This window comes from Scyliorhinus canicula, chromosome 8 (assembly GCF_902713615.1).
Source record: "Scyliorhinus canicula chromosome 8, sScyCan1.1, whole genome shotgun sequence".
Lineage (NCBI taxonomy): Eukaryota > Metazoa > Chordata > Chondrichthyes > Carcharhiniformes > Scyliorhinidae > Scyliorhinus > Scyliorhinus canicula.
The window spans coordinates 82,662,785-82,734,873 of record NC_052153.1 but is presented as its reverse complement, the minus strand read 5'-3'; positions in this window follow the sequence as shown (position 1 = coordinate 82,734,873).

The following is a 72,089-nucleotide window of genomic DNA, read 5'->3' as shown; positions in this document are numbered from 1 at the left end:
TAATAGTGACTTACATACACTAGTCAGTCTCAAACAGGAAGCATACTGACTATGTAACGAGTTAATAAAGTGCATTCATCACTAATTAATGTAGACTCTTGAACGATCCACTGCCAGTGCGATGGACTGTAAATTTAAGTGCTTATTTGTATTCAATGTTGTACTGAGAAGCCATGTTTGGACATACCTTGAAGAATGCAGAGAAATTTGTCCTCGCCCTTCTTGGAATGAAAGAAAATAAAATAAAAGAAAACTTAATCCAGATCTAAGGCTTTTCAGATATTTCCTTGTATGCGTCTACTTCAATTAATTTCTAATTTCATTCAGATTTGTTCTGAAAGGTGCAATTTTCTGTTTCTGAACACCACTGATTGTCCTACAATAATCAGCACATGAAGGAATCTGAATGGTGTTTCAAATCAGACCCACAAAAACAGAGGTCTGGATCAGGAATCAAACAGAGCTGTGGTGATATGCCTGTGCATAATATTGTATACACGCAGCAATGTGACCTCCCACCAATAGGTGGTGTCAGACATCAGTCATGTGACATCCGGCTCTCACCAGAAGGTTGTAAGGCGTACACTAGGGCAGTCGTACATAGCAATATTTCCAGGAGAGTCCATGTAATACAATCAGTATGTTACAAAGGCCAAAGAACAATACAGCACAGGAACAGGCCCTTCGGCAAGCTTGTACCGGTCATGATACCAACCTTGGCCATAACCTTCAGTACGTCCTTGTGCTATATTCCTCTATACCCATCCTATCCATGTATTTGTCAAGATGCCTATTGAATACCGTTAATGTAGTTACTTCCACAACCTCCCCTGGCAATGCGTTCCAGGCACTCATCACCCTCTGTGTAAACACCTGCCTCACACATCTCCTGTGAACTTTGCCCCATGGATGTTAAACCTATGCCCCTGGTGACTGACCCCTCCACCCTGGGAAAGAGTGCCTGCCCATCCACTCAATCCATGCCCCTCATAATTTTGTAGACCTCTATCAGGTCACCCCTCAACCTCCATCTTTCTAATGAAAAAAATCCGAGTCTATTCAGCTCTCCGCGTAGCTAACACCCTCCAGATCAGGCAACAACCTGGTAAACCTCCTCTGCACCCTCTCCAAAGCCTCCACATCCTTCTGGTACTGTGGCGACCAGAATTGTGTGCAGTATTACAAGTGCAGCCTTACCAAGGTTCTATACAACTGTAGCATGACTTGCCAGTTTTTAAACTTGATGCCCCATCCAATGAAGGCAAGCATTCCGTATGCTTTCTTGACTACCTTGTCCACTTGTGTTGCCACTTTCAAAGATCTGTGGCCCTGTATGTCCAGATCGCTCTGATTTCCTATATTGCTAAGAGTTTTGCCATTTATGCTATATTTCCGCTCTATGTTAGACCTACCAAAATGCATTACCTCACATTTGTATGGATTAAACTTCATTTACCATTTCTCTGCCCAAGTCTCCAGCCTATCTATGTCCTGCTGTATCCTCTGACAATCATCAACACTATCTGCCACTCCAGCAACCTTGGTGTCATCCGCCAACTTATTAACTTAGTCTGTATAGCATTCTGATTGTTAGTTTACCATGTGTATATCAAGAAATCATAATTCAAGTTACGTCACCAGCAGTTATGTATGAATCATTGCAAAGATAAGGCTATAGAACACAACATGGTACCAGGCGTGCTGAAGATTTGAAAGTAGCAGCAGAAAAGATTAAATGAAATTGATCAAAGAACCGACCTGGTGAACTGCCACCATTGGTGACACAACACAACAGACGACAATGAAATGCGAGATGGAAGGTTTAATGTCACCCTACCATCAGCTTCAAGTCTTGGGTAACGTAGATGAAAACCGGCGCGTTTTCAAACAGCAGTTTAAACTCTATGTCTCAGTCCTTGTCCTGCAGGCACAGTCTGATGAAAGGTATATTGTGTCGCAATTGAAACCTATCATACATTTGCTTTTGATAACAAAGAGGAGAGCAAGAGATACGATGAGGTGATAAAGTACTTTGATTGACATACTCTCCGAAAAAAATGAAGCATTTGAAAGATATATTTTTCGTATGCACACTCAGAAACCAGGCAAATCTTTTTGACAGTTTTGTAACTGACTTGAGGCTGATGGCCCAGTCCTGCAATTTCAGTGATCTAAAATCATCGATGATAGGTGACAAAATAGTATTTGGCATATCGAATTATAAGCTCCATGAAAGGTTGTTACGGGAGAAAGACCTGAAATTGGAAAACGCAATTATGATTTGTCATGCGAGTGAGTTGGCTGCACAGCAAATCAGTACACTCATTCTGAAACATTTTACCGCCAATATGGAAGAGGATTCCGGTGCCATCAGCACTGTGACCAAGTCAATAAGAAGTGTGGTTTCAGTGCGGGTGGCCATTTTAAGCAGCCAACAGGAGCCGCCATCTTGTGCCAGAAAAGTGGCAACTGACATGTCCCACAGCAATGTCCAGCTTTTGGAAAAGTATGTTCCAGGTGTGGCTATGTAAATCGTTTTGCGAAACAATGTTTTTTGCATCTGACAGTGGACCAAATCAGATCAGTCCACGTGGTTGATGATATGCCTCCGATGAACAGTTCTTCATTGATCTCATTTGAACCCAGGACCAGAAACGTCTGGCCCATAAAAATTAAGATGTATTTTTTTTAAATCATAACGTGAGTAAGAACAAACCTGATGCCATCAAAACCAGATGGAAAACTTTAGAGTGGGTGAACAATTCATTGGTACACAGCGACCCTGACATATAAACAAGGGCCACTGTCCTTAGTCGGTCTGCTTTGCACAGGCCAAATGCACAGCCCAAAGTTGTCGATCGACCAGGACTGCCGATACACTACGGTAGGAAGAAGATTGAGAGGCTGGGTGAATGTGAGCTTGTGTTGAGTGTGCACGACTCAACGTACATGCTACCATTTTTCCTTGTGGACATGGAAACCAATTCCATCATAGGAGCGGATGCATGTGAGGCCAGCTGAATTCTAAAAATCTCAACAAGTATGTTGGTGCAGTCATTCAATGAGAAACAAGCAGAAGTCCAGGCGGAGGCCAACAAATCAGATAAAGAGATGGAAGAGCCAGAGGGTATTCCAGACCTGGTTAACAGTCTTCAAGAAGGTGTATGTACTCAGTGGCATGATACAGAGCATGATGAGCCCATACTGAAGCATCTACAAGATGTGAATGTTCAGAGCGTGAACAACCATGGAGCTTTACTCTGGAGTTTAAGTTTGAGCCTGATGAATACTTTACCGATGAGGTAATTACGAAAGTATACCAGCTGGAATCACGGCCTGACAAGCTTGAATCTTCATTCTTTGACGAATCAGAAATCACGGGATGCACAGCCTGCCAGATCAACTGGAGGAAAGGAACAAATGTCACACTGAAAACAATTGAAACAAAGCCGAAGCATAAGGGTTGGGGCTCAAACACGCGAGAAAGGGACAGCACCGACGGCAAAGATGTGGCTCCGACCCAGGCACCAGAGTACAAGGCTGTGCAACCAACCATTGAAGGCACAGACGTGGTCGTGACTACACAATCCCTGAGCAGCACGTCGGCACGAGAAGTGCCAACTGATGATCCGCACACTTCTGCTCCCATGACGCAGACCAGTGGCAAGACGGGTTGCCAAACCCAAATGCTTAAAGAGAAGCACTCGCAAAATTATAATCAAAGCAAAAAAGAGGAAGAGAAGGAGAGTGGAAGATGCAGTGAATCCCACTGCTGACACCAAGAGAGAAGACGTCGATGTTACGGCTGACAAGTCAAAGACAGAGAATACTCAACGATGCAGCAGCAGCAAAGAGCATCGTGTAAGGACACGAAGAAAAGAAAAAGCTGGTGACGCAGGTTACGCCAGCAAGGATACATACCTTCAAAAAGCATTGTGCCAAAAAGATAAGGAGCAAGAGACCAACAAGGAAACCAGTCTTCAAAAAAGCTGACAAAAGCCCAGCCGATCAGCGTGGTGATCACGTTAGGGAGGCACATTGGGTTGTGCACAAGGGACACACACAGCGGTGTGAATCCCATCCTCGCTGGCTGCCGAATTCTCCCATGCCGGTGTTTTGGCGGGGGCGGGAATCGCGCCGCGCCGGTCGGCGGCCGCTAGTAGCGCCCCCCCGGCGATTCTCCGGCCCAAGTGGCCACCCGTTTCCGGCGGGTCCCGTCGGAGTAAATCACAACAGGTCCTTACCGGTGGCACCTGGCTCCACGGGCAGCCTGCAGAGTCCTGGGGTGGGCGCGGGGGGATCTGGCCCCGGGGGGTGCCCCCACGGTGGCCTGGCCCGCGTTCAGGGCCCGCCGATCCGCGGGCGGGCCTGTGCCGTGGGGGCACTCTTTCCCTCCACACCCGGCGTTCCGCACCTTTGGGGCAGCCCGACGCTGGAGTGGTTCACGCCACTCCTTCGTGCCGGAGTTGCCCACCCCGCTGGTTCGCGGAGAATCCCGCCCATCATGTCAATGGATGTGTTAGTTAAATCTGTTTATGCATCAGCCACATGCGCAAAGTAAAGATCAACATCGCCAAAGGAAGGGGGATGTGGTGATATGCCTGTGAATAATATTGTATACATTCAGCAATGTGACCTCCCACCAAAATGTGGCATCAGATATTAGTCATGTGATATCCGGCTCTCGCTAGAAGGTTGTAAGGCATACACCAGGACAGTCGCACTTTGGGGTAGTTCCAGGAGAGTCTATGTAACTCAATCAGCAACTTAGTCTGTATAGCATTGTAACTGTTACTTTAATAATAATCTTTATTATTGTCACAAGTAAGCTTACATTAATGCTGCAGTGAAGTTACTGCAGTGAAAACTCTCTAGTCGCCACATTCCGGCGCCTGTTCGGGTACACAGAGGGAGAATTCAGAATGTCCAATTCACCTAACAGCACGTCTTTCGGGACTTGTGGGAGGAAACCCGAGCAGACACAGGGAGAATGTGCAGACTCCCCACAAACAGCGACACAAGCCGGGAATCGGACCCCGGGTCCCTGGCACTGTGAAGCAACAGTATAACCACTGTGCTGCCGTGCTTTATCGCTTGCACATCAATAAATCATCATTCTAGTCACCAGCAGCTCTGTATGAATCATTGCAAAGACAAGGGGACAGAACACAACAAGAGTTACCTGACATTTTGAAATAGCATTCCTATTGTCAAACAAAAGCCTGCTGTTATCAGTACCATGTAATATTTCATTTAATATTTCATTGTTATTTCCAGAGTGAAATTAGATCTTGATCTTTGGGGAGTGAAATCAGGGAACACTTTGTCACATCAATGGTAGTGAAAACCTTGGAACTTTCTAACTTAAAAAATGTTTTTTCTTCCAATTAAGGAGCAATTTAGCAAGGCCAATCCATCTACCCTGCTCATCTTTGGGTTGTGGGGTGTGACACACGCAGACACGGGGAGAATGAGCAAACTCCACACGGAAGTTTCTAACTTTAAAATATTGTGGATACTGTAATTTCAAGGCAGAAATCTTCAGATGTTTTGTTAGGTAAAGCTATTAAGGGTGATAGAGCACAGATGGATAAATGCAGTTGGCATAAAGATCAGCAATGATCGAATAGAATGATAAAGCAGGCTTCATAGGCTGAATGTTGTGTCTATCTTTATGTGGTGTTCTTTGTGTTGTTAAATTCAGGACAGTTGACCACAAAATAGCTTTAACTTGAACAAAGCTACCAATATATTAACACTATTAATTTGGATTCAACAGTTACTCCTCTATAATACACAGTTGATAATAAACATACAATCTATACTCATCTATTACTAATCTCTGCACTATAACATTAACTATGATCTGCTCTCACTCACACTAACTTTCCTTCAGTCTGCTCTCCAGCCTTCTCTTCAACCTCTCACCCATAAGGCTTAGCATCAATGTCTTATGTGGTTGTGTTATACATTTTATTAACCCTTGCAGTTCTTACATTTACGATAATTCCACACATGTTCCCTCTACTGGCCTGAAATTCCTCAGGACTAGTGTGATCTTGGGGCAGAGGTCGGGCAGACTGTGGCAGGAATGGCTGGGAAACATGTTGGAACTCATTACTGATTGGTCTCTGCCCCATAAACAGTTCATCACAAGTTCTCTGCAGGGACAGGAGCATTAAGTCAAACCTGCAGCTCTTAGCCCTGTTCTGGCACAGCAGATGGTGAATGCTGAAATCCCATTTGAAAAAGCTGCCAGAATGGTTTTGCAATTTGTGAATTATGAGGAGGTTCTCCAAAATCAAGAAGCAACTTCTCAGACCAATTGGGATGATTTTATATTAAAGTGAAACATTTATTAAAATAAAGAAACAAAAAAAAATTATACTTAAAAATAAGAACACTTTGACACTGTTAATAACCTTTGAAACCTTTCAGAACAGATCTTGGCTTATGTAACTCAGTGCTTAGCCTCTCTTTACATGACAACAATCCTGAACCACAAAATTTCCCACAAAGTGCCCTACAGCTCTTAAGTGCGGATCTGTGGACACCGGTTAAACTGCGGGAGAAGCCAAATTGGGATCTGCACCGGGCCTGAACGGTTCGCAATTTAACCAACCTGCTCACATTGGTGGGTTCCAGATCCCGCCTAGACGTGGCGCGACACCAATTGTCACCATTTAAAGGCAATCTCCATCTCATTAATGAGATGAAAGCCCTAGCAACAGCCTCCCAGGAACTAAACAGCGTCCCAGTGAGAGGTCACACGGGCGCTGTTTAGCAACCTTATTTAACAATGGAGGCTGGCGCAATGGCTGCTGAGGGGATCGGAGGACGTGAGGTAGTCATGCTCATCTTCGGGGATGCAGCCCAGAGGCACTGGGGTTTCCGCCCAGGAGGGTAGGGCCTGGTCAGGGCCTACGCCTCTTACAGGCCATCCCCCAAATTGTGTACACCCATAACGGACAATTACAGCTGCTGCCTGTTTGCCGTACCAGACACTTCCAAATTAGGGTTAATTTGCTTTTGGTTATATGTTGAAGGTCATTTTAACTCCCTCTGACTGCACAGCTGAAGGCACTTGCTGATAAGGAATTGGCATTGTTAGTTGTGAGAGCATTCACAGTTGCAGAATGTGTTTGCTGCTTTCTCCTACTGGTGGCTGCAGATACCTGGAGGCTGCTGTTGCTGTTTCCTTCCTTTTCTGTAGTCAGATAGAAGGCACAGTTTTTTCTCAGATATCTGGGTCCAGGAACACCAGGCTCAGGGAAACTCAGGGTATAGGTCCAGAAGGCAATCCAGTTTGAGACAAGAAGACGTTGCAGGACCTGGTGCATGACATTGATCCTAAAGGGCCATCTGATGATGCTATTGAAGGAATGCTTTTGCAGATTGCTGATGCTTTTGTTGGTGATGTGGTGAGTGCTGCATGTAACTGTCATCTCACCACAGGTTAAACACACTGGAAGTCAAAGATGTTCAACTGCACCTTGAGTACCAATGAAATATGTGGATGCCTGGACTTGGTTCCAGTGGGATTGGGCTCTGTGGAAGGGCTGCAGAGCTGTGGTTCCTGGATGGAGAATTTCACTGATACATGGAATGAGTAACACATTGATGGACAGATCATTTCTGCAACAAAGTTCTGGACATTCTCAGGCTTATCTTCTGTTTCTGTTGAGGAACGTGCGAGGCATGTGATTGTTTTGCTTGTGAAAATTAGCTTTGTATTGGTACCAATATGGGATGGTGATGCTTTCTTGTTATGTAATGGTTAGTGTGATATGCGGAATGCTATGTAGTTGATTTTCAAATTTTTGTTACTCTTGACCGTTTAATAACAAAGTATTCTGACCTCTGGTTGCGGTGACGCGGAGCTAAGCCGCACGTTCGGTAGCTCCCGCTATTTGTGGTCTTTTGGGCTCTTTTAAGGGCCCTTAGTGGTGCTGGTTGGACTTTTCCCCGCGCCCGAGACGTCTACGAGCCCAGTAGTGGTGGCTTCCCTCAAAATTTGGGGACAGTGGAGGCGGCACAGGGGGGGAGTGAAGGCCTCAGTGTGGACCCCGATACGGGGCAATCACCGGTTTGCACCAGGGAGAATGGATGGTGGGTTTCTGAGTTGGCATAGGGCAGGCATCAGGCGGATGGGGGACCTTTTCCTCGATGGGAAGTTTGCAACTTTAGAGGAGTTGGAGGGGAAGTGGGGTCTCCCCCCTGGGAACAATTTTAGATATATGCAAATCAGGGCGTTTGTTAAGCGGCAGGTGGCGGAGTTTCCGCTACTGCCGCCTAGGGGGGTACTGGATAGGGTGCTCTCGGGGACGTGGGTCGGTAAGGGTAGGATCTCGGCAATTTATCAGGTGATGCAGGAGGAGGAGGAGGCCTCGGTGGAAGAGCTGAAAGCGAAGTGGGAGGTGGAGCTAGGGGAGGAGATCGACGAGGGGACGTGGGCGGACGCACTGGGGAGGGTGAATTCCTCCTCTTCTTGCGCACGGCTCAGCTTGATCCAGCTGAAAGTGCTGCATAGGGCACACATTACTGGGGCCAGGATGAGCCGGTTCTTTGGGGGAGAGGACAGATGTGAGAAGTGCTCGGGGGGGCCCGGCGAACCATACCCACATGTTCTGGGCATGTCCGGCATTGGAGGGGTTCTGGAAGAGGATGGCGGGGACCCTGTCCAAGGTGGTTGGCTCCAGGGTGGAACCGGACTGGGGGCTCGCGATCTTTGGGGTAGCATCGGAGTCGGGAGTGCAGGAGGCGAGAGAGGCCGGTATTCTGGCCTTTCCGTCTCTAGTAGCCCAGCGTAGGGTTCTTTTGCAGTGGAGAGAAGCAAAGCCCCCGAGCCCGGAGGCCTGGGTTAACGACATGGCCGGGTTCATCAGGCTGGAGAAGGTCAAGTTTGCCCTGAGGGGGTCGGTACAAGGGTTCTTCTGGCGGTGGCAGCCCTTTCTCGATTTCCTGGCGGAGGGTTAGAGGGTGGTCAATCTCAGCAGCAACCCGGGGGGGGGGGGGTTAAGGGGGGTGTGGGTTGGGGATCTGTTAAGGGGGTTTGTTCTTGCGACAGTTTGTTTGCTACTTTCTTGTTTTTTGTATTATTAATTTATTGCTTTGTATTGGGGGGTGTTCTTTCTGTTTATTTTTATACTTTGTTTATTTTATAGTTGGGAGAAAATTTGTAGTTGAAAAACTTGAATAAAATTTTTTTTTTTTAAATAACAAAGTATTCTCAAGTGCATTCTCGTGGGTACACATAACATGTCTCAGATGAATTTTATTACCCAGCCTTCCATCCAAATTGTGAGACCTGGACACTTTGCCTGGACCCTGGGGGCGTCAGCATCACAGATGCAGCAGCCAACAAACACTCTGGAGCTGGGATTCAGCACTTGGGATAATCCCGCAACCAGACAGTGTGTGGATCAGGAGAGGGCAGCTGAACTCAGTCCCCCAATGTTCCCAACAGGGGACTGGGGTATGGGGTCTATGGGCTCTTGCTGAGGCTGGGGATGAGTGTGCAGAGCGAGGTTCTCCAGCACAACTGGCTCGCGGCGGCACTCTGAGAGAAGGCAGGACATGTAAGGGTAGGGTAGCTGTCATGCATGCTCCCTGGGAATTTGAGGGTCCTGGATGGAAGCCCGAACTGATTGTCGGTCTCTAACCTTCCACAATTCCTTACAGATCAGATGTAACAATATGAATGGTGTTGTTGACCCCGCAGCATCAGCTTTTACGCTGCTGGTGGCAGCCCAGGCTGTCAGACGTCAGAGAAGGTGGCAGTCCCATTGACGCTGGCTTGAGGCGGCACCCCATGTGCAGAGTGCAGCTGCACACCCTGAAGACCCAGCCGCCTATCAGGTTGGGGAGGGAGTCAGAGGGGGAGGCCAATGATGGCCCAAGATATACAGGCTTCTTTGGTCATTCGAGGCGATGTCTGCCACTTGTGCCATGTCCTCATGGACTTGGCATCCTGTGGAGGAGGAGGACCCACTTCCGGTGGCCATGGAGGTCACCGAGCCCTGAACTTTTATGCCACCGGTTCATTCAAGGGTTCGACCACAAACTTGTGCAGCATCTCACAAGCTACAGCTCACAAGTGCATCACAAAATCATGAATGTCCGACATGCTGGGTCAGCTGAGTATATAAACTTCGAGCTGGACCTAGCCCATCACTGTTTAAAAAAGGAGGTAGGCAGAAAGCGGATAATTGTAGGCCAGTTAGCTTAACTTCAGTAGTAGGGAAGATGCTGGAATCTATCATCAAGGAAGAAATAGCGAGGCACCTGGATGGAAATTGTCCCATTGGACAGATGCAGCATGGGTTCATAAAGGGCAGGTCGTGCCTAACTAATTTAGTGGAATTTTTTGAGGACATTACCAGTGCGGTAGATAATGGGGAGCCGATGGATGTGGTATATCTGGATTTCCAGACAGCTTTTGACGAGGTGCCACACAAAAGATTGCTGCATAAGATAAAGATGCATGGCATTAAGGGTAAAGTAGTAGCATGGATAGAGGATTGGTTAATTAATAAAAAGCAAAGAGTGGGGATTAATGGGTGTTTCTCTGGTTGGCAATCAGTAGCTAATGATGTCCTTCAGGGATCAGTGTTGGGCCCACAATTGTTCACAATTTACATAGATGATTTGGAGTTGGGGACCAAGTGCAATGTGTCCAAGTTTGCAGACATCATAAGATGAATGGTAAAGCAAGTGGTCAGGGCAGCATGATGTCATAATATACACACAAGTATATGATGGTGCACAGACAGGCAGTGATTGACACACAGGATGACCAATGAACACACAGAACAGAGTAGCCAATCACCAGACAGGACACGACCACTATAAAGCCAGAGGGCACTAGTTTTCCCGCTCTCTTGGGATCCAGCCTCTGAGACAGTCAGAGCCCATGAGCAACAACTAGAACATCCACCATGTGGTAGTAAGATAGTCTGGCCAGGTTAACCTCAGGTCTCCAGTCAACTCAGCATAGTGCCAATCCACCTGACCTGTACGTCTTTGGACTGTGGGAGGAAACCGGAGCACCCGGAGGAAACCCACACAGACACAGGGAGAACGTGCAGACTCCGCACGACAGTAAACCAGCAGGGAATCGAACCTGGGACCGTGGCTCTGTGAAGCCACAGTGCTATCCACTTGTGCTACCGTGCTGTTGAAATGTTGAACATAATAATAATCACTTATTGTCACAAGTAGGCTTCAATGAAGTTACTGTGAAAAGCCCACAATCACCACATTCCAGCGCCTGTTCATGGAGGCTGGTATGGGAATTGAACCCACACAGCTGGCTGTTACAAGCCAGTTACTGCCAAGGTGCCCTGATGGCACTGCAAAGCCAGCAGGAGCACTGCCAGTGTGCCGGGGTGGCAGTTCTAGGATGCCTATGTGCCAGGGTGGCACTGCTAAGGGTCAGGGCCTGAGGGGCCCCATGAAAGGAGGGTGGTGGGGGAGGTGTATGAAGTATGGGGAGGTGCAAAGCAGGTATGAAAGGCCCTCTGGAAGGTTGGGAGAAGTGAAGAGTTCTAGGAGGGAGGGCCCCCAGTGGGCGTGGGAAGGCCTGAAAAGGGGGTGCCCTCAGCGACCCCATAGAGGGGTGTCATCACTTGGAGTGAAATGGGGTAATGCCCATGTGTGTGCGGAGTGACATTGCCCATGGGTGGGGGGGCCTACAAGCCTACTTAGAGATTGGGGCACCCTTCAAAATGGCGGCCGATCTCTGAGGAGCTGGTCTGGCCAGCGAGTTCAGCTCCCCAGTGATGAAAATCATTCTAAATTTACTTGACCGGGGAGAAATACCAGGGGCCCGGAAATATAACTAAGTGTGCTTTTCCACTGCAAGTGATACTGTTACATGTTGCAACGTGCAACATCCCCAACAAAGGTTGTCAAGGGTGGGCAGAATGTGGAGTTGAAGCCACAATTAGAGCAGTCATGATTTTATTGAATGGTGGAGCAGGCTTAAAGTGCTGAACAGCTTACTTCTGTTCCTAATTCGTAACTTCATATTAACATCATCACATCATCTTTACAAACAAATATAAATATGTTTATCAAATTCTTTCTGACAAAGGAGCCATTTTAGGTAAGCAAGTTGAAGGCAGCATTAAACAGCATTGTTTTAATTTATGAACATTTCACGGGTAATAAGAACATAAGAACTAGGAGCAGGAGTAGGCCATCTGGCCCCTCGAGCCTGCTCCGCCATTCAATGAGATCATGGCTGATCTTTTGTGGACTCAGCTCAGTAATATTTGTGTTTATCAAGGAATGCTATAAAGATAGCCTCTCCAGCTTTCGAATCTGGTATTGAATCTGTCTTGGGACTGAATGGGAGCAGGATCCATGTCTTACTCATTTGGTGACATCTAATCTCACAAAAAGACTCTAAGGAAATACCTACACATTTCAGAGTGACAGCGAACTTGGCTGACTGATCAAATCTGACCAACTGTGGAAGGATCAATGGTTTCCTGGAGAATAAAACTCATTAGTTTGGTGCAGTGAAGTGAGGGACAGACATCTTAAAATGTTTGGAAGATTCCAGTTATTCAAATTTAGAATCACAAGCTTTTGGAGCGCTGCTCCTTCATCAGGTGAAAGCTTGTGATTTCAAATAAACCTGTTGGACTGGTGTACCATCGATTGCACGCGAGGCGAGTGATTTACCAAAGTCTGGCTTTAATTGACTAGAACACAGCTCTGCGATCGTCTACAGTGGAAAGGGACGATCGTCAGGCGTCTGGGCATTTATACCTCGTTAATAGAGGCGTGGTTAACTCAGCCTCTCGGCCAATCGGTCGAGAGGCACATGACCGACCAGGGCCAATGGTAAGCCGACGTTCTGGCCCAATGGCAGACGAGAATGCAGATCATATCACCACATGGACTTTAACTCGTGTTGTGAGACTTCTTGCTGTGCCCACCCCAGTCCAGCGCCGGCATCTCCACATCGTTATTCAAAGTTATCAGTATGTTTCTCAAAAGGGCTTAATCCAGTTTTAAAAACTTGGAAGTGCTTCACTCATTTTGAATTACTATGTTCTTGTTGGGTATCTGATTATTGAGAACACTTTTCTATTTCTGTGCTGTCAGTGTCTGAAGTATTCCCAGGTCAGATCCCGTACAACCACCTTTAGAGTAAAACTCCTTACCATACCTTAATAAGGGCCCTAATAGCACCTGGGAAATTTACAGAGACTGCATGGAGAAACAGGGAACAAACGGCATCACATTATGCCTCTGCCCCCTCCACCAAGAGCATGCCCCTGTACAGAGTTACCAGCCTGTGACTTTAACAACAATTTATATAGTGCTTTTAATGTAGTAAAATGCCCAAAGGTATTTCACAGGGAGTGTTATAAGACAAATGTTGCACTGAGCTACGTAAAGAGATATTAGGACTGGTGTTCAAAAGCTTGATCAAGGAGGTATATTTTAAGGAACGATTAATGGAAAAGAGAGAGAGGGTGTGATAGAAAAGGGGAGAGAGAATTCTACAAGAAGGGGATTCAGGGGTTTAATGCGTATGGAGCTGAAATCATGGACGTAATGATGGAACAAAAGAGATCTGGGATGCTTTAGAGGCCAGTATTGGAGGAGCACAGAGATTTCACAGCATTATAGGGCTGGAGGAGATTATAAAGGGTGCAATCAGGGCAGCATGGTGGCACAGTGGTAGCACTGCAGTCTCACGGTGTCGAGGTCCCAGGTTCGATCCCGGCTCTGGGTCACTGTCCGTGTGGAGTTTGCACATTCTCCCCGTGTTTGCGTGGGTTTCACCCCCACAACCCAAAAATGTGCAGGGTAGGTGGATTGAACATGCTAAATTGCCCCTTAATTGGAAAAAATGAATTGGGTACTCTAAATTTATTTTTTAAAATAAATAAAGGGGGCAATGGACCGGCCGTGACCTGCCGGAACCGGGACACAGCACAGCTGTAGATCCTGGGAGAGATCTCCCCTGGCATTCCCGACAGCTGTTACGCTGAGCGAAGTCTAATTCTCGCGAGATGTTGTGATCTGGGTCCTGCCCACAATGGGCAGGGCCGAGTCTCACATGGCTAAGTGACTTTAAGAACGCTCTTAGCAGTGCTTGCGCTGGATCTGATGGCCACACGGTATCTATCGGCCTCTCTGAGAATAAGAGGAAGATGAGTCATGGAACTCATGCTCAGAGCCCTATTCAACTAATTGGGAACAAAGTCCCAAAGCGAGCGTTTTAGCCACGTTATTCCTGGCGCTTGCATCGCTGAGAAACACATGGCTATAAAATGCCACCCACGTTAAATAAGGGGCCTCAGCAGGAAGCCGAGGCAGCACATAGCCCTGTTTTCTACACTTGAGGAGCTCTGAGCTACAAAAGACTAAGGGAGGGTTCAGGGACCCCCCCCCCCCCCCCAGCAACCCCCCCCCCCCCCCAACACCCGTGCACGGCACCCCTGATCCGCTTGCAAGTGCACCTTGGCAGTGCTAACCCGGCACCCTGGCACTGCCAGGTTGGTACTGCCAGGCTGCCACTGCCAGGGTACCTGAGTGGCAACAGAGTGGCAGGATACCACCCTACCCAAAGTGCATGCGCCTGGGGCCCTTTGATCCCCTGGGAGACCCCCGCGAGTGCCGTTCTGTCAGGTCTCTATTTGTGGGGACCAGTGCTGAACGGCATTTGCTTGAGGTCTCCGAGGTGATGGGGATGAATACCAAAGCCTTGGTTACCTCAGGAACTGCATATTAGAGTGAGACTTGTTATCTCGCTCTGAAGTGCAGATTTGCTAAAACCCACAATGCTGGGGATTTACATCACAGCGTCTCGCGAGATTACGTTCAAACTGGCGAGGCATTGCGAGCTGGGGAGTGGGGTCTCCCGTCTTTTATCAAACCACACTGTGCCAATGCAAGCTGCATGGCCATTGGATCATGCCCTCAGAGTTAAGTCTGTTAGCTTAGACAGGCCTGCCTGAGAGACCCCAGCAAGTGGTGTGAGGGTGACGTGGATTTTAGAGGGCCTAGGGAATGGATTAAATGGGGGGGAGGCAGATCTTGCAGGGAGGCACAGGGAGCCCCTAAAGGATATATCGCACTTTATATCCGACAGTACCTACACAGTGAAAGCTATTGGCCTAACCTGCTTGTGTCCCCCAGTCGCAAGTAGAATAGCCGAAGAGGTGAAATGAGGTCCTTACTTGGCTGCTTAAGGATCCCATTAGGCCTAAGGCAGACGACCTGATTTCTTCCCGCCCACCATAATATGGGAGACAGGTCCAGAGTGGTGGGAAGGTGGTAAGAAGGTCGGCCACTTTATTTTACGAGCCACCACCCTTAAAATGCACCAGTGGAAGGCCATAAAACCCAGCCCACTATGTTTAAGAATTTACCAACCAAACATTGTCCAGAAACCTGCTTATAGATTTAGGCATTCCAATATAGTTGGAGCCTAGCTGAATTTACAGCAATAGTAGGTGCATGAAATAATTGTGGCACACAATTCAAGAAATTAATGAAAGATAATTATGTTTAAGCTGCAGACCTATCACTCGTAACAGATTCAGTAAATTGATGTTTGTCAGTTGTGCTGCACACACCCAAATGGCATACCTTCTAATCATTATATGTACATTTTCCAAGAGGGTTCTGTGGCTCTTTGTTCAAGTTACTGCAGATGAAAGCCCTGTAGAAATTTACCCCCAATGTTCATTACAATAAATAATTTCATGGGTGCACAATTGACCTGAATATCCAACCAATTAAGTGATATTGAATGCAGGCTATCATCACAAACCATGAAAAAAATAGATTCTCTGCGCTGAATTTTACTTGGGGAAACCACCCCACCCTAAAGTTAAAGTCAAGGATGATCCTACCTGCGCTTAGCCAGCTTTCCACCCAGCCATTTAACAGCTCTGGCACTTTTACTTGCTTTGAAGCAGGTAGAAACTAGGAGCAGGTATAGACCATTCAGCCCTTCGTCCGCCCTGTCCGAGAGTAAGTTCCACCATTGAGAGTTGCCAGTTGGGAACAGTGGCCACTGCTGGCACCCCCAAAGAAGAGGATCCATAAACCTGGAACAAGGTGAGTCCAAGACCTCTCTGAGGCCAAGCTGGCAGGAGGAGGACAGGTTGGTGGTGAGATCCATGATGAACAGGGCAGAGATGGAGGGGAAATGCCGGAGGGGTGGAGAAGAACATTGAGGGATCTTCAATGGACACAGGCTCCCCATACAGGAAGCCCCCAGCTGGGCCACTAGGCAGTCAGCAATTTAATGCTCCCCGACCTGCCATCTCACCCCTGGGGGACATAAATTCAGCCCCTTAAGTGAGTAAAGCACAAGATGCATACCAACCACTCATTTTACAAGATTGGCAGTACGAAGCACAGAGCTGCAATTAAAACAGCGTAGTCACTCTTTGGTACAAACTTGAAATTACATTTACACTGTTGAAACTGTCAGAATTCCTTCAGCATGAGATATTCGCTATACAACGCTGATAAGATTGAACTTTAGAAGAAGGAAAATGATGATAAACTGAGCAAACAATATCAGCGTGATTTATAATACAATTCTTTGAAATTTGCTAGATCACCTACTTTGAAGACATTATCTGAAAAATTAAAATGTTTGTATCACTTTACTTTGAGCTAAGGGCCATACCCAAGATATGACCTGGCTGCGCAAGTGATTTATTTGAGAAACCTATCACCTTGTTCCAGTAACCTTTTTTTATTGGTTACATTTTCTAATTAATACAGCAAGTTTCAAGAAGGAAAGGGTTCAGATAAGCTGCTCTCATGAACAGAATACTTCAACCCCCTGCTGCCGTGTAACTTATTTGCAGTAACTACTTATTATCCCATGTGTCTCTGACATCAACACTTGTGGATTGACCAACTTCTGTTATTCAGAAAACAGTACTCAGAATGCCAAGTCATATCCCAGAAAGAAATACAGCTTCCCCTTCTTACAACAAAATATTCCGGATAATCTGCTGGTTCTCTGAACATTTGTCACAGATTTAACTCGCCTCATCCAGTAACAGTCTCAGGTGTTGTACCACTATAGTAGCCCAAAAGCAATGCAAAAGAATACTTTACAAGCAATAGCAAAGGGGAAAATATTCATTACCTTTATCCAGTTTTCATCACTGATACCAAGAAAGGGAGAGACATTTTTATCCAGTCACACAGGAATCTCAATGTGCTTTACAAAAGCAAAAGTGAAATTGTTGCTGACAAAAACCTCTCCAAGATCACATCCTCTGCTCCAGTTTCCGGCCAAACGCTAAGAAATGTAGTTAGATAAGCAAAACTGTCTAGTATAAATCATAAACAGCAACAAATAGAAGGGAGTGATTTCATTGCTGGATTTCATCTGTTGATTTAAGTGATGCCCAGTAACCAGAAAAACTTCATGTCTGTTGTTTCTAATGCCAACTGAAAGTTTTGTGTCAAGGGATTTCAGGTGCCTAATGCTGATAATATTGCTGAGTTAAAACAAATGGCAACATGAGACATTGTTCTGTTGGTATTAAGAAAACAGAGTTTATTTTGCTTCTCTGTATTCGATTAGTCGAGTGTTGAAAAGGTCAAAGGAAATCAAAGAAATGTGATGATCACTCTGAAGCTAAAAATCAGTTTTTAAACTACAGTCAATGTTTAATCACTCAGGCATATTGAGTTGGGGACAGTCATAATCTTCGGTAATATCAGCCTCCTATCAAAAATTGTCACAAAGTGCAAGATTCCACAAAGCACTGCTATTCTTCTTTCCAATTTAACCTCAGTTCCACTTTGGCATGGGGAAAATGATGAATCAATTGATCAATTAACGGATCAATAACTCTGTTTTGACATTCTGCATTAAGAAGTAACTAATTGCCCGATGCTAAATGCTTTTTAAAACATATCCTGGAAATCAATAATGCAGTAACTGCATTTTAAACAGAAGAATGCACACAACCACCAGGAAGGAGATGGACAGATAACCTTTAACCAGTGCAGTGGTACAAGCGAGACAGGTCACAATTTATGTGCTTTCATTTATGGTTTTATATTTTTGATTATCTTATGCATTTTTTAACTGCGTAAATAAGTAATTCTATTAAATCCTTAATTAAACAATTTTGTTCACCCGGATCTAATTTTGGTCAAAGTTGGTCAACCTGCAACCCCTTTCTCAATATTTAAATATTTAACTTTGCCAAGTTAATAACCATGCACCATTGACACCGAGATTACAAGGGAGAATTACCCACCAATAGGGGGTTACCAAAATTACATCCCAGTTTCTTTCTTTCATACAAGATTGAATATTGTTTAAAACTGCACAGAATATAAATGTTAAAATATTTTACAAAATTTTTGTGGACGCACCAACATGCCAATAGGATGTTTAAGTCCAAAGATGTTGACAACACTTAATTTTCGAAAGTCCGTCCCTCATTGGTTAGCACTGGTTCTGGATTATCAAAAACATGAGGGGTGAGATTTTCCAACCCCCCCCCCCCCGCCCCCTCCACTCCCTCCATTTTATGCTGTGCAGTGACGGAGGTACCCCGCCATTGGACAACGGAGGGCTCTTCCAGTCTCATCGCTGTCAACGGGTTTTCCTATTATTCGCACCTTTTGTTTCCAGGGAACCCGTGGTGGGGGGTAAGGGTGGAGGTCGGGGTCGCCGTCCGCGGGACGGGAGGATGCCGCCAGCGGAAATGGCTGGAAAATTTTGGCCGAGAAATGGGAGGGTTGGGGGGGGGGGGGGGGGGGGGGGGGGGGGGGGGGGGGGGGGGACAGGCTTGGGTGGACCATTGCATGAAGACCCAAGGCGGAATTTGCAATCCAAGTGTCGTGGCGGGGGCAGTAACATGGAGTATTTCCCACCACGAAGGCAGGTGGGTCAGCATGCCATATCACCCGGTCCCACCTCACTAATTATGCACCTCGGAGTTTAGCATGGTATTCCAGAACAGGGTGCGCATGGTGGCACAAGTCCCACCATTGTATCTCATGCCATGTTGAAAGGCATCCAACATCACTGACACACCTTTGAAAAAAGTAGATGGACCTCCTGAGGAAAGAAGATGGGTCTCAAGGAACACTCTAAGTCTGGAAGATTGACCTCCTCGATGACACTGAATCTGGAAATTGCACCTTTAGAAATTGCACCGGCGTGTTGTCCTGCTGGCATCATGGAGAATCAGGCTTGGAGGGAAGATTTTGGCTGGGCCTTCACTGCATCCCATTAGCACAATGTAAATCAGTTTTCACTTGGGCCTCTGTCAGGTTTCCCGATCTGCCATGATGAGCACCAGTGGAAGATCCTGTGGGAAATTCACGCTGGTGTAAACTGATTATTGGAATCCTGCTGAATTCTCCTCCCCACCACCATTGAACCTGTCGGCAGGGCCATGGAGAATTCCACCAACTATGTAGGAACTTTCATTGAGGATGCACAACAAATCAGAATTGCCTCCCTTTCTCCATTCTATAATCCCTTCCTGGCTTTGCTGTCACGGTTTTAGATAAGCTCAAGAAACAGCAATTCATCATTCAGCTACTCACTTTATGCAACCTTGCTGACTCAATATTGAGTTCAACAACGTACAATCATAATGGACTTTGGTGGTGGCATGTAGAGCAGTCACACACGAGGAGGCTCCTGCCAGAGTACCTTGACTTTGGCCCTTGTTGCACGATTTTCGGGGGGAATTTGAGGAGAAACTTTGCTAGTTTGGTGAGATAAGAGTCCCAGGTAAAACAATTGCTCAATAAGTATAAAACCGAGCAGCAGAAAAGTAAAGGTTCGTCGTTGAATTCGGGAGCTTCGAAAGTTATATCTGTTCAGAAAATGGCGGAGGGGCCTGCTGTGTCTTTGGTCACTCCGCTAACCACTGAAATTCTTACAAGCATCTTAGTGGGGGAACTTCAGAAACTGTGGCAGGCTGTCTCCAAAGACCTCGACAGAGCAATCAAAGGGGTCCTGCCCCCTATTCATGCAGCCTTGGAAAAAAACAGCTCTGACGGTAAAGGTGCATAAAGGATGTAGAGGCGACTTTTTCGAGCAGAGTGACCAGATCACCTCCCCGGAAGCAGAGATGGTGCAGGTGGCCGGTGATAACAATGCGTTAAGAGCGAAGGCTGACAATCTGGAGAATCGCTCCAGAGGGCACAATTTGTGAGTCATTGAGCTGTCGGAGGATCTGGAAGGTCCAAACTCAATGAAATATATGTCGCAGCTGTTCTCAGCTGTGGGAGAGGGTGGGATGGCATCCCCTTCCGAGATGGAGCAGGCCCCGTTCTGGTGAACCACAGTGTGCTATCATCGTGTGATTTTACAGTTACCAAGAAAAGGAAGGACAAAGGGCCACCTGGACTATAAATGGGAGGGCTACGCCATTAGACATGACCAGGATGTGAGAGCGGAACTGGCTAAGAAGCATGCAGCATTCAACAAGGCCAAGGTTGCGTTGTACAGGAAAAATGCTCGATTTAGTGTGGTTTACTCTGCATGCCTCCAAATAACTAATAGTAAGGATGAAGAAAATAGCCAAAAGCTATTTTTGGTGGCCAGGGCTTGATAGTGAAATCGTGGAGACAATGGGTATGTGTTCAGCTTGTGCAAAGGTTCGAAACCTGTCACCACTAGTGTCATTACATCCATGAGAATGGTCCGAAAGGCCATGGCAAAGAGTTCATGCAGATTATGCCAGACCATTCGAAGGACAAAAGTTTTTCATTGTGTTAAATGTCCAATCGAAATGGCCAAAGTCGCCATTATGAAGACTACATTCTCCGAGAGAATAATAGAAAGACTGGGTGAGGTTTATGCAAAATTCAGTTACCCTGAACAACTTGTTCGTGACAATGGGCCACAATTCATTTTACAAGAATTCACAAATTATCTAAAGGGGAACAGAATCCAACACATCCAATATTCTTCTTATTATCCTGCCACAAATGGGCCGGCTGAAAGTTTTTTTCAGACAATGAAGCATTCATTGAAGGTAACTTGTGAGCAAGGATCATTGTCAAAGTGACGAAGCAAATTCCTGCAGATATGCAGGAATATAGTAGATTCGGCAACCCAAAGATCTCCGGGATTACTCATAATAAAACATCAGTTACTCACAGCGTCTTATTTGTTGAAGCTGCCTAAGACAAGAGAAATTGTTGAGAGGGAACAGCAAAGTCAGGTTGTGCAATGTGTGAACAGTGCTAAACACCATGGGCTGGATTCTCCGCCGGCGGGATGCTCGATTTTGCCAGCAGCCCGGGGGTTTCCCGATGGCGTGAGGCTGCCCAACAGTGGGAAACCCCGTTGACCAGCCAACATAATGGAGCATCTTGCCAGCGTGCTGAAAAAGAAATATGGCGCACCAGGGCGGAGAATCCCGCCCCATGTTTTTCAGAACGGCCAGAAAGAATTGGCAAGGAACTATACCACCACTGAAAAGTGTATACTTGCCATCATTGCAGATGCCCAATCATTGCAGATTGGAAGGTAGCAAATGTAACCCCACTATCTAAGAAAGGAGGGCAAGAGAAAACAGGGAATTAAAGACCTGTTAAACTTACATCAGTAGTAGGAAAAATGCTAAAATTTATTCCATAGGATCTGATAACTGAATGCTCATAAAATGGTGGTAAAATTAGGTAGTCAACATGGTTTTAAGAAAGGAAAATCATGCTTAACAAACCTATTGATGGTTTCTGAGCATGTAACTAGCAGAATAGATAAGAGGAAACCAATGGATGTGGTGTATTTGGATTTTCAGTAAGCTTTCATTCAGGTCCAATACAAGAGGTTAGTGAACAAAATTAGAGTCCTTGCAATTAGGAGTAGTATGTTGGCGTGGGTTGCGGTTTGGTTAACAGACAGAAAACAGAGAGCAGGAATAAATGGGCCATTCTCAGGTTGGCAGGCTGTGACTAGTGGGGCACCATAAATATCAGTGCTTGGACCCAAGCTATTCACAATAAGTGGTGGGAATTTTGATGTCCAAAGGCACCTGGGTGTCTTTGTTCAAGAGTCACTGAAAGCTAGCATGCAGGTGCAGCAACCAATTAGAAAGGCCAACGTCATTTCGCCTTCTGGGCGGCGAGCTGAGCGGTCGCGCTAAAAGGGGCACCCGCAGAGTGAAGAGGCCGGGGCCTTTATCTCCGCAGCGGGGAGAGCAGGGCAGGGAAGGGGACCCTCCCCCCCTCCAACAATATGGCCGGCAGAGGATCCTCGGCGGCGGCGGCAGCATCGGCGGCAGCGGCAGCATCGGCGGCGGCAGCATCGGCAGCGGCAGGTCCACCCCCCCCCCTCCCCACAGCGCAGGCCAGGAGTGGAGCGGCAGCGGCCTGGAAGGAAGCGGGGCCCAGCCTGCGGCAAGGAGGGCGCGGAGGAGCAGCGACCTAACCACCCCCACCGGGAGAGCGCGGGGTGCGACGAGCGGCGACCCGAACGGAGCAGCGGGAACCGACTCCCCCCCCCCCCCCCCCCCCCCACACACACACCCCCCCCCTCCCAAACCAGCAGCGACCACCACGAGGCAAGAACAAAGAGACTCTCTCGCTCTCTCTCTACCCTGGGTGAGTGAAGGGAAAGGAAGAAAAAGAGAAGAACCTTTACAAAAACAAAACTCAAAAGAAAACTGTTAAAGAGAGGGGAGAGGAAAATATATACATATATATATTTTTTAATTTTTTTTTTTCTTCTCTCTCTCTCTTCTTGCACACTCTTGTCCCATGAAAACAAGCCCACCTAAGAGGAGTTGTACAAAAGGGGGAAAAATAAAGTAGCAAAGGAAAGGAGGGAGGAGGGAAGAAAAAGGGAAGAGACAAAGAATAAAGATAGGGTGTGGAAAAGGGGGGGAAAGAAAAACAAGGGAAGAAGAAAGGGAAGTGGGAGGAAAAAATGCCAGAAGAGAGCCAGAGCAGAGGGAGAAGGGCCACCAGATACAGACCGGGCAAAGGGCGAGCCAGCTCAGGCGAGCGAATCGGCTCACGAAGCGGTGGAACGAAAGTATTGCCGCATTGAAAAGAGCTGGACCGACAGGAGCCCTCTCCCCTGGGGCCAGGGGTGAGCGGGAAATGGAAGGCAGCCTTTACCGAGGTGCTGAGGGAGCAGCTGCAGGTACTCAAGGCAGAGGTGAAGGCAGAAATAGAGGCCGCAGTGCAGGCAGCAGTGGCCAGGGCCATGTCAGGGGTCCAGCAGGCCCTGACCAGACTAGAGGAGAAATTGGATACCCAAGGGGAGAAACTGGAAGCCCAGGAGGCGACCATTAAGGAGCTGGAGAAAGCAGCGACTGACGTGAGCGACCGGGTCACGGCTCTGGAGAAGGAGGTGGCGAGACTGGGCGCAACACAGGGGAGCCTGAAGGGCAGAGCAGACAACCAGGAAAACCGCTCAAGGAGGCAAAATGTCAGGAAAGTGGGCCTGCCAGAGGGGAGCGAGATCCTTCACGGGGGTAGAAACCCCACAGCATACGTGGCTGTGATGCTGGGCAACTTAGTGGGGAGGGAAACTTTCCCCAAACCACCGGAAATGGACAGAGCACATCGGTCGCTGCGCCCGAAGCCCAAGGCAGGGGAACAACCGAGAGCAGTCATAGCCAAACTGCACCGGTACCGGGATAGGGAGACAATCCTGCGCTGGGCCAAGGAAAATAGAGCTTGCAAATGGGAAGGGCACACCATCCGAATCTATGAGGATCTTGGGGCAGATATAACTAGAAGACGGGCTGAGTTCAACAGAGAGAAAGCAGCTCTCCACAGGAGCGTTTTGGTATGCTGTACCCAGCGAAACTCTGGGTCACACACCGAAACAGGGAATACTTCTTTACAGCCCCCGCTGAGGTGAATAGGTTCGTCGAGGAGCACGGGCTGGAAAACAACCAGCGGGGGTAGGAACGAGGGGCCCCTGGCAAGGGGCAGCGACACGCCGACGGGAGGGTTGGAGGGGCGAGGCAATGCGCCCCCCCCCCCCCCCCCCCCCCCCCCCCCCCGGCAAGAACACCCAGAACAAAGAACAAACCACTGCCCGAGGGACCGCTCCAGGTGGGAGGCCAGGCCCCAGATGGGGGAAGAGTGAGCAGAAAACCGTAGAGGCCAGGCAGGGGAGAAGCGAGACGATAACCCCCAAGAGTTATGTGGGCAGCACGGTAGCATAGTGGTTAGCACAAATGCTTCACAGCTCCAGGGTCCCAGGTTCGATTGCCGGCTTGGGTCACTGTCTGTGTGGAGTCTGCACGTTCTCCCCGTGTGTGCGTGGGTTTCCTCCGGGTGCTCCGGTTTCCTCCCACAGTCCAAAGATGTGCAGGTTAGGTGGATTGGCCATGCCAAATTGCCCTTAATGTTCGGTGGTGTTACTGGGTTATGGGGTTATGAGGATAGGGTGGAGGTAGGGTGCTCTTTCCAAGAGCCGGTGCAGACTCGATGGGCTGAATGGCTTCCTTCTGCACTGTAAATTCTATGAAATTCTATGAAAGAGGGGGCAACCGTACTAGCAGGAAAGCTAGCGACGGGGGGCAAGCAACAAAGCAGGGCCGCAGCGCACACCCCCAACAGGGGGGAAGGCGCCAGGCAGGGGATGGGGGGAACACCCGGCAAAATCGAGAGAGCAAACGGGGACAGGAATAGGGGATAGAGGGGCAAAGGAGGGGTATACGGGGAAGGAGGGAAAAGGGAAAGACCAGGGTAGGGGGGCACACAGGGACCGAGAGTCCGGGGAGGGGAGATGCAGGGAAGGAGGGACAAAAGAGGCCAGAAAAGGATCAGGGCTACAAAGTACCACAACCAAGGGCTTGAAACAAGGAACCGCTGCAAGCACCCACCCAGTACGGTCTGTGGGCAAAGGGGCCCCCTGGAGTGCAGGGGACTACCCACGTGGCGGACACACAGTGGACAGCCATGGCGGGTGCCCCCGGGACAAGGGGAAACCCCGGAGCGCAGAGACCCGACCGCATGGGGAGAGCAGCGACAGCGGCCATCCCGGACGGCCCCCTAACAAAGGGAAACCCGGGAGGGCAGGGGCGTGTCCACCAGATAAGTATGGTTAATCCCACAGGAGCGAGGGGGCAGAAGCCCCCCCACCAGGATAATCACCTGGAACGTAAGGGGACTTAACGGCCCAGTGAAGAGATCCAGAGTCATCACCCACCTCAGAAATATGAGGGCCGACATAGTCTTCCTCCAAGAGACGCACCTGAGGGAGCAGGACCAACTGCGGGTAAGAAAGGGTTGGGTGGGACATCCCCCATTCCTGCTATGGGACAAGGGCCAGGGGGGTGGTAATCCTGATCGGCAAGAGGACGATGTTTAGGGCGACAAAGACGGTTACAGACCCAGGGGGGCGGTACTGTCATGGTCAGAGGGGCCCTGGATGGGGCACGGTAGCTCTAGTCAACGTGTACGCGCCCAACTGGGACGACACGAGTTTCATCAAAAAGACCATGGCAGAAATCCCGGACATAGCGACGCATCGACTAATCATGGGGGGGGACTTCAACTGTTTACAGGATCCAAAGACTGACAGATCAAACCCCAAAACGGGGAAAGCCTCAAGCATGGCAAGGGAACTCAGTCACTTTATGGAGCAGTTGGGAGCGGTGGACCCCTGGAGGTTTGCCCACCCGGGGGAGAAATAATTCTCCTTCTTCTCCCCAGTACACAACGTGTACACCAGAATTAACTTCTTTGTGGTGGGGAAAACGGTGCTTCCAGGGATAGACAAGGTGGAATACGCCGCAATTGTGATATCAGACCACGCCCCACACTACATGGACGTGCGGCTGGAGACGGGAAGGGCCCAGCGCCCCACATGGAGGTTGGACGGTGCCTTACTGGCTGACAAGGCCTTCAGCGAAAGGATAGCGCGGGCCATAGTGGAGTACACGGAGAACAACCAAAACGGGGAGGTCTCACCCTCCACGTTCTGGGAAGCGCTAAAGGCCGTACTAAGATGGGAAATCATTGCCTTCAAAGCGCAAAGAGATAGGGAGGAAAGGGTGGCTGGGCAGAAGCTGGTCGCCTCCATACTGGAGGTAGACCGTAAATACTCCAAGGCCCCGACCTCTGGCAGAGAGGAAAGAGCTACAAAGGAACTTTGACCTGCTCTCCACCATGAAAGCAGTGCACCAACTCCGCCAGGCGCGCGGGACCCTGTACGAACACGGAGACAAAGCCAGCCGCCTGTTGGCACACCAGCTGAGAAAGCAGGCAGCGACCAGAGAAACTGCGCAAATCAGGGGTACCAAAGGCACGTTGGAAACAGAACCAGAGACGATTAACAAAACCTTCAAGGCCTTCTACCAAGAGCTGTACACCTCAGAGCCCCCAACGGGGAAGGCTGGGATGAACCGGTTCCATGATGGACTGGACATACCAGTCGTGGGAGAGGGCAGAAAACGGGACCTGGAAGCACCACTAGCACTGGGAGAGATCATGGACAGCATGAGCTCCATGCAGACGGGGAAGGCACCGGGACCGGATGGATTCCCGGCGGACTTCTACAAAAAATTTGCGACAGCGCTGGCCCCGCACCTGCGGGAGATGTTCACAGACTCGCTAGCTAGGGGCACACTGCCACCCACGTTAGCACAGGCCTCTATCTCGCTGATACCTAAGAAAGACAAAGATCCAACGGAATGTGGGTCATACAGACCCATCTCACTGCTGAACGCAGACTCCAAAATACTGGCCAAAATCCTAGCCAAAAGGCTAGAAGACTGTACCTGAGGTGGTCACAGAGGACCAGACGGGCTTCGTCAAAGGTAGACAGCTTACCTCGAACTCTCAGGCGCCTGCTGAACATGATAATGACCCCCTCCGGGGAGAGAACACAAGAGGTGATCGTCTCCCTGGACGCAAAAAAGGCCTTCGACAGAGTCGAATGGAAATACCTCATAGAGGTACTGGAGCGGTTCGGGCTTGGAACAGGGTTCACCGCGTGGGTAAAGCTCCTATACGACGCTCCCATGGCGAGCGTACGGACCAACAATACCAACTCCTAATACTTCCAGCTGCACAGGGGCACCAGACAAGGATGCCCACTGTCCCCGCTGCTGTTCGCACTAGCAATCGAACCGCTAGCAATCGCGCTCAGGGCAGCAAGAAATTGGAGGGGGATCCGAAGGGGAGGCAGAGAGCACAGAGTCTCACTCTATGCAGACGATCTGCTCCTCTACATCTCGGACCCACAAAGCAGCATGGCCGGAATCATTGCGCTCCTGAAAGAGTCTGGAGCCTTCTCGGGCTACAAACTCAACATGAGCAAAAGCGAGATCTTCCCAGTTCACCGGGGGGCAACACTAAAGGGGCTGCCGTTCAAACAAGCCCGACACAAATTCCACTACCTGGGGATCCAAATAGCCCATGACTGGAAAGGGATCCACAAATGGAACCAGTCTGACGGAGGAAGTAAAAAAGGACCTGCAAAGATGGAACATGCTCCTACTCTCCCTCGTGGGGAGAGTCCAGACGATCAAAATGAACGTACTGCCCAGGTTCCTCTTCCTGTTTAGATCCATTCCGATCTACATCCCCAAGGCCTTTTTCAAAGCGCTGAACAAACTAATCATGGCGTTCGTATGGGATGGGGGGGGGGGGGCGGCTAAAAATGCTAGGATCCCAAAGAAGGTCCTACAAAAAAAATCCAGAGGGGGGCTAGCCCTCCCAAACCTACAATTCTACCACTGGGCGGCAACAACCAAGCGAGTAAGGGGATGGATCCAGGAGCCAGAGGCCGAGTGGGTGCATGTGGAGGAGGCCTCCTGCATGGGGACCTCCCTCCGGGCCCTCGCCATGGCAGCACTCCCATCCCCACCCAAAAAACACTCCAGCAGCCCAGTGGTGACAGCCACCCTCCAATCCTGGAACTAACTGCGGCAGCAATTTGGCCTGACCAAAATGTCGGACAAGGCTCCCACCTGCAACAACCATAGGTTCACACCAGCACTGACTGACGCCACCTTCAAAAGGTGGAGGCAGGACGGGGGGACACTGACAGTCAGGGACCTATACACGGATGGCAGGATCGCAACACTGGACGAACTGACAGAGAAATTTTGGCTAGCCAGGGGGAACGAGATACGGTATCTGCAGCTCAAAAACTTCTTACGAAAGGAGACAAGGACGTACCCACAACCGCCACGACAGACACTACTGGAAGACCTACTGGACGCAAGCATCCTAGATAAAGGGAACAGTGGCGACATGTATGACCGACTGGTAGATAGGGACGACACCGTACTGGACGCAACAAGAAAGAAATGGGAGGAGGATCTGGGGATGGAGATAGGGTGGGGACTCTGGAGCGAAGCACTGCATAGGGTCAACTCCACCGCCACGTGCACAAGGCTCAGCCTGATGCAACTAAAAGTGGTACATAGAGCCCACTTAACAAGAAACCGTATGAGTAGGTTCTTCCCGGAGGTGGAGGGCAGATGTGAACAGTGCCAAAGAGGCCCGGCCAACCACGCCCGCATGTACTGATCTTGCCCCAGACTTGTGGAGTACTGGACAGCCTTCTTCGAGGCTATGTCCGAAGTGGTGGGGGTGAGGGTGGAGCCATGTCCGATAGTGGCGGTCTTCAGGGTTTCAGACCAGCCAGATCTATTCCTGAGGAGGAGGGCAGACGCCCTTGCCTTTGCCTCCCTGATCGCCCACCGTAGAATCCTGTTTGGCTGGCGGTCAGCAGCACCACCCAGAGCTGCAGACTGGCTGTCCGACCTCTTGGAATCTCTCCAAATGGAGAAAATCAAATTCGCCATCCGAGGGTCAGACGACGGCTTCCACAGTACGTGGGAGCCATTCATGCAACTGTTCCGGGACCTGTTTATGGCCAACGAACAAGAGGAAGAATAGCCGGGTGGCCAAGAATCAGGGGAAAATGGTCGGGAGTCGGGGGAAGGTAGCTGGGGCATGGAGGGGAGTGACGGACTGGGAGGGAGGCGGGGGAGGAACGGCTAAACCTGAGGAGGGAGGGGCGAACCACGGGGGGGGGGGAAGCCAGCTAAACCTGGGGAGAGGGAGGCGAACCGTGGAGGGAGGGGGCAGGGAAGCGGGAGCCGGAGGGAGGACACGGCGTGCCAAAATGTGCATGACATCTCCAGGAGCGGGGAACGAGGAAACTGAAATGAAAATGAAAATCGCTTATTGTTACGAGTAGGCTTCAATGAAGTTACTGTGAAAAGCCCCTAGTCGCCACATTCCGGCGCCTGTCCGGGGAGGCTAGTACGGGAATTGAACCGTGCTGCTGGCCTGCTTGGTCTGCTTTAAAAGCCAGCGATTTAGCCTGGTGAGCTAAATGGAGGACGGGAGGAGCGGCAGAAGCGGGGGCGAGTGGGGGACGGCAGCGAGACCCATCCAGGAAGGGCGGGCGACAGCAACACACAGCACAGCCAAATATCGCACACTGTGATTTTCTCCCCGGCACCCAAAGGTGTGCTTGCCCCCCCCAGTCCCCCCCCCCCCCCCCCCCCCCCCCCCCCCCCCCCCCGCAGGCAGTCGCTTACTTATGTGATGTGGGTAATTTTGCCACATGTACAGAGATGCCGCTGTCGAGCTGGTGCACAATACCCCACCAGTTATTCCATTTCATATGTTATTGTATTTTTTTTTATGTTGGGGTGTGCCCTTCTCCTCTAAATGTGTGTATATATATATGTGTGTTTCTTATTCTGTGTACATAACGGTAATTATACCTTGCTCAAGAAAACCCAATAAAAAGATTTATTTAAAAAAAGGCCAACGTAACATTTTTCAGCCAAGCCATTTAATCTAATTTGTTACTCTGCTTGTAGAAAAATACAATTTAAAAAATGACACCATTATGTTATATTTAAGGATTGTATAAGAAATATATTTAGTTTGTCTGTTAGCAACGATGCTTTGGGAACACTGACTTTCTGGCATTTGGTCACTTGTATTGGAGACCCTTAAGGAGCCTGGCTGAAAAATTACATCGCAGAGAGTGGGAATGGGTGGTAGAAACACTAGACCACAGGCATATCAAATGTTTCATAATGACAACTAAAGTGTCACAGATAAAATCAATTACATGTGTCGCATAAATAGCATTGGATTAAGGAAACAAAACACCTGGGACTTTGCATCACATCACTAATTGGCATCACTGGAACTTCAAAGTTAGACAGACTGATACTAGAATACTGGAACAAAGGTATTTCTGAAAATTAAAGGATGTCTGACGTACCTATCATTTTTTTTTAAACAGCCGACTGATTCAGTATTTGTGAGTTCTGGACAAAAATGTAATCCTGAATATTTTGAACCAAATGCAGGACTTCCATCTATTTTGGATAAATTCATTTTGGTCACAGAATAGGCTCAATAGGGGCTTTTCACAGTAACTTAATTGAAGCCTACTCATGACAATAAGCGATTTTCATTTCATTTTTCATTTTCAATATCGACAATGCTCTCACAATACCCATCCACCATTTCAATTGAACCCCAATATTGAGGAGCAGTAATTCAAGGAAAAGGCAAAGCATTTATAAATTAGTTATACATGGAATTCACAACACAGAGAAAGGCTATTCAACTCAACAGATGTTGAAACTGGTGTTTATAGTGCATTCAAACCTCCCCTACCCTCTTGTCATTGAACGCATTGACACATCCTTCTGTCCTCTTCTTTGTTATGCATTTATTTTTTTCCCCCTTAAATGCATCTGTGATATTCACCTCAACTTCTCTTTGTGATAGCAAGTTCCACATTTGGACTACTCTCTGGATAGGCAGGAGGGCATAACATTGGGTGGCATAGCAGGGAGGTGTGGTGCATATTACCTAACTGCCTCTGCTGGAATTCTACCATTGGTAGATTGGGGAGCCTATCTGTTCTTGCGCTAATTGAGGCTCGTAATTCATGGCCATTTAAGTGTTTCCTCTTGCCACTGCTGGCATTTTAGCAGCAGTAGGGGTGTCCATGCCAAGTGGGAAAGCCATCAGGTAAACTGTGGCAACCTGGCTGTGGATTTGCGATGAGGTGCTCTCCGGTTTGGGTACCATGGTCGATAGAGTTCCACCAAAGGGAAATAACCAAACCCATTTATTTTCCACAGCCCATCACCTGCCGCCACCCTACATCACCGCACTGCACACTCCTCCCTACTGACCACATGCTCACCCCCCCCCCACCCCCCAAAACCTAGCCTGATCAATGCTGCCACCCATCCTCCTCAGGGAGGATGTCTTACTGGCCGCAGCAAAGTCGCCCAGACGTATCTCATTATCTAACATCCTCCATGACTTCTCGTTAAGGACTGACTGCAGTCTCAGCAGTGACCACCGCTTCCAGTCATCTGATTGAGCAGCAGCTCTTGAAGGCAGGGCATCCTGTCATGTGGTGACGGAAGACGTAACCTTAGGCAGTATGTTCATAAATAGTAAAAGAATGTTGCTGCCTTCCCAGCTCAGTGGAGGTAGTCTTTCCCCAGATTTTTTTCAGCCAGTGGGTGAGGCCACTGCCTCCATGATAAATTTCAGCCAGTGCCTCTGGGTCTGCAGCACAGCAGGGAGATGGCACTGAGGCTGCAGAGAGAGTGAGTTCCACACCATGCCTACTGTTAAGTTGGAGCCGGCCTTCTCTATGCTCTTTGACAGTGACAGGAGGTTGACAGGTATGCCAACCAATGCACCATTCAGTCCATCATTTTTGTCACACCATCGAAAGGTCCATTTGTGGCACACAAACCATCATTTACCCATGGCCTGGCTACAAATAACTTGCCATGAATAGGCAGCTTAGCAAGAACAAAATTATATAAGATATATTATAAAAGAGCAATGTAGGAGATTGTACCAAAATTAACACCATTTTAGTAACCTCCTGAATGAATGAATCTGGGCATTAGTTTTTTTTTGGTTGATGGGAGGTGGTAGTTGCTGGCTGGGTCAGCATTTATTGGCAATCCCTAATTGTTACATTTAAGAGCGAATAGCTAACAAGTACAACCAGAAACTGGTATAGAAAGTCACTTTGTACTTCCAGGTTCATAAAAACATCTGCACCACAACATTATCATGTTGGCTTTATGATACACATTTGTTTTATTTTTATTAAGGATACATGGACCGTAACTTCCGTTCAGTTTTCGGGTTGACGGAGATTGTCCGCCGCATATGCATGTTAGGACAATGCAGAAGCCCCAACGCACAGACATGCGCGCCACGTTGAAACTACCGACCCTTTTTTTTTAACTGTTAATCTGCAAGCGCTGTACTGGACAGACTGAATGAAAATTATTGGGCAGCGCTAACTTGGTGCTTATCCCGATGTTAGGTAGATTTTTACACTTTTATTATTCACACATTTTCTCGGTCCAGAATAATCGAACAGAGGCAGGAGACATCTGAGACCATTTTTTTGGTGGGTTCATGATTTATTATAGTGTTTAGAAATATTTTCAAAATGCATATAAAGTGAAAGATTTTTTTGTTTACTTTGGTTTCTCATAGAATCATAGAATTTACAGTGCAGGAGGAGGCCATTCGGCCCATCGAGTCTGCACCAGCTCTTGGAAAGAGCACCCTACCCAAGGTCAACACCTCCACCCTATCCCCATAACCCAGTAACCCCACCCAACACTAAGGGCAATTTTGGACACTAAGGGCAATTTATCATGGCCAATCCACCTAACCGGCACATCTTTGGACTGTGGGAGGAAACCGGAGCACCCGGAGGAAACCCACGCACACACAGGGAGGAAGTGCAGACTCCGCACAGACAGTGACCCAAGCTGGAATCGAACCTGGGACCCTGCAGCTGTGAAGCAATTGCGCTGTCCACAAAGCTACCGTGCTATTAATTCCATTAAAGGGACTATGATGGATAGAATGGGTTTAGAATTTATGTATTCTTTGCTGATCCCTCACTAACAAGTATGATTATCCACCTAAGAAACTCTATGTTACTGGTCATGGATTATGTGGCTTCTTGCATGGCTATTGCGCCCGATCCTACAGTCACATCTGTGACTGCACTCTTGTCAGGTGTTTCCAAATTGGTCCTTGGACTCTAGATCATTGTTATTCCTTTCTCAGGCTCCTTTTCCAGGTCTCCTCTTGCCTCCTGGTGCCCTCAAAGAATTTTGTCCCTTAAATCAGGAGGTTCCTCCAAGCAGGTCTCTTCTGAAAAAGCTTTCCTCGGTGTTGACGTCTATGTTGCATTTCTTGAGGTAAGCCTTCAAGGTGTTTTTGAAGCGCTTTGTTTGTTCTCTTGTTTGGGCGCCTTCCTTGAGCTGGGCAAAGAACTGCCTTGGCAGTGGGAACTCTGACATCTTAAGCACGTGGCCAGCCCAGCGGAGTTGGTTTCAGATGATCATGATCAAGGACACTGATGCTCGTCCTCCCAGCTCTTGATGAGAATGCAAGGCTGAGAGGTGAGAGTAATAACACAGAGACAATGCAGTGAATGTCAGCATATAGACAAATTGATTACCTTTTACTGTGAAATGTATGCTCAGCAATAATATCAGGTTATTGATACATCACAGAATAATGATTAAAGCCATTGATGTACCGTGTTACATACTAAGTGTTTCCTTGATTGGGGAGTTACAAAATTGCATGAAAATATAAATAAACCTACTATAAGAAACGAGTATATTAAAACAAGGTTGAATGAAATACTGACAGCATCAAAATTGGGTTGAATTGCGATCTTGTTGACGCTTAATTACACTGCGATTAATGAATGCAGGCCAAATTTCTGATCAGATTCATTTAAATGCGGACCGAAGATTCAATGCTTAAATGACTGTTTTCCCCAGAAGTACCACAGGCTGCATTGAAACAGCACGAGCGCACAGCTACCCCAAAAATCAAAAAACTAACAGCTTTGTAGAAAGTAGCAGATATTTTTTAAAGAAAGCAGAAGAACATTTTTTTTTTTTTTAATAAACAATTTTATTGAGGTAGTTTTTGGCTTTATAAACAGTTACAGACATCATCAGAAAGGAAGCAAAAAAGGCAAAAATGTGCAAACATCCACGTTCTTTCAATACTTCCACCGTAACATATTGCACAAGCCCGCTCCCCTCCCATCGGTACTACCCGCCATATTTTCCCTCCTACTCTACTCTAACCCCCCCCCCCCCCCCCCCCTGCTGACGCTCACTCTCCCGCAAAGAAGTCAATAAATGGTTGCCACCTCCGGGTGAACCCCTGCACAGAACCCCTCAAGGCGAACTTGATTTTTTCCATCCCCAGGAAACTCGACATGTCCGCTAGCCACCACTCCGTCTTCGGGGGCTTTGAGTCCCTCCACGCCAATAGTATTCGTCGCCGGGCTATCAGGGAAGCAAAGGCCAGCACATCGGCCTCTTTCTCCCCCTGGACGCCCGGGTCTTCCGAAACCCCAAAAATTGCCACCCCTGGGCTCATCACCACCCTTGTTTTTAGCACCTGGGACATGACCCCCGCAAATCCCTCCCAGTACCCCCTCAGCTCAGGGCATGCCCAAAACATGTGAACATGGTTCGCTGGTCCTCCCGCACACCTAGCGCATTTGTCCTCTATCCCGAAAAATTTGCTCATCCGAGCCACCGTCATATGGGCCCGGTGAACGACCTTAAATTGGATCAGCCCGAGCCTAGCACATGTCGCGGTCGAGTTTACCCTACTCAGGGCCTCTGCCCACAGCCCATCCTCCATTTCCCCGCCTAGCTCCTCCTCCCATTTAAGTTTCAGTTCCTCTGTCTGGGACCCTTCCTCCCTCATGAGCACCTTATAAATACCCGAGACTCTACCCTCCCCTTCATCCCTCCCAGAGACTATTCTGTCTAGGATCCCCATTGGCGGGAGGCGCGGGAAAGATGGGACCTGTCTACGAACAAAGTCCCGCAACTGTAGGTATCTAAAATCATTTCCCCTTACCACCCCAAATTTCTCCTCCAAGCTCCTCAAACTCGCGAAGCTCCCTTCCAGGAACATATCACCCACCCTTCCCGCCCCTGCTCGCCGCCATACTCGGAACCCCCCATCCATACTGCCGGGGGCAAACCGATGGTTGTCGCAGATTGGCGCCCAGACAGACGCCCCCATCTCCCCCACATGCCTCCTCCACTGGCCCCATATCCGCAGGGTCGCCACCACTACCGGGCTGGTGGTGTACTTGGCCGGCGGCAGCGGTAGAGGAGCCGTGACCAGGGCTTCCAAACTGGAGCCCCTGCACGAAGCCGCCTCCACCCGCTCCCAAATAGACCCCGTACCCACCATCCACTTCCTTATCATAGCGATGTTGGCCGCCCAGTAATAATTGACCAGACTCGGCAAAGCCAGCCCTCCCTCGCTGCGGTTCCTCTCCAACATCGCCTTCTTTACCCGCGGAGACTTTCCCGCCCAGACAAAGCTCATGATCAGCCCGTTAACTCTTTTGAAGAAGGACTGTGGGATAAAGATCGGGAGGCACTGAAAATAAACAAAAATCGAGGGAGGATTGTCATCTTTACAGTCTGCACCCTCCCTGCCAGCGACAGCGGGAGTGCATCCCATCTCCGAAACTCTCCCTTCATTTGCTCCACCACCCTGGCCAAATTTAACTTATGCAGCCTGCCCCAGTCTCGTGCCACCTGGATTCCCAAATACCGGAAATTTTCCTCAACCAGCCTAAACGGTAGCCCTCTCAATCTATTCTCCTGGCCCCTTGCCTGGACCACAAACATTTCACTCTTGACCGTATTTAATTTGTATCCTGAGAACTGGCCGAACTCCCTCAGCATTCCCAGTATAGTTCCCATCCCGGCCACTGGGTCCGACACGTACAGGAGCAGGTCGTCTGCATAAAGAGAAACCCTGTGTTCAACCCCGCCCCTCACCATCCCCTTCCAACCCTCTGCGGCTCTCAGCGCCATCGCCAGCGGCTCTATGGCCAGCGCAAACAGCAGCGGGGAGAGCGGGCAGCCCTGCCTGGTCCCTCGGTACAACCTAAAGTACTCCGACACTTCTCTGTTAGTCCTGACGCTGGCCCTCGGGGCCTGATATAATAATTTGATCCAATCCACCAATCCCTCCCCGAACCCAAACCGTCCGAGCACCTCCCATAGATAGTCCCACTCTACCCGATCAAAGGCCTTCTCGGCGTCCATTGCCACCACTACCTCCACATCTCTACCCGCCGGGGGCATCATTATCACGTTGAGCAATCTCCTCAGATTGGCCGCCAGCTGCCGACCTTTAACGAACCCAGTTTGATCCTCCCCAATCACCTCCGGTACACAGTCCTCCATTCTCCCCGCCAGTACCTTTGCCAGGAGCTTGGCGTCTACATTAATCAGGGAGATTGGCCTGTAGGACCCGCACACCTCCGGGTCTTTACCCCGCTTCAATATCAGAGATATGGTGGCTTGTGACATTGTCGGCGGCAGGGTCCCTCTGTCCCTTGCCTCATTGAAAACCCTCGCCAAGACCGGGCCCACCAGCTCAGAGAACTTCCTATAAAACTCTACTGGGTATCCATCCGGCCCCGGGGACTTCCCCGATTGCATGGCCTTTAGGCCCCCCAATACCTCCTCTACTCTAATCGGGGCGCCCAGCTCTTCCACTTGCCCCCCCCCAACTGTTGGGAATGTTAACCCGTCCAGAAACCTTTTCATCCCCTCCGGTTCTTCCGGCGGCTCCGAAGTATACAGCTTACGATAGAAGTCCCGGAATACCCTATTCAATTCTGCCGGATCCTCCACTTTGCGCCCCCCCTCGTCCCTCACTCTACCTATTTCCCTGGCCGCCTCCCTCCTCCTGAGTTGCTGCGCTAACAGCCTGCTAGCCTTTTCCCCATACTCGTACACCACTCCCCTCGCCTTCCTAAGCTGTTCCACGGCCCTGCTCGTGGATAGTGCCCCCAGTTCCGCCTGTAGCCTCCGCCTTTCCCTGAGTAAAACCTCCCCCGGGGACTCCGCGTGCTCTTCATCTATCCGGCCCATTTCCCTGACCAATCTATCCATCTCTGCCCGGTCTGCCTTGGCTTTGTGGGCCCCAATTGAAATCAGCTCCCCCCGAACTACTGCCTTTAGCGCCTCCCACACGGTCGCCGCTGAGACCTCCCCAGTGTCATTCACCTGCAGGTAATTTTTTATACATTTCCGAAGCCTCTCGCAGATCCCCTCCTCCGACAGCAGTCCCACATCTAGCCTCCATTGCGGGCGTTGATAACTCGCTCCCCCGAACTGCAGGTCCACCCAATGCGGGGCATGGTCTGAAATGGTAATTGCTGAGTATTCCGTGTTCTTTACCTCCCCCATACAGTCCCTGCTTATTACAAAGAAATCTATCCTGGAATATACTTTATGGACGTGCGAGTAAAACGAGTAGCCCCTTCCTGTTGGCTGTCCCTCTCTCCAGGGGTCCACTGCCCCCATTTGCCCCATAAACCCTTTCAGCTCCCTTGCCATTGCTGAGAGTCTACCCGTTCTGGGACCCGACCGATCCAAAGTCGGGTCAAGGACCATGTTAAAGTCCCCTCCCATTATTAGCTTGCGAGAATCCAAGTCCGGGATCTTCCCCAGCACTCTTTTAATAAAGTCCACGTCATCCCAGTTCGGGGCATATATATTCACCAGCACCACCCTTCTCCCCTCCAGTCTGCCCCGTACCATCAGGTATCTGCCCCCCCTGTCTGCAGATATGCCCTCTGCCTCAAATTGCACGCGCTTGTTGATCATGATTGCCACCCCTCTGGACTTCGAGTCCAAGTCCGAGTGGAAGACCTGGCTAATCCAGCCCTTCCTTAGCCTGGTCTGGTCTGACACTTTCAGATGTGTCTCCTGCAACATAATTACGTCCGCCCTCAGGGCCCGCAAGTGCGCGAACACCCGCGCCCTCTTAACCGGCCCATTCAGTCCCTTGACGTTCCAGGTGATCAGCCTGGTCGGGGGGCACATCCCACCCCCCCCCCACCCCGCCGGTCAGCCATAGCCTTTCTCGGGCCGGCCCCTGGCCCGTGCGTCGCGCCATTCCTGGCCCGCCCTTCGGCTGCCTCCACCCTCGACCTCCTTTCCAGTGCCTATTTCAAGTCCCTCTCCCGTCAGCAGAACAACCCCCCCCTCCCCTAACCCCATCCCCCGATACCCCCACCCCCGCCATCTACTGGCTGTTACTTCCCCCCCCATCTGACTTCCTTGACTAGCCAATCTGCTAGCCCGGTGACTCAACACTCCGGCGCCTTCCTGTCCCATTCCCCTTGTTTCCCCGCCCTCCTCCCCACCCACTGGGGCAAGCCGGTTCCAGTGTCTTCCACGAGCTGCACAAAAAGCCCAAACAGGAAAAAATAAAAATAAAAAAAAATTAAAAAAAACCCCATAAAAAGGGAAAAAAAACCACAGAAAAACGAGAAAAAGCACATAAATGTCCATGAACAAAGGAAAGAGTCTCAAATGTTCCGCTTGGCCCCTTTGGCCCAGCAAACCGTTGAGCAGCGGTCCAGGCACATTCGGCGTTCCTTCCCACAGAAATCCTCGGGCCCTAACTCGCGTCCTTGGGGCCTCCTTTCGGGACCAGCCCCAGGTCCCTCACAAAATCCATCGCTTCTTCGGGCTCGGAGAAGTAGTGGTGTTGACCCTGGTGCGTGACCCATAACCGGGCTGGGAACAGCAGACCAAACTTCACGTGCTTCTTGAACAGCACCTCCTTGACATTCTTGAAGGCTGCTCGCCGCCGAGCCACCTCCTGGCTTAGATCCTGATAAATGCGGAGAACACTGTTGTTCCACGTGCTGCTCCTGACGCTCTTTGCCCACTGCAGCACCCGCTCCTTGTCCACGAACCTGTGGAACCTAATCACCATCGGGCGGGGGGGTCCGCCCGGCCGCCCCTGCCTTGCCTGCACTCTGTGTGCCCCCTCCAGCTCCAACGGTCGTGGAAAGGCTTCGGCTCCCATCAGCTGCTTCAGCAGGTCTGCTACAAACGCTGCAGCATCAGCTCCCTCCGCCCCCTCCGGGAGGCCGACCATCCTCAGATTGTTCCTGCGGATTCTATTCTCCAGCTCCTCCACTCTGTCCAGCAGTCTTCTCTGCCGCTCTTTCAGGCCGTCCACTTCTACCGCTGCAACCGTTTGCGCATCCGCCTGCTCCTCCACCGCCTCTCCCAGCTCCTTAACTTTCACATCCTGGGCGTCCATCCTCTGGTTCAGCTGATCCACCGCTTTCTGAATTGGGTCCAAGCTGTCCCGCTTCAGCGCTTCAAAACTGGACTTCATTACCTGGAGCATGTTATCCAGCGCCAACTGGATTGCTGAGTCCGGGGTCCGTGTGTCCGCCATCTTAGGTCCCAGGTAATTTTCTTCAGGTCCTTGTCTCTGTCCCTTTTTCTCCTTCTTCTTCTGCCTTCTGGAATCCCGCTGTTCCATATGCCGCAGCCCGCTCCTCAGCGCCTTCGCTGCCGCTTTCCTTTGCCCAGCACCTTAAATTTTTATCCCCTCCTGGGCATCTGAAGTGGGTCCAAGCTGTCCCTCCTCAGCAACTCCAAACTTTTTTTTCCCTTTGTCCTGGAGGAAGGAAGGTCCGTGGGTCCGCCATCTTACCCTGCAGGTCAGCTTCCTCCTTGCCTCCGTCTCTCTCTCTTTCTTCCTCACCTGCTGGCCTCCCACACTTTCATTTTCTGCAGCCCGCTCTCCTCTTCTGTTCCCGGCAGCCTTTCTGCCGCCTCCGTGGTCCCGCTATCGCGGGGAAACAGCTGTTCAGTCCCGCCGGAGTGAGAGCCCACCGAATGTGCGGCTCACTCGGACATCGCCGCCACCGGAAGTCCTCAGCAGAAGAACATTTTTATGGAAGATGTACTCAAAGCAGTTGAAATGATGCCAAAAAGATAATTATCACCATTTTGTAAAGGAAAATATTTCAGGAGGACCACCTAAATAACAATGTGGCAAAACGGCATTTTTGTGATGTAATCAATCACGTGCAATCCAAATCATCCGACTGTGAAATGAATCCTGTCAGTGCCCCAAAAGTACATCACTATAGCATAATTTGACCATCATTATTACAATGTTATGGATACATAAGTGCCTCATGTAGTGTCACTATGTGTTGCCCGCACCACTGCCCACTTCCTGGATGGTCCGCACAATAGTCTGTGAGGATTTTGTTGCACGCATGCACTGAAAGATGCTGATTCGCCGCTATCTTCACACTGCCCAGGACAACTAGCTGATGTGGTGCTAGGATCTCAAATTTAAACAACAAATGTGCAGGCATCATCTTCATTGCTCATTCAAGAGGAAACAAGCACAGCACTGCAAGCTTTTACCCTGTACTGACATAATTTCAAGGTAAGAAGTCTTACAACACCAGGTTAAAGTCCAACAGGTTTGTTTCAAATCACTAGCTTTCGGAGAACTGCTCCTTCCTCAGGTGAATGGGGAAGGAGCAGTGCTCCGATAGCTAGTGATTTGAAACAAACCTGTTGGACTTTAACCTGGTGCTGTAAGACTTCTTACTGTGCTCACCCCAGTCCAATGCCAGCATCTCCACATCATAATTGCAAGGGGCAGATATCTGAGCTACAGATGAAGTAATTTCTTGGGAGGTTTCTCTATTTCACAAAGTATCTGGGAACACTCTGGAATGTTTCTGGGGATGTGATAGGAAGCAAAGGGCCCATCCCATCAGCAGCTTACTCTTTATATCAAAGAGCAGGATGAAGGTGATCTGGAAGTTGAGAAGGGACATACTGTTATCTTCAATTATCTGAATGATGCCAGATGTCAAGGGCTCCATTGTAGCCCAACTCCATGATGCATCTGCTCCTTAGGAATCATAAGATGCAGGTGTCCTTAGATCTCTCCTGTTCTGTTCTGCTCCCTTCAATTGTGTTCCCTCTTTCTCTGCAAGAGTGGTGGTGTAACATTGTATTTGGGTGATCAGCCTGTCGAAGCTGAATAGCTGAAGGAACGTGGAGGCAGCAAATGACGGGTGTTAAACTGGAAGCATTGACGGGTTTGTGAGGGTGAATTGGAGCAAATGAATGTCGTGCATGTGTCCTGATCGTCACGGAGTCCTGCTGGTGAATAAACAAGGTAAGGTGCATTGGGCAGAATGTAAGTTTGGCATCGTGATTTATGGGAGGTGTCGTGTGAAGAGGCATTCACTGACCTTGACTGCCCACCTATGTGATGCTATTAGACTTCTTGCAGTACTGCTGCCAGGTCTGCAGATCTAGACTCAGAGGTTTTCTTTCCAGGTCATCCTCTCCCGCTCCTTTCTGAGGGTTGTCCTTGAGGGTCTCCTGGTCCTCCAAGTCACCTCTCTTCCTTCCCACGCTCACGACTAATTCCTCCAGGACCACATTCATCACTATGGAACGCTCGGTCTCCCCTGGTGTTCACCTTGTAATAATGATCATTGCAGCAATATGTTTGTGTTTTTGTGAAGGGGCAGCCTCAATTTAAAAAGAGGAGGCTGCCTTGAACAGAAGATTGGCAAATAATGCTGCCAGGGCCCATGTCTGTCTGCAGAGGCTGGAGACTACTTTGAGGCAGGAAAGCAGCACTGAAGGTGCTCAGACCAACAGTTACTAGACAGGATAGAGAAAATGCTGGAAAACCTCAGCAGGTCTGGCAGCATCTGTACGGAGAGGAAAGAGCTAACGTTTCGAGTCCAATGACTCTTTGTCAAAAAAATGAGCTTTGACAAAGAATCATTGGACTCAAAACGTTAGCTCTTTTCTCTCCCTACAGATGGTGCCAGACCTGCTGAGGTTTTCCAGCATTTTCTCTTTCGTTTCAGATTCCTGCATCCACAGTAATTTGCTTTTATCCAGTTATCAGACAGGGTGGGTACACAAACATTGCGAGGTCTCCACTTTGAACTGTTTGAGTGTGAATTGTAACTCTGTGGCCTAAAACCGGAGCAGCCCAACTTCTAGCCTTATGTCTGTATTTTCAAGAGTGAGATGCCTCTCTAAGTTTAAGCAATGGCTGCAATTTGTACATTTGGCACCGACATAAATGCATAAACTACATAACAGGTAATCATTTGGTCTTCTAGAATAGTCCAGCAGAGAATTTGGGCATTTAGCCATCGAGTCTCCGCTGGCTTTTTTGAAGAGCAATGGGCTGGACCCTCCATTCCTGAGACGAAGGGCACGATTCTCCGGAAAGATTTCAAAGTGTGGTAGCGAGCGGGAATTTCCGTGAGCTTCCCAGAGCTCGGCCCAGCGAGGCCAGCAACGCTATTCAACTTTGATTGGTCCATTTAACGAGGCCTCACGGGTTTTTCACCCCAAATGACGGCTCACCAGCTGATTCTGCGGGACCGTGTTTGCCAGGTCCCCGCTAACAAGCTGCACTTGCTCAGCCAACCCCAGTCAGCTCGCAAAAATGGCACCGAGGAGACCGGCCCCAAGATTCGGTGATGCTGACCTGGGGAGGCTGCTAGACGCAGTGGAGGCCAGGAGGGATGTCCCGTTCCCTCAAGGGTCCCGGAGGGTGAGCCACAAGGCAGCCAGTGCTGCCTGGGATGAGGTGGAGGTAGCTGTCAGCTCCAACAGTTTGAGCAAGAGGGCTGGCCAGCAGTGCAGGGAGAAGGTCAATGACCTGCACCGGGAAGCACAAGTGAGTATACACCAATGCCCCAAGCCCCCCAACCCCCGATAGCCACCCCACATGGGGGCTCCACCCCCCTCCTCCTTCAACTCCCCAATTCCTCCTTCACACACCCCCTACCCCACCACAGTGAACCACACGTGTGGCTAACGATGCCCTCTCTGATAGAGCTGATGGAGACGCTAGGGTGCGGCCGGGATGTTCAGAGGGAGATGTCAGCGTTGCTCCAGCAGATCCATTGCCACTTGCAGGAGTTCCAGAGGCTATGGGCACAGGAAATGCCGCCGGCAATGAGTGGCACCAAAGCCAACACTGCTAGGGTGGTGTTCACAGTGAATAACCTGGTACATTCGTTGGCACTATTAATGAAGGTGCCAAAGATGTCATGCAGTCGGTGACAGCCAGGGCTGAGGGTCTCGGCAAAGTGTCTGTCTCGCGAGGGAATGTCACCTAGTACCAGGTCAACCTAGATGAGGCTCTGCGGGACATGTCCCGCTCTCAGATGGGCATGGCCAAGGAATTGCAGAGCATGTCCCTGTCACTGAGGAGCATCGTCAAAGGCGTCAACACCATGGTACAGACATCAGGGAACCACCAGGACTGGCAGAGCCAGATGGTGCAGGGGCAGCCGAGGCTCGAACCGGCAGTTCCTCCACCCCAAGATGAAGCCCAGCATCCTATGGGCACCCACTGGGAGGAGGGGGCGCTGAGTGCCAACCCGGACCTGTCCCATGGAGTAGCAACAGTGGGAACCAGCTGCCACAAGGTCCACCCCTCTAATGAAGCCGGGTCTCGCAGGCAGCACACAGAACAGGGTGTCATAGTTGTGCATGTGCCCCCGACAAGTGAGTCCTCTGGCCCCAAAGCCCCTACAAGGCGCGTCAAGGGCCATGGGACGACGTAGGCAGCTGGCTGCCTCCACCTCAGATGTGCATCCTGGGGGCACAACTGGACGTAGCGGTAGAGCTACAAGGGCCAGGCATGTTGAGGATCATTGAGGGTACCGGGGTGGGGGAGGGGGTATAGGTATGGGGTGGGGGAGTTTGGGGGGGAGGCACCACCAGTAGTGGGATATTGTACAGCACATTAAAAGCCTTTTTGCGCAACCATCATGATGCTTCTGTCACTTTCTTCTGCGATGTGGGCTGACCCCGGGCCCTTTGCCCATCTCCCCAGGCATTCCCCTCCACCCCCCTTCCCTGTGGCACTCACCTGCCCTCTGGCCATGGACATGTCCCCGGAGCTGTGTCCCATCCCCTGGGTGATTGGATGCTGCGTGTATGGTGTTGCCTCCCGCAGTGTTCAGGCATCAAGGTGTGATTGGGATGCGAGGCATTGACTCCCACATGCTACATGGCCCGCCCACCCACGGGAATTCACTTGGCATGTGTGAAGTGCTCACTTAACCACGATTGCCAATTCCCTATTGGTAATAGTGTTCAGCCGCGCAGACAGAGGCCTCAGTAGCCGGTGGGGGTTATGGGTGGTTGTCAGGCCAAATGGGGAGGGACATGGGTTGCCCCTGGAACGGGAACACATGAAGCAGGGTTGGCATGGCGATGCCACAAGCGGTTGCCCCCCAGCGCCTCCCCCATTCCACCCCACATGGCTACCCACCCCTGCGGAGGGTCCCCAACCCCAGCCGAAGGTCCTCAACCCCCCGCTGAGCACTGGTGAAGCAAGTCCAACACCCCTGGGCTCTTTTGCATGAGCAAAGATGGCCACTCACCTCCTCTGCTCCCCAGGAAGCTCTTCTGCCAGGTTCACGTTTTTCAAAAGGAGTAATAATCGGCGCCAGCGTGACCATTTGCTGAGGAGGCCGCTGAATAACGTGAGGCCATTGGCTAAGGCTTGGTTCCTTTAACTGTATGGAAATGGGGCTTAAGTGGTGATAATTGGTTTCTCGCCACGCTCGGTGAGATCCCGATTTTGCCTTTGGGAGCAGGCCGGTTGCATCACAAAGTATTTGGTGCCTGGCACGAATCTCGTTTTTGGCTTCTCTCGCTGTTCATCGGCCTCGTTATGCTTGAGCGAGTGCGCAGCAAGGCTGGAGAAACCTGTCCATAGTGTTGATGCCGGCGCAGGATTTGTGGAGTTTCTCCACCGCAAAACTGACGCCACACCTGGACCGATTGAGCGACTGTTAAGGGGCTAGCACTGGCACCATGTGGAACATAATTGATTCCAATGAGAAATGGTGCGGGATTCACGGGATTGGCCAGATTTGTGATTGACACTCAGGAGGCTGACAAGGTGCAGTTGCATATACACACTGCACTCCCCACACACACCATCCCAGCCAACAAGATGGCAGCGAGGAGAGCAGCACCATGATTTACGGACGCCAAGGTGGAGACCCTTCTGGACACGGTGGAGGAGAGGCAGTTCACCCTGTACCCCAGCTGGAGAAGGCAGCTGCCACCAGCCGCCATTCGCCGTGCCTGGGTGCAGGTGGCAGAGATGATCAGCGGCGTGAGCAACACCATCCAGACCGGCCAGCAATGCCAGAAGAAACTGCACGACCTCCTCAGGGAGGCCACGGTGGGTAGGCAGCACTGTGCCCCTGGCACCAACCCCCGTCCCTCACACCCGTAACCTTAAAGCTGCCACCACCCAGAGGGCGGCCGATCTCCCACCCTGCACCACATTCCAGCATCCATACTGGCTGCTATGGCCGGGTGCCCTGGCCACTGAGGCCACCAGCTGCCCACCCCCTGGGCTGCAGGCATCAGACTGTCCAACGCTGCATTTTCTGTTATCCCCACCCACAGGAGAAGGCAGCCCCTAACGAGCAGGGAGCGGAAGAAAACTGGAGAAGGCCGCCGGACCTGCGGCCCCTCACTGTGGCTGAGCAGAGGGCCCTGGACATGGTTGGCTTCACCGAGGAAAGGGAGGTCGCTGGGGTGGAGATCAGGCACAGGCGAGGAAGTGAGACCCTGCTAAGTTGCGGTTCCCCGTGTCACGTGTGTCAATCCCCCCCCCCCCAACGCCACCCCCACACCACCCTCACCCTCACTCCCACCCTCACACCCACCCCTTACCCCCCCCCCCCCCAACCCCCATTCCCCACTCCCCGGGCCCGCAGTCTGACCTTGCATCTTGTCTTGTGTGTTGCAGGACCTGCTGGTGATTGGGGGGGGGGGGGGGGGCATCTGGTGTCCGTCACCCTCAGCCAGTACCACAGCTGGAGCCCTGGGTGCCGAGCAGTGAGGAGGACAGCAGCAGGGATGCGAGCTGTGGACCTGAGACCCTGGAGCTCGTATCCAATGATGACACTGATTTCCCATCATAGCTGTCTCCAACAACCGCCATCATCCCAGAGACACTCACCTCGGTTGGGCACTTTAGTGACGAGGCTCCTGGGACACTATCTGGTGCGCACCACACAGCTGATCCGGTGCAGCAGGTGGAAATAGGAACTCCTGAATGGCTCACCAGACTTTTGAGACTGCAGCTCTAGTATAAAGGTCTTCACATAGGGTAAATGTGAGACTGAGTACAGTACTGCCCACACAGACAGCACATGGCCTGCACTTAACTCAGTCAAGTGGAGGACAGAGTCATGTCTACAAGTTCCTAACTTGCACAAGTTTCTGTATACAGTAAATAGCTCTAAAAGTCAACGAAGACTTACAATTAACGTGTATGATTATGAAGACTTCTTCAGATCTACTGAATTGTAACCAACATCCTGAAACATTGTGGAATCTTGTGGAAAAACCGAAAATCTCACACAAGATGCAGAGAAGACTGAGAAAAGATTTACCAAAACATCTGTCCAGAAAAGAAGTTCCCGGCGCAGAGGCACAGAGGAAAAATCACCAAGATAAAACTCCAGACAAAGGTATGGAAGCTTAAGGCAGAAAATTAAAATTCCTTACTGCAACAGAAGACTCCATTGCCTCTCCGATGGAAGTCCAGCTTCATATCCCAGAGCACGGAGTCAGCAAACCTAGCAAGGGAGAACTAAATCTCTTAAAATTCCAGGCTACAGAAAGTTCTGAGAAACCTTTAGAAATTTCAGATCAGAAGTCCAGTTTGAAAAAAACTCTTTGCTAAGAACTTGATTTCGGAGTCAATGCCTGAAACATGTGGCATCCTGATGTACCATCAATTGGACTCGAGACATGATTAAGATCCAAACTGTTGCTTTAATCAGCTAGTTGTTAGCCCGCTGGTCGACTACAGAGTAAGGCCAACCGCCGGGAATTCTGGGTACTTATACCCCACCTCAGAGGCGGGGTCTACTTGCCTCTCGACCAATTGGTGAGCAGTCACATGACTAGTCCCAGCCAATCGGACGAGAGGCACATGACCAGCCAGAGCCAATGGGAAACCCATGCTCTGCAGCAATGGCAGTGCTCACATTCATACCACCACACATCCGAATTCACTCTGAAAAATATTATAGTTAATTGAAACTCCGGGAGAAACCCAACTTATTAAACCCAACCAAAGGCAATCAGAAGCCAGGATTCGACAAATTTGCAGCTTTGAGCATAAACACAGAGCAGGAGAACGCTGTGGGCAGTTGTTCCAGGCAGCCATTGTTGAGGTGTGTTTTTCAAGCTGAGATGGATTACCTTTGCAGCAGAACCCACCAAAATTGTCAAGCACCGGAAATCACTTTATCTCCAAATGAATGGCGATGTCATATTGAAAACTACAGCAATGGAGCCACAGCGGACACCATAAAACATGAAGGTTGAGTTATATTGAATGAAAAAAAAGTTAAAAACTGAAAGCAGAGTCTAAAAATCTCCTTCCAGTACGTTTTCTCTGATTTCAAAATCTATTAGCTGGCCCAGGCTTCTTGTTTCAAATATTTCTTGCAGAGCGAATAAGATTTTAAAAAATGGTCCCATCAGTGCAACAGGAGCCTACCTAAACCTAACCAGTGCAGGAAGAACCAAGAAAAAAGGATGGTTACTGTGGAGCCATTTTGGAAGAAAACAAATTAGAGGTACTCACCTGTTCTGAAAAATGACCATGGGTAGTTAATTTAAACTACCAGACCAATTTATACTAAGAACAAGGAACAAAGAAAATTACAGCACAGGAACAGGCCCTTCGGCCCTCCCAGCCTGCACTGATCCAGATCCTTTATCTAAACCAGTTGCCGATTTTCCAAGGATCTACTTCCCTCTGTTCCCCATCCGTTCACATATCTGTCTAGATGCATCTTAAATGATGCTATCGTGCCCGCCTCTACCACCTCCGCTGGCAAAGCGTTCCAGGCACCCACCACCCTCTGCGCAAAAAACTTTCCACGCACATCTCCCTTAAACTTTCCCCCTCTCACTTTGAAATTGTGACCCCTTGTAGTTGACACCCCCACTCTTGGAAGAAGCTTGTTGCTATCCACCCTGTCCATACCTCTCATAATTTTGTAGACCTCAATCAGGTCACACCTCAACCTCCGTCTTTCCAACGAAAACAATTCTAATCTACTCAACCTTTCTTCATAGCTATCACCCTCCATACCAGGTAACATCCTGGTGAACCTCCTCTGCACCCTTTCTAAAGCATCCACATCCTTCTGGTAATGTGCCAACCAGAACTGCACGCAGTATTCCAAATGTGGCCTAACAAAAATCCTATACAACTGTAACATGACCTGCCGACTCTTGTACTCAATACCCCGTCCAATGAAGGAAAGCATGCTGTATGCCTTCTTGACCACTCTATCGACCTGCGTTGCCACCTTCAGGGTACAATAGACCTGAACTCCTAGATCTCTCTGTACATCAATTTTCCCCAGGACTCTTCCATTGACCATATAGTCTGCTCTTGTGTGAGATCTTCCAAAATGCATCACCTCGCATTTGCCTGGATTGAACTCCATCTGCCATTTCTCTGCCCAACTCTCCAATCTATCTATATTTTGCTGTATTCTCTGACAGTCCGCCTCGCTATCTGCAACTCCACCAATCTTAGTATCATCTGCAAACTTGCTCGTCAGACGACTTATACCTTCGTCCAGATCATTTATGTATATCACAAACAACAGTGGTCCGAGCACAGATCCCTGTGGAACACCACTAGTCACCCTTCTCCATTTTGAGACACCCCCTTCCACCACTACTCTCTGTCTCCTGTTGCCCAGCCAGTTCTTTATCCATCTAGCTAGTACACCCTGAACCCCATACGACTTCACTTTTTCCATCAACCTGCCATGGGAAACTTTATCAAATGCTTTACTGAAGTCCATGTATATGACATCTACAGCCCTTCCCTCAGGGGAATGATATTTGCAATCTTCCAGTCCTGTGGTACCACCTAATTCCAAAGAAGAATTGATAGATTGTGGTCAGCACCTCCACCATGTCTACTCTTGCTTCCCTCAAAACCCAAGGAAAGCATCCCAACCAGACTGGGTACCTTATTGACTTCAAATACCACCAGTATTTCCAGGTACCCAATTTCACTATTTTTATCTCATCTAATATCCTGCATGCTCTCTTACTATTGCTTTGGCAAAGTCCTCTTCCTTGGTAAACACTGATGTAAACTATTCATTTGGTACCTGGAGCCTTCTGCCTCCACCCGTCAATCCCCATTTTGGTCTCCAATCAGTTCCACTGCTCTCTTGACAACACTTTTGTTAATATGCTTATAGAAGGCATTTAGATTCGCAATTATATATGATTCCATGGTTACATGTTCCATATTCATGGTGTGCTGTAATTTTGTGGTTGAGTTGATCACTTTAATGTGACAGCAGAAACTGCAGAGCAGAATAATAACCACTTTCATTGAAAAAACACATGGCCGTGATCAAGGACACAGCACAGCCCCTGGATCTGGGATGTGCACCGTGCAAATAGACAGCTTCTTAACTCTTTCGTGTGCCTTTGCTCTGCAGGATGCAAAAATCCGTCACTTGTGACATGAAAGAACACAGTTATACAATTAAATATGCTAATGAATAATGACAGTAATATGGAGATGCCAAGTGAACCTTTAACTTAATGTCCAGACCCTAATTTCACAGTCAAATCCTTCTGGCCATCATTTTACCCCTATAAAATGAATTCCCACAATTCACCAGTTAACAGCTTTAAAAGCAGTTAGCCTAGCAAAAATGTATTAGCCATAAGATGCATTTATTCTTCCTCATTGTTTTTCGGCATTTTTTATTTGTATTCGGATTCATAAACTTTTTGTGTATTTTTGTTTTCATGGGGTGGGGACATTGAAGATAGTTTGGGCAGGGTTTCGAACCCTTAAACAAAGCCTGACGGAAAGAAAGTAAATGTTTGACACCACCAGAGTCACAAATAGCACAACTTATTATTGCCGAGATCAGTCAGGTATATGAATTGGGAAAAACATTGGTGACGAAAGAACAAAGATAATGTTAAGGAAAGAAAGTTCCAGCAACCACCTCCTCAATATTGAAATCGAGCTTGATTGAAAGAAAATACAAGATAAAGGAGAGAATTCTACTCACAGGCTTCCAAAATATCAAAAGATTTCCGAGGCAGCCTGCTAGTGATAGGACAGAAGAAGTTTATTTCTAATAAAATGTTTCTTACCCAGTTTCCCCTTTGAGATTAATGCAGTGACATCTATAGCAAGTACTTCCAAGCTTGCTGTACACTAAAAGCACATAACAACTGCCTTAACATCTGCAGAGGCATCAGTTAGAAATAGAAAAGTTTGCGACCCACCCTCCCCAGGGGGGCACATTTTGGATGGAAATAAGAAATGGATGTTTTGTTGCTGGCAGATGATGGAAACCACAATAATATTCCACAAATGCACAGGAAATCCAGAGCTCAGCATGTGGGCTATCTTTCCTAAATAAAGCGGAAACTTTAAAGCTTTATTATGTTTGTGAAATGAGCCATAAGAAGCCATCATGCTTTCAAAGAACTGAGGGAGAAGAATAACGAAATCACGCAAAAAGGATGCACAAAAAGGATTTCAAATAATCAAGTAATTTTTAAAATTTGCAGCTATTGTTGGAAGAAATTATTCAATGAAATAACTCCTTGAACACAAATTTGATGAAGAAATAGTGATAATTTAGTGTACAGTGCAAATCTACTTTTATTAGCTAAAAACCAGTCAGACTAACGTTTTAATTCATTTAGGTTATTGGGTGAGGAATACAGGTGTAAAGAATTGTGAAAAATCCTTCCTGGAGTCACCGTTAAATATTTCTGTAGTTATTTTATGAACATATTTGGTCATGTGTAAATCACTAAATATGAAATATTGTAGTAACATAATTATTAGTTATTTTATGATTCATTCTCAGTATATTGATATCTCTGGCAAGGGCAGCACTTTTTATAGCCCATCCCCAAAGGTTCTTGAGAAGGTAATGGTGGGCCACCTTTTTCTTGAACGATTAGGGTGAAGATATTCCCACGACACTGTTAGAAAGGGAGTTCTGGGATTTTGACACAGTGATGATGATGGAACAGCATGTCCACGTTGGTCTAAGGAGTGACTTGGAAGTGTAGTTTTCCAATGCATCTGCTGCCCTTATCTTCAAGGAGTTCACAGTTTTGGGAGATGCTACCGAAGAAGCTTTTAGCAAGTTGCTGCAGTTGATGATAAAATTTTTACCCTTAACAGATAAACAGCGGGATTCTCCGCCGGCGGATTGTCAATTGCACCGGCAGCGCACTCACCCCCGCGGGTTTTCCAGCGGCGTGGGGTGGCCCCAATGGGAAATCCCATTGGCAAGTGGCGGGAATGGAGAATCCCATTGCCGGCAAGGGCGCGCCGCCCGGGAAAACGCAGCTGACGGAACGGAGAACCCTGCCCAAAATATTGATATGGATCAACTGCGACATTAGTTTCAGGTTGAATAAGGAGCGACAGGCGCAGCACGGTGGTGCAGTGGTTAGCACTGCTGCTTCACGCCACTGAGGACCTGGGTTTGATTCTGGCCCCAGGCCACTGTCTGTGTGGAATTTTCACATTCTCCCCGTGTCTGCATGGGTGTCACCCCCACAACCCAAAAAGATGTGCAGGGTAAGTGAATTGGCCATGCTAAGTTACCCCTAATTGGGGAAAAAAAGAATTGGCTACTCTAAACTTACATTTTTTAATGAATAAGGAGCAACATCAGCACAAGTCAAGTAGAGCCTTTGTTTAAGCAAATGGTGGAAGAGAGGTAAAGAAAAGAGATTGGGCATATGAGAAATAACAACTTACATTTAAATAGCAAGTTGAACGTAATATTTCATTGGATAACTGAAACATAGAACACAGAACATAGAACATTACAGTGTAGTACAGGCCCTTCGGCCCTCGATGTTACGCCGACCTGTGAAACCATCTGAAGCCTATCTGACCTACACTATTCCATTTTCATCCATATGTCTATCCAGTGACCACTTAAATGCCCTTAAAGTTGGAGAGTCTACTACTGTTGCAGGCAGTGCGTTCCACACCCCTACTACTCTCTGAGTAAAGAAACTGCCTCTGACATCTGTCCTATATCTACCACCCCTCAATTTAAAGCTATGTCCCCTCGTGTTGGTCATCACCATCCGAGGAAAAAGACTCTCACTGTCCACCCTATCTAACCCTCTGACTATCTTATATGTCTCTATTAAGTCACCTCTCATCCTTCTCCTCTCTAACGAAAACAATCTCAAGTCCCTGAGCCTTTCCTCGTAAGACCTTCCCTCCATACCAGACAACATCCTAGTAAATCTCCTCTGAACCCTTTCCAAAGCTTCCACATCCTTCCTATAATGTGGTGACCAGAACTGCACGCAGTACTCCAGGAGCGGCCGCACCAGAGTTATGTACAGCTGCAGCATGACCTTGTGGCTCCGAAACTCAATCCCCCTACTGATAAAGGCTAGCACACCATATGCCTTCTTAACAGCCCTATTAACCTGGGTGGCAACTTTCAGGGATTTATATATCTGGATGCCGAGATCTCTCTGTTCATCTACACTACCAAGAATCTTGCCATTAGCCCAGTACTCTGCATTCCTGTTACTCCTTCCAAAGTGAACCACCTCACACTTTTCCGCATTAAACTCCATCTTCCACCTCTCAGCCCATCTCTGCAGCTTTTCTATGTCCCTCTGTATCCTATAACATCCTTCAGCACTATCCACAACTCCACCGACCTTCGTGTCATCTGCAAATTTACTAACCCATCCTTCTACACCCTCTTCCAGGTCATTTATAAAAATGACAAACAGCAGTGGCCCCAAAACAGATCCTTGCGGTACACCACTAGTAACTGAACTCCAGGATGAACATTTGCCATCAACCACCACCCTCTCTTCTTTCAGCTAGCCAATTACTGATCCAAATCGCTAAATCACCTTCAATCCCATACTTCCTTATTTTCTGCAATAGCCTACGTGGGGAACCTTATCAAACGCCTTACTGAAATCCATATACACTACATCAACCGCTTTACCCCCATCCACCTGTTTGGTCACCTTCTCAAAAAACTCAATAAGTTTTGTGAGGCATGACCTACCCTTCACAAAACCATGTTGACTATCGCTAATCAACTTGTTCTTTTCAAGATGATTATAAACCCTATCTCTTATAACCTTTTCCAACATTTTACCCACAACCGAAGTAAGGCTCACAGGTCTATAATTACCAGGGTTGTCTCTACTCCCCTTCTTGAACAAGGGGACAACATTTACTATCCTCCAGACTTCCGGCACTCCTGTCTCCTGTCGACAAAGACCAAGGACAAAGGCTCTGCAATCTCCTCCCTGGCTTCCCAGAGAATCCTAGGATAAATCCCATCTGGCCCAGGGGACTTATCTATTTTTACACTTTCCAAAATTGCTAACACCTCCTCCTTGTGAACCTCAATCCCATCTAGCCTGGTCGACTGAACCTGAGTATTCTCCTCGACAACATTGCCTTTCTCCAGTGTAAACACTGATGGAAAATATCCATTTAACGCTTCCCCATCTCCTCTGATTCCACACACAACTTTCCACTACTATCCTTGATTGGCCCTAATCTTACTCTAGTCATTCTTTTGTTCCTGATATACCTATAGAAAGCCTTAGGGTTTTCCTTGATCCTATCCGCCAACGACTTTTCGTGTCCTCTCCTCGCTCTTCTTAACTCTCCCTTTAGGTCCTTCCTGGCTAACTTGTAACTCTCAAGTGCCCTAACTGAGCCTTCATGTCTCATCCTAACATAAGCCTTCTTCTTCCTCTTGACAAGTGCTTCAACTTCCTTAGTAAACCACGGTTTTCTTGCTCGACAACTTCCTCCCTGCCTGACAGGTACATACTTATCAAGGACACGCAGTAGCTGTTCCTTGAAAAAGATCCACATTTCGATTGTACCCATCCCCTGCAGTTTCCTTCCCCATCCTATACATCCTAAATCTTGCCAAATAGCATCATAATTGCCTTTCCCCCAGCTATAATTCTTGCCTTGCAGTATATACCTATCCCTGCCCATTGCTGAAGTAAACATAACCGAATTGTGATCACTATCACCAAAGTGCTCACCTACATCTAAATCTAAAACCTGGCCGGGTTCATTACCCAGTACCAAATCCAGTGGCATCGCCCCTTGTTGGCCTGTCTACATACTGTGTCAGAAAACCCTCCTGCACACACTGCACAAAAACTGACCCATCTATAGTCAGTATAGGGGCAGCAGGGTAGCATGGTGGTTAGCATACATGCTTCACAGCTCCAGGGTCCCAGGTTCGATTCCCGGCTGGGTCACTGTCTGTGTGGTGTCTGCACGTCCTCCCCCTGTGTGCGTGGGTTTCCTCCGGGTGCTCCGGTTTCCTCCCACAGTCCAAAGATGTGCGGGTTAGGTGGATTGGCCATGCTAAATTGCCCGTAGTGTCCTAAAAAAAGTAAGGTTAAGGGGGGGGTTGTTGGGTTACAGGTGTAGGGTGGATGCGTGGGTTTGAGTGGGGTGATCATGGCTCGGCACAACATTGAGGGCCGAAGGGCCTGTTCTGTGCTGTACTGTTCTATGTTCTATGTTCTATAGTACTCAAACTACAGTATTTCCAGTCAATATTTGGAAAGTTAAAGTCCCCCATAACAAATACCCTGTTACTCTCGCTCCTGTTGAGAATCATCTTTGCAATCCTTTCCTCTACATCTCTGGAACTATTCGGAAGTCTATAGACAACTTCCAACAGGGTGACCTCTCCTCTCCTGTTCCTAACCTCGGCCCATACTACCTCAGTAGACGAGTCCTCAAACGTCCTTTCTACTGCCGTAATACTTTCCTTGATTAACAATGCCACATCCCCCTCCCCCCTCTTTTACCATCTTCTCTGTTCTTACAGAAATATCTAAATCCTGGAACCTGCAACAACCATTCCTGTCCCTGCTCTACCCATGTCTCCGAAATCGCCACAACATCGAGATCCCAGGTACCAACCCATGCTGCAAGCTCACCCACCTTATTCCGGATGCTCCTGGCGTTGAAGTAGACACACTTCAAACCAGCATCTTGCTTGCCGGTGCCTACTTTTAACCCTATCTCTGACCTCACTACTCTCAACATCCTGTACACTAGGACTACAGCTTAGGTTCCCATCCCCCTGCTGAATTAGTTTAACCCCCCCCCCGCCCCCGAAGAGCACTAGCAAATCTCCCCCCCAGGATATTGGTACCCCTCTGGTTCAGGTGAAGACCATCCTGTTTGTAGAGGTCCCACCTACCCCAGAATGAGCCCCAATTATCCAGGAAACCAAAACCCTCCCTCCTGCACCATCCCTGTAGCCACGTGTTCAACTCCTCTCTCTCCTTATTTCTCACTCCGCTAGCACGTGGCACGGGTAACAACCCAGAGATAACAACTCTGTTTGTTCTGGCTCTCAGCTTCCACCCTAGCTCCCTGAATTTCTGTCTCAAATCCCCATCTCTCTTCCTACCTATGTCGTTGGTACCTATGTGGACCACGACTTGGGACTGCTCCCCCTCCCCCTTAAGGACCCGGAAAACACGATCAGAGACATCAGAAACATACGACTAAGAGTAGATCAGAGTTTAAGGAATGATTAGCCAAAGACATGTGCAGAATTTTATGGTGCCCTGGCAGAGTGGGTATGCAAGCGAGGAGGGAGTATTCTGTAAATTGTATGTAAGGCGGACGAGGCTTAAGGTGGCCCACCTGCCCCTTGTGCTAATTGAGGCCCCTTTAATGGCCAGCTATTGGCCACATAAGGGCTAGTTTCAACCACAGCAGGAATTATGAGGCTGGAAGGAGGAGTACAGCGTGGGTGTGAAGTTCAGAAAGTCACCCTGCTCAGGTCTCGGGCAGGAAGGGGTGGGGGGAGGAGGGGGGGGGGGGGGGGGGGGAAGGACATCCTTCAAGTGTGTCCTTTGAACTTTGTGTGCCCCTTCCTCCCCTGCCAACCCCAAGGTCTGTGGCCATGGATATTCTAACTCCTTACTTCTGGCTCCATCATCAAGATCATCATCCCCTCCACTGGCCAGGGCCTCACCTCCCCTCCCCACCATGGGACACCACACTCCTACCCAGCCTTAGACTTCAGGACTTAGAATCTGAAGACTGTTTGTAGTCCCAATTCTTGCCACTGTTGCCACTGGCACTGCTGGGACTACAAAGTTGCCAGGCAATCAGATTGGTCATCAGCTCTCTAAAGAGAGACTTCCACCTGAGTGACAGCCCCAAGTCCTGTCTCCAGCTAAGTAATGACTGTGGAACTGAGGTGATCAGCGGGAATGCATTCCCCGTCAACTCTTCAGGTAGCAAGGCGGGAATCTCCGCATTGCAACAAAGTCCTGCCCAAGTGTACTGGGGAGAATTTTGCAGTGAGAAAGATGTACAGCAAGACAGAGAAGTTTTAAAACGACGTTCCAGATTTCAGGGGCACAGTGCTTAGCAGCTTTGTACTGATACTGGAGCAGAGGGAAGGGAGACGGAGAGGGACACACAAGAGAGCAAAAGTGCAGAAAGTACTGGTTGGAATTTAGAGTTGGACCAGGTTTTGCATAGAATTACTTACAATTGCATAGAGTGTACATAACAAAAACAAATCATTCTGCCCAGCTGGCAGCTTTTTTACTCCACATAAGCCTCCTGCCACCCTCCTTATCTAACCCTATCAGTATAATCTTTTACTCCTTTCTCCCTCCTCTTCTTTTTGGAGCCATCGTGAGCAAGATAAAATGTTGAACCTGTGGATAAGGAGGTAGGTTTTGATAGAGTCTTGATGTGGAGATGCCGGCGTTGGACTGGGGTGAGCACAGTAAGAAGTCTTACAACACCAGGTTAAAGTCCAACAGGTTTGTTTCAAACACGAGCTTTCGGAGCACGGCTCCTCCTTCATTCACCTGAAGAAGGAGCCGTGCTCCGAAAGCTCGTGTTTGAAACAAACCTGTTGGACTTTAACCTGGTGTTGTAAGACTTCTTACTTGATAGAGTCTGTGAGGGGACTAAGTCCTCACTCTATATGCTTTATTATAATATATATAGATATAATGATGATTATTTGTAAAATTTTAAACATCTTCCCACCCAATCCCCCATCCCCCAATCCCTCCTATTCCCAATCCCACACTCCCCCCATTCTCCTTCATTCCTCTCCTCCATTTCCCTCATTCCCACCCCATTCCCCGTCTCCTCCTTGACTACCCAGTTCCATCCTCCAAGGGTCTGTGTAACATCACCCCAAGGTGATGGGCCTGTGTTGGCACTGTTAGCAGGTCAATATAAAAGAGTGATAACAACTCGCTATGAGGTGAGCTCTGGTACTCCTCACTTTATGCCAAAGTCTGACTCCTGCCTTTCTGCCGACAGTGCGCTCACACCCATCCTCTAAATGGGGTCTGCATCAGGGGTGTTTGATCTTGGACCACTGTGCCCAGGGACGGCAGAGGGTGGGGAGATTGGAGGGCAATAGAGGTGGGGGTGCAGACAGGCCTGCTGTGAAGATTTAGGTGAGATGGCCCGGCCCCATCACATGTAGATCCGACGAGACATGTGATCGGAGAGAGGGAAGGATCAGTGTGTCTGATATGAACAATTCACATGAGGCAGGTCATCTGGGAGAAGGGGGGGGTGGATCTTCACCTCTCTGGCGCAGGTCGACCGTGCTGTTGGTGACTGCTCTCTCCTTGGGCAACCCTAAAATCTCCAGGGTCCACTGCTCACAGGAGGTGTGGATTCAAATCTCTGGTACTCCACCCCGTCTTGTACATTTCCCAGTTATTGTAGGCTACCTTCTCCTGAGAGGACAAAGAGAGGGCATTGTGAGCCACACACTTGATGGGTCAGGTGGCATGTGTGGCCAGCGCTGCTGGACATGAAGGATTGTGCTGGTGGGTGACGGAAGTTTCTGAGGAGCAAGCAGGAAGATCAGATGTGGATAGGGCCCGAGGCGTCAGCCAGTGATTTCTGGGGGATGTTGGGAATTTGAGGGTAGCAGGCGGAACTGATGCCAGGAGAGAGGTGGTAACATACATGCAGCTCAGTGGAGGCCACTGGTCTTCTTCCTACATTGGACAGCAGTCACTGCCACTGCCTCCCAGGTGGTACTGTTGACCCTATCGCTGAACCTCCAGCCCCCTCGGAGGAACAGGATGTTCCATCTTGCATCAACGATGTGAGAAGCCTGGCCAGGACGGCACTCCCAAAGCAAGGAGCAGGTCTGTGTACTGCCATGTGAGTGGTGAGGGAGCGTTTAAAAGCAGCTCCCCCTTGTTAGCAGCCAGATGATGAGGCGTGAGTCTGTCTAATCAGACTGCGAGACAGCCAATAACAGCGAGAAGTTTGTGGAGGCTGATTTCCGGTACTTAATGCCGTTAAATCACGCTGAGATCCCATCGAGGAACATCCTGCCAATCATGCCCAGGATGACACTTTGAAATATTTCAATTAAGGGCAGCATGGTGGCGCAATGGTTAGCACTCCTGCCTCATGGCGCTGAGGACCCAGGGTCGATCCTGGCCCTGGGTCACTGTCCATGTGGAGTTTGCACACTCTTCCCGTATCTGCATGTGTCTCGCCCACACAACCCAAAAAGATGTGCACGGTAAGTGGATTTTATTTTGTAAAATATTTTATTAAGGCATTTGTGATTTTATAACAGTAACAGTAAACCATATACAAACAACTATAAACATAGTGCAAAGACCCTCTACCTCCCTCACAGGTCTCACCTTCCTAGAACAGTAATCTAGATTAACCCCCTGCCTCCCCCCACACCCACTCCCACCACTCTACTGACAGTTAATTTTCTCCAAGGAAGTCGACAAACGGCTGCCACCTCCGAAAGAACCCTAGCATTGACCCTCTCAGGGCGAACTTGATTTTCTCGAGTCCCTCCATGCTCTCGAGGGCTTCGAGTCCCTCCATGCTGATAGTATCCTTCTCCAGGCTAGCAAGGCCAAGACGTCGGCTTCTCTTGTCCCTTGGACTCCCGGGTCCTCCGACACTCCGAAAATTGCCACCTCTGGACTCAGTGCCACCCTTGTTTTTAGCACCATGGACATGACATCTGCAAACCCCTTCCAGAATCCCCTAAGCTTCAGACATGCCCAAAACATATGGACATGGTTCGCTGGCCCTCCCGCACACCTTGCACACCTGTCTTCAATCCCAAAAAACTTGCTCCTCCAGGCCACCGTCATGTGAGCCCGGTGAATGACCTTAAATTGTCTAAGGCTGAGCCTGGTGCATGAAGTGACCGTTTTGACCCTGCTTAGCGCATCCGCCCAGAGACCTGCCTCTATCTCTCCCCCTAACTCATCCTCCCATTTCTGCTTTTGCTCCTCTGTTGCGTTTCTTCTGACTCCATGAGTTCTTTATAGATATCTGAGACCTTCCCCTCTCCCACCCATATTCTCAAAATTACCCTATCTTGTATCCCCCGTGGTGGTAGGAGCGGGGAGGTTGGAACCTGCCTTTGCAAGTAGTCCCGAATCTGCAGATACCTAAACTCATTCCCTCCGGTCAACTCACACTTCTCCTCTAACTCCCTCAAACCGGGGAAGCGCCCATCTATAAACAAATCTCCCATCCTCCCGACCCCTGCTCTCTGCCATCCCCAAAAGCCCCATCCAGTCTCCCTGGGGCAAACCGATGGTTGCTACAGATTGGAGCCCAAACCGATGCTGCCTCCACTCTCGCATGTTTCCTCCACTGCCCCAGACTCTCAGGGCCGCCACCACCACCGGGCTTGTGGAGGTACCTGGCCGGCGAGAACGGCAAAGGTGCCGTGATCAATGCCCCTAAACTCATGTCCTTACAAGATGCTGCCTCTACTTGCTTCCACACCAACCCTTCCCCCACTACCCACCTCCTAATCATGGCTATAGTTGCTGCCCAGTAATAATTGCTTAAGTACGGCAGCACCAGCCCCCCCTCCCCCCCCCCCCCCCCCCCCCCCCCCCCCCCCGGCCATGCTTCAGCATCACCTTCTTCACTCGCGGGGTTTTACCCGCACAAACAAAACCGGAAATCACCTTATTTGCCCGCTTGAAAGAGGCCTTTGGGATAAAGATGGGAAGGCACTGAAAAATAAACAGGAATCTCGGGAGGACGGTAATTTTCACTGTCGGTACCCTCCCCGCCAGTGATAACGAGAGCATACCCCACCTTCGGAAGTCCTCTTTCATTTGTTCCACTAACCGGGACAAGTTTACTTATGTAACAGCCCCAGTCTCGTGCCACCTGGATCCCTAAATAACGGAAGCTACCTCCCACCACTCTGAACAGCAGCTCTCCCAGTCTCCTCTCCTGCCCCTTTGCCTGGATCGCAAACAACTCGTTTTTCCCCATGTTCAATTTGTACCCCGAAGAATGGCCAAATTCCCCTAAAATCCTCATGATCTCTCCCATCCGCTCTAACGGATCGGAAACATACAGCAGCAGGTCATCGGCATATAACAAGACCCTGTGTTCCATCCCACCCTGGACCAGCCCCTTCCAGCCTCTGGAAGCTCTTAACGCCATAACCAGTAGCTCAATGGCCAGAGCGAACACCAACGGAAAGAGAGAGCATCCCTGCCTAGTCCCCCGGTGCAGTCTGAAATAGCCCGTTCGCCCGACGTCAGATGGTTCATTCAAACATTCGCCTCTGGTGCCTGGTACAGCAGCCTGACCCAGTCGATGAAACCCCGACCAAACCTGAACGGCCCCAACACCTCCCACAGATAGTTCCATTCCACCTGGTCAAAGTCCTTCTCTGCGTCCATTGCAACCACTACCACCACCTCGTTACCCTCCGGGGGCATCATGATTACATTCAAGGTGGCAGCACAGTGGCGCAGTGGTTAGCATTGCTGCCTCACGGCGCCGAGGTCCCAGGTTCGATCCCGGCTCTGGGCCACTGTCCGTGTGGAGTTTGCACATTCTCCCTGTGTTTGCGTGGGTTTCTCCCCCACAACCCAAAGATGTGCAGACTAGGTGGATTGGCCACGCTAAATTGCCCCTTAATTGGAAAAAATGAATTGAGTACTCAAAATTTTTTTTAAAAAATGATTACATTCAAGGGCCTCCTGACGTTGGCCGTTAGCTGCCTACCCTTAACAAACCGCGTCTGGTCTTCCCCTATCACCTCCGGGACACAGTCTTCTATCCTTGAAGTCAAGATTTTAGCTAACAGTTTGGCATCAACATTCAACAGGGAGATTGGCATGTATATCCCGCATAGCTCAGGGTCCTTCTCCCGCTTCAGGATCAGCGAGATTGAGGCCTGTGACATTGTTGGGGGAAGAACACCGCGCTCCCTTGCCTCGTTAAACTTCCTCCCCAACAGTGGGACCAGCATCTCAGAGAGATTTTTATAAAACTCCACTGAGTAACCATCTGGTCCCGGGGCCTTGCCCGACTGCATGGCCTCCAGTCCATCTGCTATTTCTTCAATCCCTAGTGGGGCTCCCAGACCTTCTACCAACCCTTCGTCCACCTTCGGGAACTCCAGCCCTCCCAGAAATTGCCTCATTCCTCCCACTCCAGCTGGGGGTTCCAACTCGTATAGCCTGCTGTAAAACTCCTTAAATACCCCGATGCCCTCTTCTGGGTCCAAGATTGTGTTCCCTCCTCTGTCATTCACTCTCCCTATCTCCCTAGCTGCCTCCCTTTTCCTGAGCTGGTGTGCAAGCATCTACTGGCCTTCTCTCCATGCTCACATATCGCACCCCTCGCCTTCCTCAACTGCTCCACTGCCTTCCTCGTAGATAATAAGCCAAATTCCAACTGTAGCCTCTGTCATTCCTTCAGTAATCCTACCTCCGGGGCCTCCGCATACCTCCTGTCTACCTGAAGTATTCCCCCGACCAACCTATCCATCTCTGCCCTCTCTTCCTTCTCCCTTAATCAAAATCAGCTCCCCTCTGGCCACTGCCTTCAGTGCGTCCCAAACCATTGCTGCTGAGAACTCTCCCGCATCGTTAATCTCCAGGTAGTTCTGGATGGATTCCCTCACCTGCCCGTATACCTCTTCGTCCGCTAATAGTCCTACAACCAAGCTCCATTGCGGGCGCTGACCACCCTCCTTGCTCACCTGTAGGTCCACTCAATGTGGGGCATGGTCTGACACAGCAATCACCGAATAATTGATGTCAACCACCCCCGCCAGTAAAGCCCTGTTCAAAATAAAAAAGTAGATCCGGGAGTCTACTTTATTTACATGTGAGAAGAAGGAGAGCTCCTTCGCTCTTGGCCGTCCAAACCTCCATGGGTCTGCCCCACTTATCTGCTCCATGAACCCCTTTTGTTCCTTTGTCATTGCCGGCACCCTGCCTGTCCTTGAACTCGACCGGTCCAGCCTTGGGTCAATGACTGTATTAACGTCCCCCCCCCCCCCCCCAATGATCAGCTTGTGTGAATCCAGATCCAGGATCTTCCCTAACATCCGTCTCACAGTTTGGTGCGTAGACATTCACAAGCACCACCGGCAACCCTTCCAGCTTCCCGCTAACCATCTTGCTCTACCCCCCACATCCGCGACTATTCTCCCCGCCTTAAATAACACTTGCTTATTAATCAGGATCGCGGTCCGTCTAGTCTTAGAGTCCGGCCCGGGTGAAATACCTGCCTGACCCATCCCTTCCTCAGTCTGGTCTGATCAATTACCCTCAGGTGTGTCTCCTGTAGCATTACAACGTCTGCCTTCAATCCCCTCAAGTATGCGAACACATGAGCCCTCTTAACCAGCCCATTCAGCCCTCTGATGTTCCACGTGATCAGTCTGGTCGGGAGGCTTCTCACCCACCCACCCCCTGCCGATCAACCATCCCCCTTCTTAGGCCAGCCTCCAACTCATGCCCCGTGCTCCCTCCGCGCCCCCCCCTTCCAGGTAGCCTCCGTCACCGACCTCCCATTTATCTCTAAGCAACAGTCCCACCCCTGTCAGCAGAGCAATTCCTCCCCCCCCTCCGTTAACCGTACAATAAATGCAACCCCCTTCAACAAACAAAACATCTGCTCACCCCCCACTGCGCTTCCGTGAGCCAACCCACCCAGCTGGCTCGGTGACTCCCCCCATGGCGCCAGACATCTTACCTCCTATTGTTCCCTCCCCCTCTCCCTCCCCCCGCTCAGACATACCTATTCAAACGGCACATTTCCACCCAAACCCACCCAAAGAAAAAACATCAAAGATCCACCCTTCCCCCACCAGAATAAAGTTAACTCACAAAACTTCGCAACAGCGCAAAAAACGTTACAAAAGGCATTTCTCACACAGTGCAAGAGTAAGAACAGTTTTAGCAGAGTCCTACAGCAAAGATCAGTCATCTCAGTCTTCATCCAGACCTTTGCTTTTCACAGTAGGTGGATTGACCATGCTAAATTGCCCCTTGATTGGAATTTTGTTTTAAGTTTTGAAAAAGAAATGTTTCTGTTAAATTTCACCCTAATTTTTTTCTCTGTGGTCTCTGATCCGAATCTTTCTATTTGCTATCCCTCTTTTATCATAATAGATAGCTCCTTTAGTTCAGTGGTCACAGAGAGTGAGATTCAGCCATTTTAAAAGGCCCAGTTTTAAAAAATGATGTTATCTATATATATTTTATAAAAAATATATTGGGTGAGATCTAAGTCACCTCATAGACTCCATCAAAACCTGTTTCTTTATCTACATGTTCCTACTTTGTCATGAATGCAAAGAGAATAAAGTTGCTACCCTCCTCCCATGTTTGAGTGTGTGCAAATAGGCTAACCCTTTGAGTTCATCCTTTCTCGAGTTTGCTGTGAGGTTATTAATAAAAATTTGGATCACATGAAAACTGAGTGGTTGGGAAGTTTGCCATAGAGGGCGAAGCAAATCAAAATACCTTTCTCCTCTCGGCGAGAGGAGAAATTAATGCTGTTTCAATTAACACCACCCCCCTCCCCCCCGCCCCACTCCTGTCCGCAACATTGTGAAGGAAGAATCATATAAATTTGGGGATTAAAACTAGAAGGTCACAAATGTTTTTATAGTGAGCAAAATAATCCTCTTGGAAATTTATTGTTAGCTCCTTGCTGCATATTTATAGAAATAAAAGTGATGCAAAAGACTTGGTGAGGTTGGTATGATCATTCCTTAATAAGTAGAGGATATTGCGAACCAACCATGAAAAATAATTTCATCAGTGACACTAAATACATCACGAGTGAAAGAGACAGCAGAAATAGGTCATGATCATATCATGACATGCGCCCACATTCTCCCCGTGTCTGCGTGGGTTTCCTCCGGCTGCTCCGGTTTCCTCCCACAAGTCCTGAAAGACGTGCTTGTTAGGTGAATTGGACATTCTGAATTCTCCCTCAGTGCACCCGGAGTGTGGCGAGTGGCGACTAGGGGATTTTCACAGTAACTTCATTCCAGTGTTAATGTAAGCCTACTTAGGACTCTAATAAAGATTATTATTATATACTTTTATAACACTTTACAGATTTCAGCTGGAAATGACTGAACTTTAATGAGCATTTTCATTAATCAAGCAAACCATCTAAACTGCTCGGTGATATTTTGTCAGGATTAACTAGGACAAGAGTTTCCTTTGCTCGTTATTTCTAACATAATTGTAAAAATGTTCGGAAGAATGCATTTTAACCACAGCCACCCAGTGGAAAGCAGATGGATTTGCAGTTAAAAATGAAGGAGCAGATTACATATCTGCACAGAGATCAACCTGGTTTCCTGCGACTTAAAACATTAACCGAGAGGCAGAAATCTCATGGATTTATGTGAAACAGGGACCTATTATGTAAATATGATCCCACGGGCATTCTATCTGATACCTGAGAGAGGTAACTTCCATGACTTTGCTTTTGCCTATGCAAAATATGAACCCTTGAGACACCATGGGCGGGATTCTCCGCCGGCGGGATTCTCCGTTTTGCCGGCACCCGGAGGTTTCCCGACGGCGTGGGGCTGCACCACAATGGGAAACCCCATTGACCAGCCGGCGTAACAGAGAATCCCGCTGGTGGGTCGAGGCAGAAATGTGGCCTAGTGGGGCGAAGAATCCAGCCCCATTTGTACAACTGGACTGCCCTGAATGCAACCAATGCTGGATCAGCTACCTTCACAAAATATGGTACATGTGGCTTAACCAGCAGGCCTCTGCAACCCACCATCAAAAAAGTACATTTTTAAAAAAAGGTTTACATTGAATGTGGAGCAGGAAGGAACACCCCTCCCAGGTCCACTGCAGTGTCATAAGCCACTGCAACACAACTCAGCCTCCCATCCTCATGATCTTTCTCCCTGTTCTTCCTGAAATCTACCTGACAGGGCTGTCTGTAATGCAATCTCCCAATATTGAAACCTGCGGGGCAGACATGGTGGCTGGGGTACAGATTAATCTGGTGTAGTTTCCTCTGGGGAGGGCTTCCTGCCCTTGAAATGGTCCATGTGCTTTTGCACGGTCTGCACTCGAGTTCTGACCATGTCAGAAACTGGTCCCTTTCTCTCCACTATAGTTCCTGGGATGCACTGGGCGCCGTCCCCCAAAATTCCGAACTTAAACAGCGCCCCCTGGGGATGTGTAGCAGGCATCTATACTTCTCCATTATCATGGAAATGAAAGTACCATGGAACTGGTTCCAGCAGAGGTCATTCCCTGTGCTCAATTTGTTTCAACCTATTTCTAGGCCACTATGTTTCCTAAGTCATTCATACATTAGCCTACCATCTAATGTTTGTGCTTTGAATGAAAGGAGGCTTAGGGATTTGTATTAAATCCCTATTTGGTGGGAGACATTAATCCGTTTTATAATATGTAGGTTAATGCCGGTGGCAAGACAAGAAGAATGAAAATCACCACAGTCTACAAAGACCACAGGCGGCTCTCCCCTTTTGAGAGAGAGGTGACTGCTGGTGATTTAGCCTGAGCATCGTCACACCTCAGGAGATGGACAAGGTCAAGAAGGCAGGGCCTTCATGTATAACCTCAGCTGGTACAGAAATTCAACCCACGCTGTTGGCATCGCTTTTTATCACGAACCAGCCATCCAGGCAACTGAGCTAACCGGGCCCGACAAGAATAGGAACTAGGTAAAAGTAGAAGGCTCGCATTATTCATGAGGGGTGACATTAGGACTGTAGTTTGAGATGACCTTAGTTCAGGAGATCAGGATGTAGAATTGGTTTGGGTGGAATTGAGGAATAGACAGGGATAGAAGTCACTAGTGGGAGTGGACCACAGACACCCTAACTTTAACCATAATGGAGAACAAAGTACAAAAGAAGAAATATTGGGGGCCTATGATAAAGTGACGGCAATAATGGGTGATTTTAATCTACATATTATCTTGAAAAATCAGATGGGCAGTAGTGGCCTGGATGAGGAATCCATAGAATGCTTTTGAGATAATTTCTTCGAGCAGCACACTCTAGAATCAACCAGAGAGCAGGTTATATTAGACTTGGTATTGTGTCATGTGACAGAATTAATTAATGACCTCAGGGTAAAGGCACCCCTAGGAAGCAGCCAACACAATATGATTGAATTTTACATTCAGTTTGAAAGGGAGAAGAGGGAGTCTACAAAAGCTCAGGTGGCTCAAGAAGGTAAGTTAAAGAACATTTAATAAATCAACATAAAATAAAGGCTACAACGTGGCTTACAGCTCAAAGGTCCGAATCAGGACAACCGAACATGCCAGTCCCCGTCCGGGCCGGCTTCTCTATAAGGCGAATGTACGAGCCCCAGCTGGAGCCTCAGTCCACTAGCTGGGGAACTCACATTCCACAAGTCCCACGGGGAGCTCAATTGAGGTATCCCCGTGGGTCCCGTGAGGGTTACTACATCCTTACCCCCAAAGCCTGACGGTTCGCCTGCAAGATTGTGGAGTGGATCTCCTTCACCGTTTCGTCCATAGATGTGCTTCCAGCAGGTGTGGGGCTGGGTCAGGGGACATGTATCATGCTGGGGAGTGCCAGAATGTTGAAGGAGATCTGTTAGGGGCCCATTTCTGATTGCAACGTCCTCCAAGAGCAATAAGGTTTCTGTGTCCACATCTGATGTCAAATCGTCCATGTCCTGCTGGCCCAGGCATAAATCCCTGGTGGGTAATGCGTCCTGGCTAAAGGATGGCAGAGATGGTGGCTGGGGTACAGATTAATCTGGTGTAGTTTCCTCTGGGAAGGGCTTCCTGCCCTTGAAATGGTCCATGTGTTTTTGCACGGTCTGCTCTCGAGTTTGGACCATGTCTGAAACTGTTTCCTTCCTCTCCACTATAGTCCCTGGGACCCACTGGGAGCCATCCCCGGAATTCCAAATGTGAACAGCGCTCCCTGGTTTAAAACCTCTGTTGCACATTTGGTGATTATGGAGGTCTTGCATCTTTTCCACATTCCCGCCTAGTCTTAGGAAGTTAAACTCAGGGGGTCGGGAAATGTCAGCCCATCACCCCAGTTATGACATGCGCCATTGTTGGAAATTGAATAAAAACCGAGCCAGCTTTGTTTCAATGTAGCCTGCAGCCCGTTTCTTCATGCCCTGTTTAAATGTCTGGACTATCCACTCAGCCAAACCATTTGACGACGGATGGTATGGGGTAGTTCAGATGTCTTTCACACCATTGGCACGCATATACACCTGGAATTCCTCGCTGGTAAAGGGGTACCATTGTTCGTGATTCCATGGGCGTTGAAGGATTGTCACTTCTCTACAGCGATTCTCAAGCTGGTGGAAGACCTTTTGGTGCATGACCAACCACTTTAAGTGGGTGCCTATAAGGAGCAGAAACATTGACCCCATGAAGGACCCAGCAAAGTCAGCATGCAAGATTTATTCCAGCCCAGGCAGAGTCTTTGTGACCAATCATGGCCTTGGAGGTGGGTCCAGGTCCTTGTATCGCAACCAGTGACAACTACTGACGTCTGTGGGTAACAGGGGTCACCTTAGTACCTACGATGGACAGCAGAATGGTTAGAATGGTGAGAACTGCTGCCTCATTGTGCCAGGGACCCAGGTTCAATTCCAGCTTTGGGGGGGTGACTGTCTGTGTGGGGTTTATACATTCTCCTTGTGTCTACATGGGTTTCTTCCAGGTGTTGCCGTTTCCTCCCACAATCCAAAGATGTGCAGTTTAGGTGGATTGGCCATGCTGAATTGCCCGTCAATTTCCAAAGGTTAGGTGGGGTTACTGAGATACGGAAATAGGTTGGGGGTGTGGGCCTGGGTAGAATGCTCTTCCAGAGGGTCAGTGGTGACACGATGGGCCAAATTGCCTTCTTCTGCACTGTAGGGATTCTATGATTCCATTATGGTCAATGGCTTCCCAGTTGCCACCCTCCAGTCTAGGTGCAGTATTACAAGAAGAATTGAACCTTGAAGTAAGGATGTGATGCTTCACTTACAAGGGTATTGGTGAGACCACATCTTGAATACTTTGTGCAGTTTTGGTCTCCTTATTTCAGGAAGGGTGTAAATGTGTTAGAGGCGTTTCAGAGGAAGTTGACCAGATTGATACCTGGGATCAGCAGGTTGTTTTATGAGGAAAGATGGGACAGACTGGATTTGTTTCCACTGGAGTTTATAATAATAATAATAATCTTTATTGTCACAAGTAAGCATACATTAATACTGCAATGAAGTTACTGTGAAAAGCCCCTAGTCACCACATTCTGGCACCTGTTCGAGGGCACAGAGGGAGAATTCAGAAGGTCCAATTCACCTAATAAGCACGTCTTTCGGGACTTGTGGGAGGAAACTGGAGCACCCGGAGGAAACCCACGCACACACGGGGAGAATGTGCAGACTCCGTAGAGACAGTGACCCAAGCCACGAATCGAACCTGGGACTCTAGCGCTGTGAAGCCACAGTGTTAACGACTGTGTTACCGTGCCGCCAACTGTGTGAGGGGTGACTTGATTGAAGTATATAAGATCCTCAATGGTTTTGACAAGGTGGAAGTGGAAAGAGTGTTTCCTCTTACGAACGAGGGGGCACTATTTTAAATTTAGAACTTGCCCTTTTAGGACAGAGATGAGGAGAATAGTCTTCTGTCAAAGGGCTGTGTGACTTTGGAACTCTGTCTCAGAAGGCGGTGGAGGCAGGCACATTCAATATTTTTAAGGCAGAGGTAGATCGATTCTTGTTAGGCAAGGGAATCAAAGGTTATCATGGGGTAGATGGGAATGTGGAACTTGAAACACAAAGAGATCCGCCATGATCTTATTGAATGGCAGGGCAGACTCGAGGGGCCAAAGGGCCAAATCTGTTCCCATTTCATATGTTCAGAATATCATTGAGACAAAATTCACACAATCACATTTGTATCACTGACAGTAATTTTGATCACAAGCTCTCTGTTTCTTATAGACACTGAAGTAAATTAAGTTTTATTATGTTTTTGAAATAAACCGAAAGAAGCCATGATACTCTTTAAAGCATTTAGAACAATAACAAAACCATGGAAATGGGATGGAAATATATTTCAAATAATCAAATAAAGTAGTTCAAGTATTTGCAATGTTTGTTGAGAGAAATTATGCAATGAAATAGCTCTTTGAACATAAATTTTGATTAAAATATTTAGAATAAAAAGATGTAAAAATGATTTCTGTGATCAAATACAGGAACTCTTGCCCCCGATTCTTGGTTCCATCATTATTTTCACAAATATAGAAATACCATGGAAATTGAAAACAAATATTTTGACAAACTTGATCCGGACACCCATCAATTTTTAGAAAGACTGGGTTTGTCAACAGGAATGTCTTGTAAGCATTCTTTAAATATACATGAGCTTAGCAGATCGATCAGTACAGGCTTGTCCACTTAAGTACAAGTTAGAAAGGTAAAGTTCCATTTGAGAGCAAGTATGATAATATATGGATTTTTTTTCCTGTTCATTTCTCAGCCCTATTCGATTAATCATTTGACAGTGATGTGTAGCCATATTCATCTTTTGTACATTCTGGGAACCAGAAAAACAAAGTTAGAAAATCATTCCTGGTGAGGAGGGGGAGGAAAGTCCCAATTCATTCAAACACAGATATTCAACCGTTGCATGGAATAGGGTGAAAGCCCATTCAAAACTTGTATATTACTGTTACATTCTCGAATGTCTATTTTGTCTTAGCCTAAACATCAACTTGTGCAGGTAGGGGTTAATGTATTCCATCAAAATTGTTATTAATGGAAAATAATTGCAGTTGTTGGTGAAGAAACAACAGGAATGAATTTGGTCTTGGGCAGAAGCACAAAACAGGCGATCGCAGAACATCAGCTGGTTTATACACTGCCTAATTTTATTTTCTGTCAACTTCAATAGAAAATACAATCAGGGAAAATGTAAAAGGGGTTGCAGATCACTATTGCCCATTTTGCAGTCCTGCCCAAGTGAAATTTCACCCCTTTGTACATATATTTCTGCAAATCAGTATGACACATTCTTTTGCTAAAACTGTTATATAAATTTGCCTTTTCAATTTTTATGACCACATGAGACAACCCCAGCAGATCTAAACTATCCTGCAAGCTCCTGGATCACTCTGTGGTCGGGTGCAATGAAATTCTGTTCACTTGCTTCTAAATGCCATTAAATGTTAATGACAAGAGAGCACGATTGAGAGTTCAAATACCATCTAACATTAATCACTGAAAATTATATTTAAGAAGTTTCCAATATGTTTAATGAACCTTGTATTCACATTGGAGTCTATACTACAACCGGTGCGATCGCCATCTAGTCGAAATGTTGGAGGTTGTCTGCTATCTCTTATCTTTAGCCTGATCTATACTCAGATTACAATCTGATTCCAAATTAGTAACATTATTACATTTATTTATTACAGCCCCTATGCACAGAGGAGGGCCTGACTACATTGCTTGCAGACCACATGGTACAGCCAGCCTGCTCTCTTAAAGGCAAGCTGTATCTTAAAGAGTTCTCAAGAAGAGTCATGTTAGACTCAAAACATCAATTGTGTTTCTCTCTCCACAGATTCTGCGTGTCCTGTTGAGTAGTTTCAGCATTTTTATTTATGTTTTCCAGCATCTGCGGCATTTTGAATAGAATAGAATCCCTACAATGCAAAAGGAGGCCATTCGGCCCATCGGGTCTCAGAAACAGCACCTCACCTTGGCCTACTCCCCCCATCCTATCCACGTAACCCCACCTAACCTGCACCTCTCTGGCCACTAAGGGGCAATTTAGCATGGCCAGTCCGCCTAGCATGCACATCTTTGGACATCTTTTATTTAAGACAGGGAATTGCAATTCCCACATGGGTTATCATTAGTTATCCAATTTTGATACTGCAATTGTAAATGAACTATTATGAACCAGTTCCCTGTTACATAGATCATCATTTGTTTGACCATGTGATAAATATAGCAGGTGGTGAAGTTGAGAGTGTTTCTATGCAGAGTATAAGAATTGAGTTTGATGATAGGAAGGACTGTTGGTGCAAGAGAGTAGGAATGAATCAACCAAAGCATCAATGATCTGCTGCTGCACAGCTCTGCTAGGGGGGCTGGTCACCTTTGCTTTTCCTCAGGCTCCTTTTCCTGCTCCTCAACTGACAATTCTAAAGGCTGCCCATGGTTTCAGGCCAATGTTATGGAGCATGAAGCAGATGCTCATGAATCGGAAGCATTTCTCAAGGCTAGATTGAAGGAAGCCTCCAAGACTACCTAATGAGTAGAACTTCTATTTCAAGAGGCTAATTGTTGAGTAAATCAAAACTATGATAAAGGCATAGCTTTAATTGTATTACCTCCCTGCAACATTGCTCCATTTCCTGACAGGTGTCATGAGCTGCGTATTATGATGATGCGCCTTGTTACTAAGCAGACAGACTGACATCCAATGATCTGGGTGTAAGTGAGGAGGCATTAAGGACTGCCGCAAAATAAAGATATCAAGACAACTGCCAGCATTCTGGGCACAAACTGCGTAATACAATAATGCTGGTCATTACACACCAGCTGGATGTTAATGAATGGAAGCCCTTCCTGTCTATATACAACCTAACATCTTGAATTGGACCACACATGGCTGAGTTCATTCACTGTTACCCTGCTTTTGAAGGAAGTCTGAGGTCTTTACAAAGTCTGGGGCTTTGTTTCCCTGTCTCCAATGGGAATGAGTTGACTTTTTCAGCCTCAGCAAAGAGC